Source organism: Pinus tabuliformis, chromosome 7 (assembly GCF_031772625.1).
Source record: "Pinus tabuliformis cultivar Carrire ecotype Pingquan chromosome 7, CPIR1, whole genome shotgun sequence".
In the NCBI taxonomy this organism is placed as follows: domain Eukaryota; kingdom Viridiplantae; phylum Streptophyta; class Pinopsida; order Pinales; family Pinaceae; genus Pinus; species Pinus tabuliformis.
Genome location: NC_142293.1, coordinates 1,874,729,950 through 1,874,802,038, shown reverse-complemented (window position 1 = coordinate 1,874,802,038; position 72,089 = coordinate 1,874,729,950). Strand labels below are relative to the sequence as shown.

Genomic DNA, 72,089 nt, shown 5'->3' with positions numbered 1-72,089 from the left:
GGAAGAGAATAATTTCTTGTGGGTTTTCCTCTCTAGGAGAGGTTTTGGCCCTAGCTAGCAACTTATATCTTGCGTCCATTTTTTCTATTGATATTCATGTTTTTGGTAGTTGTTTGATGATAATAAATCCATAATAATCAAGACAAGAAGAAGAAAATTATAAGTACATCAAGTTAAAGTTAAAATAACATCACAAGTAGTTATCAAGTTTAGTAAAACCACACCTAGTCTAGTTGCCCTAGATTTCTCAACATAATGGTCATGTCATGTAGATTGATATACATTTTTAATGATTTAATGCTTCATATAGTTGGAATGATTAATGTTGATTGATGTTACTTAGAGCATTTGAAGCCTTGTTGGTTGCATACATTACAAAGTGTGCACACTACTACTTTTAGTTATCATTTCTAGGTACACATGCCTTTGCTCATTAACACAAAATATATTATTTCTAGTATTATCCTATGTTTACTTTCTTTCAAGCCACACAACCTATTGTTAAAAGTGTAGAACACCTTACACGACAATCTAATTCCATGTTTTGATAGGCGATGTGTTTCCTAGTTAGCATATTAGTGTATTCCTTCAATTTTTTATTATTCTTTGTAAGGTTAGAGTAGTTGTGCAAAATAGGGTCGATAGATTCTTGAAATGGAACTAGGTCAACCAAAGGGTATCAATGCTTTCAGAACCATAGTAATGGTAAGCATGTTATAGGTTTGATGATGATCAAATCATTTTATTATTTATTTTATAATTTATAAACTTTGATATATTTATTCTTTTCAATATGTTAGTAAAAGTGAAATAAATCAAAGCTTAAAAATTGTAAAATAAATTATAAAGTATCCCAATTATGTTTAGGAACATGTACCAAGCAAATAATGATTGTCACCATGCATATCAAAAGCTTTATGGAGCTCATTAGATAACCAAAACACAACTTTCAAAATTGTTTATCAAATATTTAAGTTGATCATTTTTTTATTTAAAAAAATTAAGGTATTTAAATATTTTGTAAATCTATTAATGAGAATTAACTTATGTATGTTTTTATTTGGAAAAAATAAAGTTAATATATCTATGCATTTTGTTATATATATTAACAATACTTCACTAATGTTGGAAATACTGAGAGGGGGGGTGAATCAATATTTGTTTTCTAGTTGTTATTTTTACCAATTAAGATCACTTAATTAGAACACAAAATGAACAATTATAGAATAATTATTTTATTAATCAGAAATGAGGAGGACTCCAACCCTCTTTACAATGAATCAAGTACAATAATAGATCAGGGCTCCAACCCTAGATGAAGACTCCAATCTTAAAATCACCATGCTCCAACTTGTACTTTTCCAACCATAGACTTGGACTTCACGAGGCTCCAAACCTATATTCCAAGGTTCTAATCTTGTCTTTATGAGGCACCAATCCTATCCATTAGAATAGGCTCCAAACTGGTCTTCTTGAGGACTCAAATCCTCTAGGGCTCCAACCCATGACTTCAATTCTTCAAGTTAAGTTTAATGGTTCTTCAAGGCTCCCAATATCTTCTGCAACGAGCCCTGATAATATCTTAACCTTCAACAATGCCCTCAATCAATCTCCAAATCACTTAGCTCATCAATGACAAGTTTGTCTTCTCAAAAGGTGTCTCCACAACTCTTCATGTCACCCCAAAAATTTCTCCAAGGTCACATCATGAGGTACTTCAAAAATGCATCATCATCTCCAAGGGTGCCTTCATGAACAACTTCTACAATTATTCCAAATGTCTTCAAGAATCCTTAAAGGTGTATTCAATACGCTACCCCAAGAAGTCTCCAATCTCTACAAGTCTACTCCAAAGGTTACTCCAACAAATATCTCCAAGAGTGGTTCTTGATGACTCTCCAAGGTATGCTAAAGAATATCCCTAATGCAACTCTAGTTCTTCAACAATATTTCTAAAATATGCTTAGAGGGACTAGATGCAAGAGAACCCAAGGTATCAATTCTCCAAAGTTACTTCAATTAAGCTTCCAAGGTCTTACTCAAGTCCTCAAGTCAACATAAGGGTTGTCTTCAAGAACTAGTCTAGAGGATGTCCTCAATCTTCTGCAAATTCCTTCAACAAGAATGTAAGGAATTATTTCAAAGGTATGTCACTATATTGTCTAGAGACTTGTTGCTTAAACAAGGTCCTTAAGAAAATACTTCACCTACTAGTTTTGAAGTTAGTACCAATTTAGAACCTTCTAAAGTGACTATCTTGAATTTTGCTTCTCCACAAGTGAAACTGAGTTGTTGGTGATGATTGTACTCAAGGTTTAAGACTAATCTGAGGTTATACTTTGTTTTATTACCACTTTTTTGAATCTCTTCACAGTTTAGCAACTTCACAAGTCCGATCTGAGCTTCCATGGTGATTGTCCTTCAGGTCAGAGATATTAATGTTCTCACACTTGTCACTAGTCTTATTGGTCCGAGCTCTTATTTTCTCCACAAGTCAGAGGTTATGTGCTTCAATTGAGTCATAGATCTGATGTGACTAACACTGATTTGAGTCCTTCTCCACAATAGGTATACCATAGACTTTAGATGGCTTCCACTATTTTGAGTCTTGTCAGAAGTGTAGATGAACCTCTCCACATGTGGTTGTTCGAGGTAGACTTCTGAGCTCCAAAAGGTAATTTAACCACCGAAGTTTCCCAAACAATAAACCTTTATATCATCTTCACAAGGTAGTTGTCCACACACATATCCGTGAAGCCTTGTTTAGCCTAATAGGTGATTGTCCTTAGGCTAACAATCTGAATATTATTCTTTATTACAAGCTTCTAAAATTGTCACTGCCCACGAGCCTTACAACTTTCACTAGTCTGAGCTCCTTATAGGCTAATTCACTATAGATATGAGCCTTATTTTATGTCATTGTTCTGTATTCCTTCTTGCCAGAGAGCGGAGGTGAGTATAGGCAGTTGTCCACTATTACACAGGTCCAAGACTTGGTCTCAACTTTTTATATGCCTTAATTATTTTGTGATCCGAGCTCTTTATAGATGACTATTCTTCAAAAAGCAATCCTCAATTTGTTGTAGGTTGAGTGACAGTCCTTAAGGTAATTCAAGCTTCTCAGTGGTAGTTGTCCACAATTCTAGTCTTGAATGGTAACTCAATCACATAAAATTAGCCCAAACTTCTCTCCTTCGCCTCTTGTCTTGCTTCTATGCCTCCTCTCTGAAATCTTCACCAAGTTGGATGTTAAAATGATAAGTTTAAATGTAAAATTATTCTAGTTAGAGGCTTATAATGAATAAACACGTTAGTTAGAGAGACATGTCAACCTACATAAGTTGGCTTACCAAAAATAATGATTTTTCTAACTTATAAATTCGATTTCTCTCAATCTAAGAGGAGTTAGAAGGAAATTAATAGCTTGCTAGAAAGGGGAAAAATTCTTCTACAAGATGGTGCCATTTTCATCCTTAACCGAGTTAATTTTTCCATCAATAAAATTATATTTTGTGAACTATCATCATTATTTTATGTAGGGTAGCCATTAGGATTTTATCATATGGACAATGTTAAGGCTCCTTCTTCATAGACTAGGGCCTTTAACCACAATAAGATTAGGGCAACTCCAATAAGGCATTTAGGGTATGCAAGGACATCTAGAATAGGGTTTGTTTGACTTCTCCATTAAATAAGGAACAAGGGCTACATGATGTACATCAGACCTTCAACAAGAGTAATAACATGCAGGGTATCTTAGGATGTATACGAGATATATAGCTAGTGTTTCATGAGAAAATGCATCTTCACCCATCATTAGATCATGCATAAACAATCCAACTATGATGTCATGATAACATTGCTATGCGATGGCTATTATATTTCAATCTTCATGCTTAGGGTATCGTGGACATATGCACATAGGAATTTCTCCTAGGGTTTGCATGAGGTTAAGGCAACACCACAAAAGGTTAGGACATTTTCCATTTCCTACAATGCCATATTGACATCAATGAAAACTTTGACCAACAACTAATACATTTATATTAAAAAAAGAACACCATAAAAATGAGCAAAATTTTCAAGTCATGTGTATTTGATGGAAATTTTAATGGTGAATAAAATTTCTAGAAACGTGGAATACGGGCAAGAAAATAATTAGGTTTATGAGATTATTTGAATAAAAAATGAGAGACCAATGCAACCCTCTTTAAATTTCATAGCGTTGGGTATGTGTTATATTCCTTGCTCAACTAGTTGCACACGTTGTTATGTTGTGTCAGGTGCAACGAGGCAAGCGGGGGGGGGGAGGTTGCAGGGGGAAATAGCCCCCCTTGTCAGGGGGTTTGCAGTAGGGTGGTAGCCCCCTTGCACAATATCTAGGGCAATGCCCCGTAAATCATTTTTCTTATGTGGATCTAAGGATGGGGAGCAAACCCAAGGATGGGAGTCAAACCCAAGGATGGTGGGAGGACCGAACCATGGTTTTGCGAATGGTTTTTGTGCATGGTTTTGGGCATGATGGTTTTGTCCATGGTATTTTGTAGATCCGATCAAGGAAACTACAATTATGTTATAATCTAGAGTTAATGGATTGGGGTTTATGAATGCTTCGACATGTATACAATGTATTGTAATATTGAAAGGAAAATAATGGCAAATAAATCTGGTTTTCCTGATTTTGGGTTCCAAGAGAAAATCTGTGTATGCTTTTTATTTTCTCGCCATTATATTTTTTTTTCTATTTTTAAGAATTCATTTGCAAGTAATTTTTGTACAGGGTTAAAACCTATAGATAGATGTTGAAATATAGTATGAACCAGCATGTTTTCAAATTCTTATATGTATTGATTTTTGGAGAGAGAATGTTTTCTAGATATTTAACTATTTTCATATATTGATAAATTTTGATCCCGTCATGTAAAGTATTACATAAATAATCAAAATTCAATGAAAAATTAAACATTGGAGATAATGATTTCTCATGAAAATCTTGGGGGGGGGGGGGGGGAGGGTGGGGGGCGGGGGCAGTAGACCCCCTTGTCGGGGAGTTTGCAATGGGGTGGTAGCGCCCACTGTCGGGGGGTTTACAGTGGGGTGGTAAGCCCATTGTACAAGATTCGGGGCAATGCCCCGTAAATATTTTTTCTTATGTAGACCTAAGGATGGGGGAAAACCCAAGAATGGTGGTAGGACCCAACCATGGTTTTGAAAATGGTTTTTGTGCATGGTTTTGGGCATGATGGTTTTGTCCATGATATTTTATAGATCCGGTCAAGGAAAATGCAATTATGTTACAATCTAGAGTTAATGGATTGGTGTTTATGAATGCTTCGACATGTATATAATGTATTGTAACATTGAAAGGAAAATAATGACAAATCAATCTGGTTTTCCTCATTTTGGGTTCCAAGAGAAAATCTTTGTGTATATTTTTTATTTTCTCGCCATTATATATTTTTTTCTATTTTTAAAAAATTTGTGTTAAATAGAGAATCCATACAGGCTGGTAGAATTTTTATTGCTAATGGAAAACCTGTGAGCAATTTAGGAAACCGACGTTTCGGACTAGCTAGGTGAGTCCATCATCAGGGCAATGAGATCTGAATTATGAGAAGAGAGAGTCAAGAAATTAAGTTATTAATAGAGGAATCGAAATATATCTCTTAGCTTGTACTGTCGGCAATTAAAAAATTTGTTTGCAAGTAATTTTTGTACAGGGTTAAAACCTACATATAGATTTTGAAAAATAGTACGAACCAATATGGTTTCAAATGCTTCTTTGTTTTGATTTTTAGAGAGAGTGTATTTTAGATATTTAACTATTTTTTTATATTGATAGATTTTGATCCCGTCATATAAAGTATTACATAGATAATCAAACTTCAATGACATCTTATATATTGGAGACAATGTTTTCTCATGAAAATCATGGGGGGAAGGGGGGGGGAGGTCGGGGGGTAGCCCCCCCTGTCAGGGGGTTTGCAATGGGGTGGTAGCGCCCACTGTTGGGGGGTTTATAGCAAGGTAGTAGCCCCCTGCACAAGATCCGAGGCAATGTCTCGTAATTTTTTTTTCTTATGTAGACCTAAGGATGAGGGGCAGACCCAAGGATGGTGGGAGGACCCAACCATGGTTTTTCGAATGGTTTTTATGCATGGTTTTGGGCATATGGTTTTTCCCCTGGTATTTTTTAGATCTGGTCAAAGAAACTACAATTATGTTATAATCTAGAGTTAATGGATTGGGGTTTATGAATTCTTTGACATGTATATAATGTATTTTAACATTGAAAGGAAAATGATGACAAATCAATCCGGTTTTCTTGATTTTGGGTTCCAGGAGAAAATCTCCGTGTATATTTTTTATTTTCTCTCCATTATATATTTTTTTCTATTTTTAAAAAATTCGTTTGCAAGTAATTTTTGTACAAGGTTAAAACCTACATATAGATGTTGAAAAATAATATGAATGAATATGGTTTCAAATGCTTATATGTATTGATTTTTAGAGAGTGTATTCTAGATATTTAACTATTTTCATATATTGATAGATTTTGATCCTGTTATGTAAAGTATTACATAAATAATAAAACTTCAATGACAACTTATATATCGGAGACAATGCTTTCTCATGAAAACTTTGGGGGAGGGGGGGCGGGGGTAGCCCCCCCGGTTGAGGGGTTTGCAATGGGGTGGTAGTGCCCACTGTCGGGGGGTTTATAGTGAGGTGGTAGCACCCCTACACAAGATCCGGGGCAATGCCCCTTAAAATCTTTTTTCTTATGTGGACCTAAGGATGGGGGGTAGACCCAAGGATGGTGGGAGGACCCAACCATGGTTTTGCGAATGGTTTTTATGCATGGTTTAGGGCATGATGGTTTTTTCCATGGTATTTTGTAGATTTGGTCAAAGAAACTACAATTATGTTATAATCTAGAGTTAATGGATTGGGGTTTATGAATGCTTCAACATGTATATAATGTATTGTAACATTGAAAGGAAAATAATGACAAATCAATCTGGTTTTCCTGATTTTGGGTTTCAAGAGAAAATTTATGCATATATTTTTTATTTTCTTGCCATTATATATTTTTTTTCTATTTTTAAAAAATTCATTTGCAAGTAATTTTTGTATAGGGTTAAAACCTACATATAGATGTTGAAAAAAGTACAAACCAATATCGTTTCAAATGCTTATATGTATTGATTTTTAGAGAGAGAGTATTCTAGATATTTAACTATTTTCATATATTGATAGATTTTGATCCCGTCATGTAAAGTATTACATAAATAATAAAACTTCATTGACAACTTATATATTGGAGAAAATGTTTTCTCATGAATTTTTTATTTTTTTTGGGTAAGGGGCGGGGGGGTAGCCCCCCATGTCAGGGGGTCTGCAATGTGGTGGTAGCGCCCACTGTCGAGGGGTCTATAGTGAGGCGCTAGCACCCCTACACAAGATCCAGGGCAATGCCCCATAAATCTTTTTTCTTATGCGGACCTAAGGATGGGGGACAGACCCAAGGATGGTGGGAGGACCCAGCCATGGTTTTGCAAATGGTTTTTATGCATGGTTTTGGGCATGATGGTTTTTCCCATGGTATTTTGTAGATCTGGTCAAAGAAACTAGAATTATGTTATAATCTAGAGTTAGTGGATTGGGGTTTATGAATGCTTCAACATGTATATAATGTATTGTAACATTGAAAGGAAAATAATGACAAATCAATCTGGTTTTCCTGATTTTGGGTTCCAGGAGAAAATCTTTGTGTATATTTTTTATTTTCTCGCCATTATATATTTTTTTCTTTTTTTTTTAAATTCGTTTGCAAGTAATTTTTGTAGAGGGCTAAAACCTACATATAGTAATGTCGAAAAATAATATGAAACAATATGGTTTCAAATGCTTATATGTATTGTTTTTAGAGAGAGAGTGTATTCTAGATATTTAACTATTTTCATATATTGATAGATTTTGATCCCGTCATGTAAAGTATTACATAAATAATCAAACTTCAATGACAACTTATATATTGGAGACAATGCTTTCTCATGAAAATATTGCCTAACTATATAAATAATTGATTGAATGCTATTGTCCTCACAAAGAAAGCATAGTGGATATAACATATGTGATAATGTGTGATTACAAAACTATTTCGGGAGACCCAACCCATTTTTTCATTAATGGATTACCATTCAATGCATATGCTACTAAGAACCTGAGGCAAGGAACCAAATAGATATGGAACATCATCCATCTAATGAAGGACATTAATCCTCTCAATATCCAACTTGGTTTGTTCCTCATCCTTGAGTAAATAGAGTTATTGAAGCTAGAGGAACTCAAGAAATGTATACGCTAAATGAATTTAGACCAAGCTTCAATTGGATGCATAACAATTATAGTTGCTCAATGCTTCTTCAACATTTGTAAGGAAAACATGGTTATTGTTCAAACTAGTCAAGTGATCAAAATAAGACTACTTAAATATATGATATATAGACCCAACAAAACATACATTATTTTAGTGTAGATGTAACAACTACAATAAATAAGCTATATGAGAGAGCCAATGGGGAGAACATTTGAACCTAGCTTTTTAGGCTAAAGAGTGTAATGACCAAAATTCGTATACGCAGTGGAAATATTAAAATACTTCGTAGACAAAGACATCCATTGTAGGACAATAATTGTAAATTGTATGTTGTATAAAGAAATGATGTAGGATGAGTACAAATGAGAATGAGGGTCATGTATATATAGCCAGATAAGTACCCTTTCACGAACAGGCATGTCTCTAAGACATGCCTTTTCATTATTAACTAACTAACCATTAGTTAATTTACTTATTACTTATTATTATATTTATATTATTATGGTTATTATTTATTATCTATTTTTACATAATTTATGTTCATAACATTGTCTTCCCCTTCAAAAATATGTGTCCTCAAAGCTTGTTGATAAAAGGTCTTGATCTATTTTCTGCTACGAATGTATTCTTCTTGATCTCTTTTTATGCTACGAATGCCTTCTCGTCTCGGAATAATCATTTTTGTCAATACAAGTTGATATGATCCTTGGAGTGATATATAAAAGTGTCGTACTGAGAATGGATCAAACCATCCTAGATTAACCTTCTGTGGAATCTCTTGATAACTAGAAAAATGTATAAAACTTGAAAAATGTATTAGGAAAATGTGTAAAACTTGAAAAAGGTATTAGGAGGCTTTTAAGTAATGGGGTCAATGTATGAGTGGGGTCATTTGGGAAAAGTGATCTCAATCACACATCTTGAGATTTGGATATTAAATCTCAACCATTGAATCTTAGGGTCAGGGATTCATTCTTTTCCAAAGGAGAAAAGGAGAAAAGGGAGGTTCGCTCTTCACTTCACACTTGAGAGAAGGAGAGGAGAAATTCAATGAGAGCTTGTAGCTTGAGGTGGAGAGCTCGAATTTCTAGGCAAAGGCACCCACACCAACGTAGAAACCGAGGAGAAAGGAAACTATAGAGGAGCATGAAAATCGAGGTAGGGAGAGACACAAATTTTGAGGCTAAGGGCTGCATGATTTCTGAGGAGATAGTTGATCGAATTTCGAGAATGATGGACATGAAATTTTGAGAAGGGAAAATGCAAAAATTGAGGCACAATCAATGCATATTTCGAGGCACTTTTGTCAACCACATGCATGAATTTCGAGGCACATTTAATGCAATTTTGGAGGCTACCTAGAGCATGAATTTCAAGGAAATCAAGCCACATAAATAGAGACATAACAACACATAAATAAAGGCTGTTTATGCACAAATTTTAAGGTTGTTTTGGGCACAAAAATTGAGGCTATTGCAACACAGATTTCGAGGCTAATTTCTAAGCACAAAAATCGAGGAGCTGAGCTATGTAAAAGTGGATAAAATTCTGATCACTTAAAATTGTGAAAATTTGAAAAATATGAGTGGACACAATTTTCCAGATTTGCATTTAATGCTTTAGTTGAAGGGAGATAAGTATTGTGTGTAATTTTTATGTACTTAGACTAATTTCTCAAGCAATAAAATTCTCCTTTGAAGACTGGTTTTCCCCAAAAGGCTATGGGGTTTTCTTGGGGTCACCTTGACCAAAAATAAGTGTCTCTCATGCTTGAAATGCTTGCATAAATTTTGATTTAATTACAACTAATAGGAAATGTGAAAAATAGTAGAAGCACTCATTAAATGTTTACAATGAATGCATACTGAAAATCATATCAGCATGACAAAACATGTGGGTTGGGTCAAATAAACACCTTGCAAAAATTTAAAATGGGGTTGGGGTGCAGATAATTAATTTTCTATAGTTAGCACACCAATTACGTTCATATCCCCATCAATGGGGATTCCCCTTGTGGCTATTGAGCTTTTTCACCACCAATGAAATTATTTCTTGATCATTGTACCCCACCCTGTGGGCTTAGTCAGATCAACAGTTACAACATCATCCATTTTAGAAAATTCAAATATCCATCATTGTACATGGCCTTGCACTACCATCATTTTATTTTATATTTGACATTTACCACGAGCATGGGACATGCCCACCTTGTTTGTATCCAGAAATTTAATATCAATATATTTCGCTTGTGTATATTGGTTTCTGTAGGTTGTAACTCAATTAATCCCTTGGGCTCGCCTGCCCTCTCTTGTTCTTTCTCTCTCATTAACAACTTTAGTGATACTCGGTTGAGCAATACAAAAACTCCTCATGTACTTTGGGTGTATGTTTCCATTGCTCCCCCATCACACATTAGTGCGTAACTATTATCCCAAAATTTTGTACACCTATTGTATAAACAATAGCAGGACAACACCATGTCAGAAATAAGTTTAAACGATAGTAAAAAAATACTTATTGAAAGAAATTCCTGAGATATGAAGATGGACATGAAGAAGTTGAAGTTTCAACCACTGCACAACATTCTGACTTCTCCCACGACACCATGCATATGTTCTTCAATAAACTCGTGTGGTCACGTGAATCCCAAAAAAATAGTCGCACAATGGAAATTTCCACGTTTAAGACTATCAAGTAAGAGGATTTGATGATGTGCGATCTCACATGTTGAGATTGTTGCATCGTGGTCAAGGAAGCATTGACCCTAGCTCAAATTTTTCCACAAAAATAACATGTTAGTGAGTATGGAAGGTTTTCCAAGCAAAGCTTATAAACTCAGGCCTATAAAAAGAGGAGCTAGACTAAGGTAAAGAGAAAACATTCCGAGAAAATTTATGCTTGTACTTTTATGGAAAGGGAAAGAGGATTGGGAGAGAGAGAGAGAGAAGGCCCATCCCTATGAAGAGATTGAGTTGCTCCCCTAGCAATCGTTATTACAATGAGGTGAAGTTATAGTAGATTTTATCAGCACTAGACTTATTTCTTGTATTTCCATTTGGGTTTCATTTGTAAGATGGTATTTGTCTATTTACTTCATATGAGTATAATTTTGCATTTTTATTATCTTATAAATCATGGATCTAACTTGGTTTTTATATTAACAATCATCTTATTGCATGTTTCCATCTAACAAGGCATTATTTTATCTTTTTTCTGATACATGTTTGAGGGAAATAATCACCAACAATGTTCATGATAGAGAGATAAATATCTATTACATATAATTTATAACTATATATTTTAGATATAAGCAATTCCAATTAGAGTGGAGAAAATAAAAGAAGTTAGGCATAAGATTAAACTATGACATAAACACATATTGCATGGTGCTTATAACTCTGAGATAAATGAAAATTGTGCTCACATAATAAGACTTATTAAGCCAATTGTGGATATTTGGGCATGCTAAAAAAAAGTTTGTCTCCATCTAACTCACATCATGGAATCTCACACCATGCACTTTGAACCCTAAACTCTAAAGCTTGGAGGTTGAAACTCATATTCTCACCCATGGGCCATTTGTATGCTATATTAAACACTAACCTATGAATCTATTTTGTGGTTAAAAATGGAAATCTCAAATGAGTAGTTACTATGACTCCTATGCATTCCATAAATTCATAATTGAATTTGAACATGACAAGGTTTGGGCATCTTGAGTTGCCAATCTCACTTGTTAAATAATGACGAATTTATTCAAAATACATACCTTCTGCATTATTATTGCATAAAATATTAGAATCCTTCCAAATCCCTAATTAAATTTAAAAATGGGTTCAAATTTGTTTTATTATTTGTAAACTTCTTTTTCAATCCAACTTATCACTTTGAAAGTTGATGTCAATTGCTCTTCTTCAAAATACATTACAATTGGTGGGTTTGATTGTGGCAATTGAGAACATTTGCATAATAATTTAGCATGACTTGAAAAGCTTTGGAATTACACAAACAACTACTATACATAATTTTCCTAAACCATTGATTAAATATGTAAACAATGACTTTACATAGTTTCCTTAAAACATTGGTTAGTTTTGCAGTAATAAACACGATTCAATATGTTTATTTTCTAGCACATTAAATTTACTTGGTTTCACTTTGCTTTATAATCAAGATAAAGTTGATAAGATAAAACAAGAAATTTATATTAAAAAGATTGTTTTATAAAGAAAATTATATGATTTAAATAAAAACATAGTTACCAAATTCGCCCATATTAGAGCAAAAGATAGGGAAATTTGCTAATTTGGTCGGAGTTCCGAATAATTCGCCCAAATTCGTTTCTATTCGCACTATAACTGGGTTAATTTAGCTGGTTCATTCAGTGGCATAGCACACGTTCTTAATACAAGATTAATCGGTTAATTAATAAATCATATTATTAGAAAATTTATGACTCAGATTAGTTATTACCGCCCAAACATAAATAGATAAAAAGATAAAAAAGGGCATATATAGAAAGAAAGAAGGTAAAAATGAAATTAGAGAACTCTGTTTTTTTCAGTTCTGGAAACTTACAAACATAGTGGAAATTTAGAAATGAGGAAAGGAATAATGCCTCAAACTGATTTTGATTGTTTTATTGGTGATTTTTTTATGTAAGAAAATTATAAATAATATAAAAAAAATTATAGCTAAGAAAATTCTGTTTTTTCAGTACCTGAAACTTAAAAACATCCTGGAAACTTAAAAACATCCTGGAAACGAGGAAATGAAAGAATGTCAGAATGTTATCCCATTAAGAGAATGGGATAACATCAACCGCCAACTGTGGTGGATAGTGAATCGAACACAAAATATCTCGTCGCAGTCAAAAAAGATGAATGGTGTATCCAGAGCATTTGGTCGACGGGGAAACGCGTAAAAAGCGGAATGGCTACACCACGAAATTACCACGCACTTGCTTTTTATGTTGGTGGATGCCACCTGTTTTGGTCGGAGACTTAACGTCTGTTTTGGTTGGTGGATGTAAGCTGGTTTGCATAAACGATTGGGTCCCAACTGAAGGTGTCTCAATGAACTCGTACAGATGTTGGAGTCTTCTACAAAGTCTAGCCCGCAGATCTTCGGTGGACGCGCGACGGAGATCGAGTTTATGCTAGAATTTTCACACAATCAAAAAGTATAGAAACCGGTATCTATTGTCAAGTCAAGTCAGCAGTCTTAATTTCATAGAATTTCCACACAATCAAAAGTACAGAAATAGGTATCTATTGCCAAGCCAAGTCAGCAGTCTTAATTTCATAGAATTTCCACGCAACCAAAAGTACAGAAATAGGTATCTATGCAGTTGTCTATAACGCGATTTTTTGAAAGCTTTTCCGGCCGGTTTTTCCAGTGAAAATCGGGCAGCAATTTATTGGAATCGCAAGTTTGATAGCTAGTTTCTGCACACTCAAAGCGTCCCAGGGGTTTTTCAAGGTGCTGAATCCGAATATGCAGTTAAAAAAGATGAATGGTCTATCCGAATATAACATCAACCGCCAACTGTCGTGAATCGAACACAAAATATCTCGTCGCAGTCAAAAAAGATGAATGGTCTATGCAGAGCATTTGGTCGACGGGGAAACGCGTAAAAAGCGGAATGGCTACACCACGAAATTACCACGCACTTGCTTTTTATGTTGGTGGATGCCACCTGTTTTGGTCGGAGACTTAACGTCTGTTTTGGTTGGTGGATGTAAGCTGGTTTGCATAAACGATTGGGTCCCAACTGAAGGTGTCTCAATGAACTCGTACAGATGTTGGAGTCTTCTACAAAGTCTAGCCCGCAGATCTTCGGTGGACGCGCGACGGAGATCGAGTTTATGCTAGAATTTTCACACAATCAAAAAGTATAGAAACCGGTATCTATTGTCAAGTCAAGTCAGCAGTCTTAATTTCATAGAATTTCCACACAATCAAAAGTACAGAAATAGGTATCTATTGCCAAGCCAAGTCAGCAGTCTTAATTTCATAGAATTTCCACGCAACCAAAAGTACAGAAATAGGTATCTATGCAGTTGTCTATAACGCGATTTTTTGAAAGCTTTTCCGGCCGGTTTTTCCAGTGAAAATCGGGCAGCAATTTATTGGAATCGCAAGTTTGATAGCTAGTTTCTGCACACTCAAAGCGTCCCAGGGGTTTTTCAAGGTGCTGAATCCGAATATGCAGTTAAAAAAGATGAATGGTCTATCCGAATATAACATCAACCGCCAACTGTCGTGAATCGAACACAAAATATCTCGTCGCAGTCAAAAAAGATGAATGGTCTATGCAGAGCATTTGGTCGACGGGGAAACGCGTAAAAAGCGGAATGGCTACACCACGAAATTACCACGCACTTGCTTTTTATGTTGGTGGATGCCACCTGTTTTGGTCGGAGACTTAACGTCTGTTTTGGTTGGTGGATGCAAGCTGGTTTGCATAAACGATTGGGTCCCAACTGAAGGCAAATGAACGCAGGCCTTCCAAACGCCTTCTGTTCATGAACTCGTACAGATGTTGGAGTCTTCCAGTCTTCTACAAAGTCTAGCCCGCAGATCTTCGGTGGACGCGCCACGGAGATCGAGTTTATGCTAGAATTTTCACACAATCAAAAAGTATAGAAACCGGTATCTATCTATTGCCAACTCAAGTCAGCAGTCTTAATTTCATAGAATTTTCACACAATCAGTAGTCTTAATTTCATAGAATTTCCATACAATCAAAAGTACAGAAATAGGTATCTATTGCCCAGCCAAGTCAGCAGTCTTAATTTCATAGAATTTCCACACAACCAAAAGTAGAGAAATAGGTATCTATTGCCAAGTCAAGTGAGCAGTCTTAATTTCATAAAATTTCCACACAATCAAAAAAATTCTAAATGAAAGATTAATAATTATTATATGATTCGATATCACTGGCATTTACTTTCCCGAAATTGTTGGTAAATCCAAATTATTTTTTCATATTTAATTCAACCGACGTTTAGCAAATAGAAACCATTAATTAATAACACTAAAATAATTCGCATCCCATTAACACTCACCCGAACTTTTAGAATTCTAAAATACGGTTTATCCGGGGCATTCTTTTTCTTTTTGTTGTGTTTTTTTTTAAGTTGTCAAGTTTGGAACGCCCAATGGATATGAAGTCCTAAGCATAAGGACCATTTTCTCCACGGACTTGATCTCATTAAAACAAAATAGCTGGATGGTAGTTTTTTTGGGTTGGAATTTGATAAAAGTAATTTAAAAATTTAATTGGAGTGTTTAAATTGTTTTTATGGTGGAAATAAATTTAACATTTTCAAAAATTTGTAGGTATTTAAAATCTTGAAGTTTGACAACTATAACTAAAATTGGAAAATTTTCTACTAAAATTTTTCATAATTTTAACAAAATTTCTAAACTATATTTTAAATATTTTTAAACTAAAAAACGGTTGTGCCTTTTTAAATCGGACGGAAGTTTACGCATATTCCAATGCTTTTACTTCATTGAATTTCATTTTATCAAATACTAATTAATTAATTAAATACTTTTTAAATCGGAAGTTTACGCATATTCCAATGCTTTTACTTCATTGGATTTCATTTTATCAAATACTAATTAATTAATTAATTAAATACTTCATGATTCGTAACTTCAAAAAAACTAATCTGGAGTATAGATTCTGACGATATCATTTTATTTTGAATTGGTTAGTGCCTATTATTACTTGATTAATCTCTAAAATAAAAAAATAAAAATTATAACGAAAACAGCTCCACCCTATCTAATTCTACAAATTCTCGTCCCACTACGAAGAAACACAAAATCTACCTTTCATTTTCGCAATGATTAACCGAATAATTAGCAAAACCAAATCATTTTTTCGTACTCACAGACTATTGACACTTACTTTCCGAATATTTAGCAAAACCAAATTATTTTTTCATATTTAATTTTCCCGACGTTTAGCAAATAGCAACCATTAATTAATAACACTAAAATAATTCGCATCCCATTAACACTCACCCGAACTTTTAGAATTCTAAAATACGGTTTATCCGGGGCATTCTTTTTCTTTTTGTTGTGTTCTTTTTTAAGTTGTCAAGTTTGGAACGCCCAATGGATATGAAGTCCTAAGCATAAGGACCATTTTCTCCACGGACTTGATCTCATTAAAACAAAATAGCTGGATGGTAGTTTTTTTGGGTTGGAATTTGATAAAAGTAATTTAAAAATTTAATTGGAGTGTTTAAATTGTTTTTATGGTGGAAATAAATTTAACATTTTCAAAAATTTGTAGGTATTTAAAATCTTGAAGTTTGACAACTATAACTAAAATTTGAAAATTTTCTACTAAAATTTTTCATAATTTTACCAAAATTTCTAAACTATATTTTAAATATTTTTAAACTAAAAAACGGTTGTGCCTTTTTAAATCGGAAGTTTACGCATATTCCAATGCTTTTACTTCATTGAATTTCATTTTATCAAATACTAATTAATTAATTAAATACTTTTTAAATCGGAAGTTTACGCATATTCCAATGCTTTTACTTCATTGGATTTCATTTTATCAAATACTAATTAATTAATTAAATACTTCATGATTAGTAACTTCAAAAAAACTAATCTGGAGTATAGATTCTGACGATATCATTTTATTTTGAATTGGTTAGTGCCTATTATTACTCGATTAATCTCTAAAATAAAAAAATAAAAATTATAACGAAAACAGCTCCACCCTATCTAATTCTACAAATTCTCGTCCCACTACGAAGAAACACAAAATCTACCTTTCATTTTCGCAATGATTAACCGAATAATTAGCAAAACCAAATCATTTTTTCGTACTCACAGACTATTGACACTTACTTTCCGAATATTTAGCAAAACCAAATTATGTTTTCATAATTAATTTTCCGGATGTTTAGCAAATGGAAACTATTAATTAATAATACTAAAAAAAATCAAATTTCGCATCCTATTAACGGATTTTCAAAATTCTTGTTATTTTTGGCATTTAAAGTCAAATTTCGCATCTTATTAACGGATTTTCAAAATTCTTGTTATTTTTGGCATTTTTTTTTGTGTAGTTTAAACATGTCACAATTTTTTTGATAAATCAGTATAATTATAATTATTAATATGGATGATAGAGAATTATATGGACAATAGAGAATTAATTTTAAAATGAAAGATTAAAATTTATTTAAAAATAATTATGTTATTTTCTTTTATTTAGTTAAATTAATTAAATAGAAAAAATATATTAGGAACATACTACCTATGAACATGAGTTATTGTTTTTTGAACATATGGTATTAGTAAGCCATGGTATTGGCCCATGGTATTGTCACAGTTTATTCATAGGTAAGGATCTCTATGGTAAAATGGGTGAATAGGTGTTTTCATGCCCAATCCTAACTCGACTATTGGAGGATAAAGGAGAGGATCATCTTGGAGAATAAAGATAATATTTTTTTTTTTGTGAATCTAAACCTTTTATTAATTCATGTCAAAGATACATCGTGTAGAGCACATAAGCAAAAAACTTCTAGCCTCATTCCTACTAGACTTGTTGCCCAAAAGATAATAACAAAAGCATACATTCAACAACAAAAGAAAACAAAGAGACCACATACAGATAGCCCAAAAAATGCCATGAAACACCTAACAATCATCCCTGATCTAATAGGTTACCCAGATCTGGATTGTCTGGGTTGTTGCCTAGTGGCTAAGGAGGATGAACCATGTCATGGCCATGCCCCTCCATATGTTTCATTATGCCTTATAGTCGATCCAACCTCGCATGTATTCTTTTTTGGCATGCTAGAGGTCATTCATGAAACTGATGATTTCAATCTATCATCATGGTAGTTTCTTGTATGTTGTTCCAAGAGCAAAGTCAGTTATTGAAGTTGGTTCTCCAAAGAGTCAAATAGAGGAGGTAATTATATTCTTCCTGGAGACTGATCTACTTGTTGATCTAGCTCTTCATTGAAATCCCGCATGTGAGCTTGATGTTCTACTCCACAACCCCATGGCCCACCACCCTTTCGTGTGTGAACATGTTGTTGCTACATAGCCTCTGAGGATTTAGCCTAGTGGCACCAAGCTTCAGCCCAATACAAAATGTGTCAATACCTTTGAATGCATTGGTCCTCACTATTGTAGATTCCCAATTCAACACAAAGGTAGTAGTTAGACTACAAGAAGAACCACTGAACAAGAGTCCCCCCGCCAACACCAACTTTCCTGAATGAAAAGAACCTCCCTCTTAATCATACCCAAAAGGAAATAAGAGGCCACACCTACTCCCCACCACTCTAAACATCGACAGACAATCGAACTTGATGGTGGAAGGAAAGTCCCGATGGGTGCCCACCTAATCCTCTTAATTTTCCACAAAGGCAATGCCCCTCCGAAGGAAGAAGGCACTAATTGAAATAGAGTCAAGAGAAACATAGGCAATGGTTTCACAGAGACTACAAACTCTTACAAGAGATGAGCCCCCAAGAGGGTCATTGCCCCAACCAAAAGATCGAACAATTAATTCAAACCTCAATGTGATGACAAGGTTTAACCTTCTATTTTCTAGTTTATCACTGGGCCCAATGATAATTTAAGCACAAAATCTAGAGACCACAATACTAAATTTAAATAAAACCTAGCCAACCCGTTAAAAGAGAAATTTTGAAGCAAATTGGCAGACTGGAGAATTAATATTACCCAAAGTTTGGAATTGCAAAGAGTTCCAACAACGACATCATATTTGTCATGCCTGAGCACTACCAATTCCTTTGAAGACCACAAACCCAACCTAATGCCTGTAGCGAAGTCCATGAGCCCAGGTCCCAAATTTGAATGTTCTGCAATCCTAATGTATTAGCCAGTATCCTCCAAACCCAATGCAAATCCACACTCCCTTTACTTAGCTTGCAAGGCTAGGGATGGTGAGGGCAAAAAACTACCCTACTCATCCACAACTCCCATTTTGTGTTCCACCTTCACTCCCATCACCATGCACAACAAGCAGGAAGATGAAGGGTCATGGGTTCCTAATATAACTCCGATGATTTCAATAGACATCCTCAACATTTCGTCCCAAGAGAGTTAATGTGTGGGCGAGGGAGTTAATGTGCAACCCTGTCCTCCATTCACTTTCGATGATACCCCCATCGGGGAGAGAGTAAAGATAATATTAAAAATACTATTAGTTCCAAATTTAAGGATAAATTGTGGGATGACAAGGAGCTAGAGTGGAAAATGAAGCTAAGGTATTATAAGGAGGTGATCAACCCCACTCTTGCTAACCAGAATTATCTCTCTATATTAACTAGTGCTAAGAAGAAAATGAGCATTGCAAATATAGGAAATAATTCCCATGAGCTTCAAAGCGAAACCGAGCATTGATCTATTCCCAAAACACCTTGCGATGAAAGAATTTGTCAATTGTACGATACCAATAGGGTTGAATATGAAAAACACTTTCTCTTGGAGTCTTGCCCTTACTCACATTCATTCTCATTTCCAAAATATTTGCCACGCTATCAACCTTCTTGACGTTTTCAGTCAACAAAACTATAGTGATCTAGGAATGCTTCTTTCCCTTCTCTTTGATAATAGAAATAAAATATTTAAACATCTCAATTAATCTCTTACTTTCTTAAGGTCTGATAAAACTCATTGGTTTTAGTGGATGTTAATCATCATCATCGTCAAATGGATATGCTAGTATATATATGGAAACATACACTACCCAGTGAACAATTTATTTAATGGGTGGTGGATATATAAATATGTATATCCCCCTCCAAAAAAAAATCACGCTTAGTGTGGAAATTAATAAAAAATTCATAGAATGCAAATTTAAAATCTATTTATGATAATTAGCATGCTTTAGAAGCAAGGAAAGGAAAAGTCAAAAAGGATACAGGATGGATATGTTGTAAAAGGAAACTAGAATGTTTTAAAATATTATGTTGTGGAATGTTATGTTTCACTAATGCTCCTATGTCTAATTATGTTCCACGATTTTTTGAAGTCCAAATATTTCATGGATATACCTTATGGTTTCATAACTTATTCCAATGAATTTTCCCACTTTTGTGCTTCATTGTTCTTCTAATTATTTGTAGATTAGAGGAAGAGATACTACAAGAGAACCATTATTCTCTAGTAACCCACCATGGGTTACAAATTTACATGTTAATTTTTAAGATGTTATTGAGCATGCCTTCTACTATCATATATTGAATAATGTTCAAGATATAGAAGAAGAGACATTGTTGGTCCCTCCCTATTGTAGCATAGAATCATAATTGAGGAAGGGGTTATGGATACATTTGTTTTTTGTACAAATAACAAAGAATATAGAGTTGGTTTAGTCTCTAGATTCCATATTATTTTGTTTACAGAATCGATGTCCATTAGTTTCTTTATGACCTCAATTACAAGTATGTCCATCATGAAATACATTGGCATAAATGTTAGGATATGATTTACCATACATAGTATGTATGTATATATGTTGGACAAGGCATTAATACATTTCTCATCACACTTTCTTTTTCACTCCATCAAAAACTTATTGCATGTATTTGTATTTTTCCTCTTGCTTTTTTTCTTCAAAGCCTTCTTTTCTTACAAGAATCTCCATAACATCACAGACTCAAGCTAAATATACTAAACATAAAATTAAAGAGAATCAAATGCTACCTTGTTAAGTTTGTATTACTTATACAACTGAATTATCTACACTTTGTTGACATGTTACATATAATTTAATAATTCATCAAAGGATAAGAGAATTTCTAGATAGTTACTCCACTTAAAGATACCTATGTGTATATTATCATTCTCCAAACATAGGCAAGTCATGGCCCAATAGAGTTGTCTGTTATGAACATAAATTATGTAAAAATAGATAAAGATAGATAATAAATAATAACCATAATAATATAAATATAATAATAAATAATAAGTAAATTAACTAATGGTTAGTTAGTTAATAATGAAAAGGCATGTCCTAGAGACATGCCTATCCGTGAAAGGGTACTTACTTGGCTATATATACATGATCCTCATTCTCATTTGTACTCATCCTACATCAATTCTTTATACAATATACAATAAAAAATTACTGTCATACAATGGATGTCTATGTCTACATTATTGATAAAAAGTGCATGATAAAGCTAAAAGAGAATCTTTCCAAATATCTTTAAAACTGTACGTAAGAGAAGGAAGAGTAGATACTATTATCTTGATTCTTAATTAAGTGGTTTACAAGCACATGGTTTTAGCAACCCATTGATAATATTTCCATGGTATTTTCAAGGTAAAATTAAAACAAAAGGAATACAAAAGCTCTGTATGTAAATGGTAAGTTTGACTTTTTACATGGAGAAAATTAACCGAGTCAAGAGCGCTTAAGTGGACATATATTTTATATTATACCCCAAAGAGGTGAATAGTCACGTTTCACTAGGGTTGTAACTTTTCAAAAAGAAAAAAAGATTATGAATAAAAGATATATAAAGAGAAGTATTATATTATAAAGTGGTATTTTAAAGAAAAGTTCAAGTCATAAAATTATTGAAAATATATATAGGTACAAAGTGGGTATTATTATAAAATGTTACTTGAAAGATCCATATATTAAAGTTTATAAAGGGTTGAATCTAGAACTATAAAGAGACATAAGGATAACAAATTATAACAAAGGAAAAGTACTTTTTAAAAACATTATAATAAATATAAGGTGTAGTTTATTTAAATAGTGGAGCTATATTAACTTTTTTTAAAGTGGAAAAATATATAATTGAGGAAAATAAAGTAAAAGGGGTTATCATTAAACCCTAAGCTCTTCGACGGACACAAAATAAGTTCATGTTTGAAGAACATATCAGTGTCGTTGATAAGAAATTAACGAAAAACAAATGGAGCCTAATTCAAAAATGATGAAGGAAGGATGATTTTCCTAGAAAGGTTTTTCATAAACAAATGGAGCCTAATTCAAAAATGATGAAGGAATGACAATTTTCCTATAAAGGATTTTCAGTTACGAATCACAGAGTAATTACATTAAAAGGAAGTATCCAAGGAAGATAAATTAATATCGTTATCAGCACAACCAACGATAAAAACTACATCAACGTTAACTTGGCAAATCAACTATTAATTCTAGAACCAAGTTATGGTGCAAGGAAAAATATTTTTGACCAAAAAGAGTATAAAGTTAGTGATTTACAAGTGAAAATAGGTCATTATGAGTACATATCTCAATTTCATGTTGTAAATATGGATATTGACATCATACTCAGTCAACCTTCGTTTACGAATTTGGGTACATTCATGTTAAACATAGAGAATAAGTTTTGACATTCCCTCATAAGGGGAAGATGGTCACATTTCAAGACATAACAAGTAAATCAAAATCAATAACATCTTCAGTAGAAGACTTCAAGGATGTCTTAGACTTGATGTTTCAAGATAACAAAAAAAGAAGCAAAAAGAGCTTGAAGAAGCCATCTGTAGTAAAGACAAAGAAATTTCATGCCTCAAAGATCATAATGAAAAACTACTCGAACAAGTCAAGAAAGCCAAAGCCACAAAGAAGGAACTCAAGAAGCATTTATTAGAACAAGAAGAAGAAAAGTTATGTTTTAAGAGACTTAATCAGACATTATTAGAACAAATCAAAAGTTTGAAAGATGATGAAGCTACTAAGAATAAAGTCAACAATTTAAAAAAGGATGAACTTGTACGTTTAAGGAATCATAACCAAAATCTGCTCAAACAGATTAAAAAATTTAAAACGATAAGAAATCATTGACGAATAGGTTCGAAGAAATTGTCGCAGAAGAAGCATCAAAATCACTAGATGTAGTTGTGCAAGTTGGGGAAGAAGAAACAAGCATTGATCCCACTAATCTCACAATTCAGGCAAATCCAAATCCTACTAAAGTAAATACGTACTTAGAGGTTTCCATTAAAACGATGAAAACTATAAAGGACGATTCAGTGAGCAATTCAATAACAAAAATTCCTAAAGGAAATAAGGACACTGTCATAAAAATGTTAAAGGAATTTCAAACAAGAAAAACTGCTTATCTACATCTGAATCACAAGAGTAGACACCTTAATCAATCTACAAATCTGTATCTGTATCACTCAGAACATAAACAACAAACTTATGTTACAAAGAACACTAAAGCGAGGCCAATTCAATCTACTGATAACAATTCGTTACAAAGTTCTAGTTATCAAGAGATTCCACAGAAGGTTAATCTAGGATGGTTTGATCCATTCTCAGTACGACAATTTTATATATCACTCCAAGGATCATATCAACTTGTATCGACAAAAATGATTATTCCGAGACGAGAAGGCATTCGTAGCATAAAAAGAGATCAAGAAGAAGACATTCGTAGCAGAAAATAGATCAAGACCTTTCATCAACAAGCTTTGAGGACAAATCTTTTTGAAGGGGAAGACAATGTTATGAACATAAATTATGTAAAAATAGATAATAAATAATAACCATAATAATATAAATATAATAATAAGTAATAAGTAAATTAACTAATGGTTAGTTAGTTAATAATGAAAAGGCATGTCTTAGAGACATGCTTGTTCGTGAAAGGGTACTTATCTGGCTATATATACATGACCCTCATTCTCATTTGTACTCATCCTACATCATTTCTTTATACAACATACAATTTACAATTATTGTCCTACAATGGATGTCTTTGTCTACGAAGTATTTTAATATTTCCACTGCGTATACGAATTTTGGTCATTACACTCTTTAGCCTAAAAAGCCAGGTTCAAATGTTCTCCCCATTGGATCTCTCATATAGCTTATTTATTGTAGTTGTTACATCTACACTAAAATAATGTATGCTTTGTTGGGTCTATATATCATATATTTAAGTAGTCTTATTTTGATCACTTGACTAGTTTGAACAATAACCATGTTCTCCTTACAAATGTTGAAGAGGCATTGAGCAACTATAATTGTTATGCATCCAATTGAAGCTTGGTCTAAATTCATTTAGCGTATACATTTCTTGAGTTCCTCTGGCTTCAATAACTCTATTTACTCAAGGATGAGGAACAAACCAAGTTGGATATTGAGAGGATTAATGTCCTTCATTAGATGGATGATGTTCCATATCTATTTGGTTCCTTGCCTCAGGTTCTTAGTAGCATATGCATTGAAGGGTAATCCATTAATGAACAAATGGGTTGGCTCTCCCGAAATAGTTTTGTAATCACACATTATCACATATGTTATATCCACTATGCTTTCTTTGTGAGGACAATAACATTCAATCAATTATTTATATAGTTAGGCAAGATTTTCATGAGAAAGCATTGTCTCCAATATATAAGTTGTCATTGAAGTTTGATTATTTATGTAATACTTTACATGACGGGATCAAAATCTATCAATATATGAAAATAGTTAAATATCTAGAATACACTCTCTCTCTAAAAACAATACATATAAGCATTTGAAACCATATTGTTTCGTATTATTTTTCAACATCTATATGTAGGTTTTAGGCCTCTACAAAAATTACTTGCAAACGCATTTTTAAAAAATAGAAAAAAATATATAATGGCGAGAAAATAAAAAATATACACAGAGATTTTCTCCTGGAACCCAAAATCAGTAAAACCAGATTGATTTGTCATTATTTTCCTTTCAATGTTACAATACATTATATACATGTTGAAGCATTCATAAACCCCAATGTACTAACTCTAGATTATAACATAATTCTAGTTTCTTTGACCAGATCTACAAAATACCATGGGAAAAACCATCACGCCCAAAACCATGCATAAAAACCATTTGCAAAACCATGGTTGGGTCCTCCCACCATCCTTGGGTCTGTCCCCCATCCTTAGGTCCGCATAAGAAAAAAGATTTATGGGGCATTGCCCCAGATCTTGTGTAGGGGTGCTAGCACCTCACTATAGACCCCCCGACGGTGGGCGCTACCACCCCATTGCAAACCCCCTGACATGGGGGGCTACCCTCCACTCCCCCACCCAACAAAAAAAAAAAAATCATGAGAAAGCATTTTCTCCAATATATAAGTTGTCATTGAAGTTTTATTATTTATGTAATACTTTACATGACGGGATCAAAATCTATCAATATATGAAAATAGTTAAATATCTAGAATACACTCTCTCTAAAAATCAATACATATAAGCATTTGAAACCATATTGGTTCGTACTATTTTTCAACATCTATATGTAGGTTTTAACCCTGTACAAAAATTACTTGCAAACGAATTTTTTAAAAATAGAAAAAAATATATAATGGCAAGAAAATAAAAAATATATGCAGAGATTTTCTCTTGAAACCCAAAATCAGGAAAACCAGATTGATTTGTCATTATTTTCCTTTCAATGTTACAATACATTATATACATGTTGAAGCATTCATAAACCCCAATCCATTAACTCTAGATTATAACATAATTGTAGTTTCTTTGACCAAATCTACAAAATACCATGGAAAAAACCATCATGCCCAAAACCATGCATAAAAACCATTCGCAAAACCATGGTTGGGTCCTCCCACCATCCTTGGGTCTGCCCCCCATCCTTAGGTCCACATAAGAAAAAAGATTTTAAGGGGCATTGCCCTGGATCTTGTGTAAGGGTGCTACCGCCTCACTATAAACCCCCCGACAGTGGGCACTATCACCCCATTGCAAACCCCCCGACGGGGGGGGCTACCCCCGCCCCCCCTACCCCAAAGTTTTCATGAGAAAGCATTGTCTTCGATATATAAATCATCATTGAAGTTTTATTATTTATGTAATACTTTACATGACGGGATCAAAATCTATCAATATATGAAAATAGTTAAATATCTAGAATACACTCTCTAAAAATAAATACATATAAGCATATGAAACCATATTCGTTTATATTATTTTTCAACATCTATATGTAGGTTTTAACCCTGTACAAAAATTACTTGCAAACGAATTTTTTAAAAATAGAAAAAAATATATAATGGAGAGAAAATAAAAAATATACACGGAGATTTTCTCCTGGAACCCAAAATCAGGAAAACCAGATTGATTTGTCATTATTTTCCTTTCAATGTTAAAATACATTATATACATGTCAAAGAATTCATAAACCCCAATCCATTAACTCTAGATTATAACATAATTGTAGTTTCTTTGACCAGATCTAAAAAATACCATGGGAAAAACCATCTGCCCAAAACCATGTATAAAAACCATTCACAAAACCATGGTTAGGTCCTCCCACCATCCTTGGGTCTGCCCCTCATCCTTAGGTCCACATAAGAAAAACTCGGATCTTGTGCAGGGGGGCTACTGCCTCGCTATAAACCCCCCAACAGTGGGCGCTACCACCCCATTGCAACCCCCCCCCCACAGGGGGGGCTACCCCCCGACCTCCCGCCCCCGCCCCCCATGATTTTCATGAGAAAAAATTGTCTCCAATATATAAGTTGTTGTTGAAGTTTGATTATTTATGTAATACTTTATATGACGGGATCAAAATCTATCAATATAAAAAAATAGTTAAATATCTAGAATACACTCTCTCTAAAAATCAATACATACAAGAATTTGAAACCATATTGGTTCGTACTATTTTTCAAAATCTATATGTAGGTTTTAACCCTGTACAAAAATTACTTGCAAACAAATTTTTTAAAAATAGAAAAAAATATATAACGACGAGAAAATAAAAAATATACACAAAGATTTTCTCTTGGAACCAAAAATGAGGAAAACCAGATTGATTTGTCATTATTTTCATTTCAATGTTACAATACATTATATACATGTCGAAGCATTCATAAACCCCAATCCATTAACTCTAGATTGTAACATAATTGTATTTTCCTTGACCGGATCTACAAAATATCATGGACAAAACCATCATGCCCAAAACCATGCACAAAAACCATTTTCAAAACCATGGTTGGGTCCTACCACCATTCTTGGGTTTGCCCCCATCCTTAGGTCTACATAAGAAAAAAGATTTACGGGGCATTGCCCCGAATCTTGTGCAAGGGGCTTACTGCCCACTGTAAACCCCCCGACAGTGGGCGCTACCACCCCATTGCAAACTCCCTGACAAGGGGGTCTACTGCCCCCGCCCCCCACCCTTCCCTCCCACAAGATTTTCATGAGAAATCATTATCTCCAATGTTTAAGTTTTCATTGAATTTTGATTATTTATGTAATACTTTACATGACGGGATCAAAATTTATCAATATATGAAAATAGTTAAATATCTAGAATACATTCTCTCTCCGAAAATCAATACATATAAGAATTTGAAAACATATTGGTTCATACTATATTTCAACATCTATCTATAGGTTTTAACCCTGTACAAAAATTACTTGCAAATGAATTCTTAAAAATAGAAAAAAATATATATAATGGCGAGAAAATAAAAAACATAAACAAAGATTTTCTCCTGGAACCCAAAATCAGGAAAACCATATTGATTTGCCATTATTTTCCTTTCAATATTACAATACATTATATACATGTCGAAACATTCATAAACCCCAATCCATTAACTCTAGATTATAACATAATTGTAGTTTCCTTGATTGGATCTACAAAATACCATGGACAAAACCATCATGCCCAAAACCATGCACAAACACCATTCGCAAAACCATGGTTCGGTCCTCCCACCATCCTTGGGTCTGCCTCCCATCCTTGGGTTTGGCCCCCATCCTTAGATCCACATAAGAAAAACGATTTACGGGGCATTGCCCCAAATCTTGAGCAAGGGGGCTACCACCCTACTGCAAACCCCCTAACAAGGGGGGCTATTTCCCCCTGCAACCTCCCCCCCCCAACTTGCCCCGTTACACCTGACACAACATAACAACATGTGCAACTAGTTGAGGAAGGAATATAACACATACCCAACGCTATGAAATCCAAAGAGGGTTGCATTGGTCTCTCATTTTTTATTCAAATAATCTCATAAACCTAATTATTTTCATGTCCGTATTCCACGTTTCTAGAAAGTTTATTCACCATTAAAATTTCCATCAAATACACATGACTTGAAACTTTTGCTCATTTTTATGGTGTTCTTTTTTTAATATAAATGTATTAGTTGTTGGTCAAAGTTGTCATTGATGTCAATATGGCATTGTAGGAAATGGAAAATGTCCTAACCTTTTGTGATGTTGCCTTAACCTCATGCAAACCCTAGGATAAATTCCTATGTGCATATGTCCACGATACCCTAAGCATGAAGATTGAAATATAATGACCAACCCATAACAATGTTATCATGACATCATAGTTGAATTGTTTATGCATGATCTAATGATGGGTGAAGATGCATTTGCTCATGAAACACTAGCTATATATCTCGTATACATCCTAAGATGCCCTGCATGTTATTACTCTTGTTGAAGGTCTAATGTACACCATGTAGCCCTTGTTCCTTATTTAATGGATAAGTCAAACAAACCCTATTCTAGATGTCCTTGCATACCCTAAATGCCTTATTGGAGTTGCCCTAATCTTATTGCGGTTAGAGGCCCCAGTCTATGAAGAAGGAGCATTAACATTGTCCAAATGATAAAATTCTAATGGCTACCCTAGATAAAATAATGATGATAGTTCACAAAATATAATTTTATTGATGGAAAAATTACCTCGGTTAAGGATGAAAATGGCACCAGCCTGTAGAGGAATTTTTCCCCTTTCTAGCAAGCTATTACTTGCCTTCTAACTCCTCTTAGATTGAGAGAAATCAAATTTATAAGTTAGAAAAATCATTATTTTTGGTAAGCCAACTTATGTAGGTTGACATGTCTCTCTAACTAACGTGTTTATTCATTATAAGTCTTTAACTAGTATAAATTGACATTTAAACTTATCATTTTAACATCCAACTTGGTGAAGATTTCAGAGAGGAGGCATAGAAGCAAGACAAGAGGCAGAGGAGAGAAGTTTGGGCTAATTTTATGTGATTGAGTTACCATTCAAGACTAGAATTGTGGACAACTACCACTGAGAAGCTCGAATTACCTTAAGGACTGTCACTCAACCTACAACAAATTGAGGATTGATTTTTGAAGAATAGTCACCTATAAAGAGCTCGGATCACAAAATAATTAAGGCATATAAAAAGTTGAGACCAAGTCTTGGACCTGTGTAATAGTGGACAACTGCCTATACTCACCTCCGCTCTGTGGCAAGAAGGAATACAGAACAATGACATAAAATAAGGTTCAGATCTATGGTGAATTAACCTATAAGGAGCTCGGACTAGTGAAAGTTGTAAGGCTCATGGGCAATGACAATTTTTAGAAGCTTGTAATAAAGAATAATATTCAGATTGTTAGCCTAAGGATAATCACCTATTAGGCTAAACAAGGCTTCACGGATATGTGTGTGGACAACTACCTTGTGAAGATGATATAAAGGTTTATTGTTTGGGAAACTTCAGTGGTTAAATTACCTTTTGGAGCTCAGAAGTCTACCTCGAACAACCACATGTGGAGAGGTTCATCTACACTTGTGACAAGACTCAAAATAGTGGAAGTCATCTAAAGTCTATGGTATACCTATTGTGGAGAAGGACTCAAATCAGTGATTAGTCACATCAGATCTGTGACTCAATTGAAGCACATAACCTCTGACTTGTGGAGAAAATAAGAGCTCAGACCAATAAGACTAGTGACAAGTGTGAGAACATTAATACCTCTGACCTGAAGGACAATCACCATGGAAGCTCAAATCGAACTTGTGAAGTTGCTGAACTATGAAGAGATTCAAAAATGTAGTAATAAAACAAAGTATAACCTCAGATCAGTCTTAAACCTTGAGTATAATCATCACCAACAACTCAGTTTCACTTGTGGAGAAGCAAAATTCAAGACAGTTACTTTAGAAGGTTCTAAATTGGTACTAACTTCAAAACTAGTAGGTGAAGTATTTTCTTAAGGAACTTGTTTAAGCAACAAGCCTCTAGACAATATAGTGACATACCTTTGAAATCATTCCTTACATTCTTGTTGAAGGAATTTGCAGAAGATTGAGGACATCCTCTAGACTAGTTCTTGAAGAAAACCCTTATGTTGACTTGAGGACTTGTGTAAGATCTTGGAAGCTTAATTGAAGTAACTTTGGAGAATAGATACCTTGGTATCTCTTGCATCTATTCCCTCTAAGCATATTGTAGAAATATTGTTGAAGAACTAGAGTTGCATTAGGGATATTCTTGAGCATACCTTGGAGAGTCATCAAGAACCACTCTTGGAGATATTTGTTGGAGCAACCTTTGGAGTAGACTTGTAGAGATTGGAGACTTCTTGGGGCAGCGTATTGAATACACCTTTAAGGATTCTTGAAGACATTTGGAATAATTGTAGAAGTTTTTCCTGAAGGCACCCTTGGAGATGATGATGCATTGTTGAAGTACCTCATGATGTGACCTTGGAGAAATTGTTGGGGTGACATGAAGAGTTGTGGAGACACCTTTTGAGAAGACAAAGTTGTCATTGATGAGCTAAGTGATTTGGAGATTGATTGAGGGCATTGTTGAAGGTGAAGATATTATCAGGGCTCGTTGCAGAAGATATTGGGAGCCTTGAAGAACTATTAAATTTATCTTGGAGAATTGAAGTCGTGGGTTGGAGCCCTAGAGGATATGAGTCCTCAAGAAGACTAGTTTGGAGCATATTCTAATGGATAGGATTGGTGCCTCATAGAGACAAGGTTAGAACCTTGGAAGATAGGTTTGGAGCCTCGTGAAGTCCAAGTCTATGGTTGGAAAAGTACAAGTTGGAGCATGGTGATTTGAAGATTGGAGTCTTCATCTAGGGTTGGAGCCCTGATCTATTATTGTACTTGATTCATTGTAAAGAGGATTGGAGTCCTCCTCATTTCTGATTAATAAAATAATTATTCTATCATTGCTCATTTTGTGTTCTAATTAAGTGATCTTAATTGGTAAAAATAACAACTGGAAAAGAAATATTGATTCACCCCACCTCTCAGTATTTCCAACATTAGTGAAGTATTGTTAATATATATAACAAAATGCATATATATATTAACTTTCTTTTTTCCAAATAAAAACATACATAAGTCAATTCTCTTTAATAGATTTACAAAATATTTAAATACCTTAATTTTTTTAAATAAAAAAATGATCAACTTAAATATTTGATAAACAATTTTGAAGGTTGTGTTTCGGTTATCTAATGAGCTCCATAAAGCTTTTGATATGCATGGTGAAAATCATTATTTGCTTGGTACATGTTCCTAAACATAATTGGGATACTTCATAATTTATTTTACAATTTTTAAGCTTTGATTTATTTCACTTTTACTAACATATTGAAAATAATAAATATATCAAAGTTTATAAATTATAAAATAAATAATAAAATGATTTGATCATCTTCAAACCTATAACATGCTTACCATTACCATGGTCCCGAAAGCATTGATACCCTTTGGTTGACCTAGTTCCATTTCAAGAATCTATCGACCCTATTTTGCACAACTACTCTAACCTTACAAAGAATAATAAAAAAATGAAGGAATACACTAATATACTAACTAGGAAACACATCGCCTATCAAAACATGGAATTAGATTGTCGTGTAAGGTGTTCTACACTTTTAACAATAGGTTGTGTGGCTTGAAAGAAAGTAAACATAGGATAATACTAGCAATAATATATTTTGTGTTAATGAGCAAAGGCATGTGTACCTAGAAATGATAGCTAAAAGTAGTAGTGTGCACACTTTGTAATGTATGCAACCAACAAGGCTTCAAATGCTCTAAGTAACATCAATCAACATTAATCGTTCCAACTATATGAAGCATTAAATCATTAAAAATGTATATCAATCTACATGACATGACCATTATGTTGAGAAATCTAGGGCAACTAGACTAGGTGTGGTTTTACTAAACTTGATAACTACTTGTGATGTTATTTTAACTTTAACTTGATGTACTTATAATTCTCTTCTTCTTGTCTTGATTATTATGGATTTCTTATCATCCAACAACTACCAAAAACATGAATATCAATAGAACAAATGGATGCAAGATATAAGTTGCTAGCTAGGGCCAAAACCTCTCCTAGAGAGGAAAACCCACAAGAAATTATTCTCTTCTTATAGAATCTTCAAATGACGAATTCCAAGACCTTTAGGCCCAAGACAAATATCTCTCCAAGGCCAAGTCAACCTTTCTTTCAATGTACTTCAACCTCAACAAAGTCAAACTTCTCCAAATCCTCAACTTCGACCCTTGCAACACTTTTTCGATCTCCTTTTCAGTCCTACAATTTTTGGCCATCCTATAGTAGCAACTACTTCACACGTGTGGGAGTAATATGGTAAACAAGGTCTTCTTCTTCCTTCTCTTAGGGTGCTTCTTTATCCTTAGTAATTCGGCTTCCAAACTTGATCCTTTTGACACCAAACTTCAACCTTTTAATATGACTACAATTTTGACATTGCTATAACAAAGTGATGCCCTAGTTCTTCGCAAGTGTGAGAGAGATGGATAGAGAAACTTTAGATTTTAGTTCTTCTTGTTATATTCTAGCCTTCCTTTGTTCTTCACTCCTCTTTCTTTGGTTAGATTGAAATTTATTGGATGATCTCTCAAATCAGGTTGAGTGCCTTCTTATATATAAGCTTCTAAGGACGACAAATTACCCTTTATGAGACTGACTTCTTTTCTTGTAGGTCAACTTGGTCTTGGAGGTACTTTTGACACATTTTTGACTCAAATGAATTCTTTTGACTTGTTACAAGATGCCCAATGGGGTCTTTTACATATAATAATGAGTCTTTTGACTCCTTGACTTTATGACAAGATCTTAGAAGTACACAATGGTTGCTTGACCTAAAACTAAATTGACCTAGAGCATGAAAACCATGCCATGAAATAATAATAATAAATTTCTTTCTCTTTTACATCAAATTCATAAAATCATGAGCACATAAAATATTATGAAGACTGAACCTGGCTACATATTTCAACACATTAGATCTAGAAAAAAAATGGTTTTCATCATCCCTCATGGAATAACTTCCTTTTAAAAGTAATTTACACTCCAAACATGAGGAAGAAGCAACTAAATAGGTCAAACTTTATGACATTAATATGTCATAAATAAAATGATGAGCCTCTAGTCTACTTCCATATTCAACAAGTTTTTCACCTTATAACTCATAATTTACATATGTGCAAAGCTTCCCCATAACTAATCAGTGGAACCTTCACATATATGTTGAAATAAGCTTATAATTAAGTCATTTGTGTCTTGTTTTGGTTTTTTAATTTGTTATAAAAATGTCACCTAGACAAAGTACTAAGGACTCCATGCTAGCTAACTATGCCATAACATTAGAGACTATAGAGATGTGATTCCAGCTATTCAAGAGATCTATTTAGATACTCATTCTAAATTATTAGGCTTTAAACAAAATATTTTTCAATCATTATCTCTTTTGTCTATGTAGTTGATTCTATGACAATCATTCATCTTCATTTGCAATCTCTAAAAACTTAATAATGAAGGCTTGGATGATTGGTGAAGTTAAATAAATAGATACATGGAAACAAAATTCCCATCAAGTTTAGACACTATATAAACTCAATAAACCATTGATTCTAGTTCAATACAAGGCTTTTTATATAACTTTCTATGCTATTGAGTTAAGTAAAGCATACAATCTTGAACAAGCAATATCAAAAGTTTCAAGAGCCATTTGAAGTGGTATTGCGAGATGGTCATTTTCAGTTTTGTTGAGGGTAATGGCTATTGGACCTTGAGATGTTTCCATTATGAGATGCGATGGTGACATGGGAGTAACAACTCATAAATGTATATGGATTTCATTTGAATCAGTTATTTCTGGCCTCTAATTAAATTGTACCATTGACTATTGAAAATGTCTAGATACATAACAACAACCCTCCATTTCCTTATATTCCAATCGGTGTCATTGGGAGATTAGAAATATTGATTGACATCACATCCTAACATCATATATCACCTCATGTTTTCCTCCACTAGAAGACCTTTTTAAATATTCATTTTCCATCCAAAAAAAATCCTCTTATCTTTGAATAACACAATTACCATGAGTCATTTTGGTTTGTTCATTCACACTTTCTAAGGCCTTCGTCATTTGTAAATTGCCAATAAGAAAGTGCCACATATAATTACTAGACTTGCCACCTATCGATGCCACAAGTGAAAAATATCTAAGCAAGTTCGTAGGAGAATTATTTACACAAGTAATTATTATTAATGAGTACTCTACCTTAACGCCTTTTGCATCTAGCAATGAAGCCTTAGGAAAATATAAATTGCAGCCAATGAACTCGCATCAGATTCTTGGTTACAATGCATGAAATCTTTTATCCCTAAAAATGTGTTAATATTACAATTCCGCAAAACCTTCTACTTATTAAAATTTAAAAGAATAACGTAATTTTAATTAATATATTTGTTTAATAATCAATGTTTAGTTAATGGTATATTTTTGCATGTTATCATTAAAATAATCCAACATCTCTTCATATGAACGCTATAGTGCATTTGCAATTATACTCCCTTTATGGCATCAAACTAATGAAGGATGAAATTACTAATCAAAGCAATAGGTGAAACATAATAACATAATTTTCATACTTCTTAGGGGGATTTATGTCCCATGTAAATCTCCTTAATGTTGGTGGTGATGCTTCCACATTTCCCTTTATAATATATGTATCCTTATATTATTCTTCTTTGGAATCTTTTTCTTGCTCCATTGTTTTTGTTGATGGTTGAGTCTTTAACTAAATTTCATGATGCGCTTCAACTTCTACACTGTGTGCTATTATGAAAGGGGATTCATCAAATACTACACCTTTGCTGATGATGATTTTGTGGGAAAATGTTCCCACAATCTATATCCTTTAATTACATCATCATAACCAATAAAAAATATACTTCTTTGATCTAGGGTTTGACTTAGAATTCTTTTTTTTTTAAGAGTAACATCATAAGTTTTATAACAAAATATTTTTAAATCTAAGTAATCAAAAGGATGATCTGGGTTTTTACAAACTTTTGCAACTAATGGTGATTCATAAAGTAGAGATGAACACTTCATAACTCTTGCTACAAATTGGCATTACTAATCATGCTCCTTTCTCTCTCTAGAATATTTTTTGATCCAAGTGGATATTGATGCCCCCCAACCTATTCCATTGGCTCACAACATAATTTTCCTATTTTGGTAGTTTTCTATTTTTTATTCTTTTTAGGTATTGAACTTTTGGAGTTGTTTTGAGGCCCTAAATGGATTTTTTTACTATCGTGCACGTCGAACAAAGATCATATACCAAAGTTATGACCTTGAAAAGTTGATATTCCAACTTACCCCATCGAGGCCCATAGGTCTTTGGTGCTTCATCTCCTAGGGTTAGGTTTTCAGATGTTTAGGGTTTCTCATTAGTTATTCATGATCAAAAGTGTGTTTGAGACACATTTTAACACAATTCCATGAATGTGTGTAGCTGTCACATCTCTTCTCAGGGATTAGCTACCACTGTTTGAGCTAGTTTGATTTCATTTTTCATGTATACAATTTCATCATTTTCCATATATTAATTGAAGTCAACTTTCACTATATCTCTGTTTTTTGGTTATAAAGTTGTATTTCATTTCATTCCCTTCATAAATTCAGATCATTTGTTGTTCATGCATACTTCCACATCATTTTGATCGGACATATATACAATAGTTTTATATTTTTTGATCCCAAATTCCTTACAATGATTTCCAAATTTCAAAGATGTGAACTTGATTCCATTATTTGTTTCCAAACACTTGATTGGCTTACGAGTTATTTTTTCGACCAAAGCTTTATATTTTTTAAATATATCAAGCACGTGAAGTTTCCTTTTTAGAACATACACCCATACCTTCCTAAAGTAATCATATATAAATGTTACATAGCTACATTAAAATAAATTTTAGGAGATGGCTCACATACACATGAATGTATAAAATCAAGATACATTTACTTGTATGACTCCCTATTTTAGCTTTTGTCTACATTGCTTCCCAAAGACACAATGTTTGCAGAAATTCAAGTTAAAATATTTTAAGTTTGGAAGTATCTTGCATCTTATCAATACATCTTAGTCCTTTCTTGCTCATATGACCAGTCGTTGTGACATAAATGAGTAGGTTCATTAGCATCTTTAGATACTGCTACTATTTCATTTGGTTGATTTCTTCTTTCCAACTTGTAAATGTTCCCAATATTTGTAGCTTTCATAATCAATAAGATGCCCTAGGACACTTACAGTGCTCCACTTTGACCTATAAATTTGTAACCTTTAAAATCCAAAAATCCCAAGGAAATTAAATTTCCTTTAAATTCATTTACATGTTTTACTTCTATTGACGTCCTTACAATACCATCAAACATTTTAATATTAATTCTCCCAACTCCAAAAGTCTTTCAAGGCACATTGTTCCCCATAAGAAAAATACCATTATCAACAATTTGACAAGAAGAAAATCAACTCTTGTGTGGACACATGATGTGAAGCACTAGAATCTAATAACCATTTTTCATGATATTGAGATACATTATAAATAGATAAAACTTCATTAACCATGCCTCAACTTGAATCAACCAAATTCCCTTCCTTTTTAGGGTCCTAGTTAGATTCATGTTTCTCTCAACACTATTTATTGAGACACCCTCTTTTACCATACTACCAACATTTTAGTTTACTCTTCTTTCCTTTTGACTTAGATCTTGATGTACCTCTAGATTTTTCTCCTCTTACTATGGATTCACCTCTAGCCACCATTGCTTTAAGTGTTGAAGTTTCTATGCTTGGTTTTTTTATAACTCCTTAAATGACTTGATTGTTTTAGACCTCCTCAAATAACAATACTCTGACAATAGAGTCATAGTCAAGAGAATTGGTTGTACTAAAACTAATGGAAGTGACTGGATGGTTCCATGATTTAGGCAGCACACACAATAATGTCATTTCCTTATCTTTCTCATTGATTTTTACATCCATATCAGCTGATTGGCATATAAAAGTATTAAATACATTGAATGAATCAACGTTTTTGGTACCTTCTCTCATTTGTAGACTATATAGTTTCCTCTCCAAGTAGATTCAATCTGCCAGAGATTTCATCATATAGAGGTGTTGAGCACACACTTATATAGAGAGGAAGGGGGTGGTAATGGGGTGTGGATCAATATAAGACACTTATTACTTATTTTAACATTCATATACCATAAGAAGATAGTCACATATGATATTTATCACGTACAAAACATGGAACAAAAGATTTACATGGAACCCCTTTTAGGATAAAACCAAAAAATCATATTTTTATATTTCTTTATATGCACCAACCTATTGTTACAAATATTTGGAGGTGCCATCCTCCTGGAAACATCAATTCACACTGGTACAAATCTTAGTATACACTAACATGCTTTTATAGATTTTTATAGATACCAATCCCCATTTCTACAAGTATTCATTTATACTAACCTACTAGAGACACCAATCCAAACTACTATAAATATTCATAGGCATCAACCTACTTGAGACACTAATCCCTACTACAAAAAATATTTGTATACACAAACCTCCTAGATACACCAATCCTCACTGTTAAGTACTAACTTAACAAGGGACATTGATCCTGTTGATTAAGCAACAACTCTAATTTACAAATCTTCTTTAGTGCATATAAATTCTTCAAAGGATAATAACATTCACTGAGTTTTCTTGCTACTTTTGCCTTCACTAGATCTACCCACTACTTCCACTTTCACTAGGTTTAACCAAAATTTGAATATCAAATTAAATTTATGATAACTCTCCCAAGGTTTGTTGTTTCCGGTCTTTTCCCAAGAACCAATTTGTACAACATGCCACATATCCAATTTTACAAATGTGATTATGAAATGTTTATGTAAAAAACTTCTCTATGTCTTCTTAAATCTCTAAAAAAATTCATAGTGTCATTTATCTAGATAAAAACCAAATATTTATAATAAATTCTAAAGTTTTAAAATTATTTTCATGCATATATATTTGCCATCTCTAACTTATTATCCTTAAAAAGGTTTAAAAGTTTTCTCTAGTTATTCTAGAAATACATCCTAGCAGGGTTGGAATTTGGATTCTTATTTATCCATCAAACATATTTTTTTTGACATATTGGATCTTTATTCCAACCATAAAGAAATATTATGTTTAAAATTTTTTCTTCAAGAGTGATGTTTTGGTAATAAATTAACCCTTCACCAATAAAGTTTTGATTAAAATTTTCCCTTCAATAATACAATTATGTTAAAATTTTTCACATATTTATTATAAGAAAAAACAAAAGACCATAACACACAAATGACCTTTTGAATACTGAATCTTATTATTATTTTATAATTAACAATGGTAACATATTTTCTATTTTAAAATATATTTTTTATATCAAAATTTCTCAATAACCAAATTAACAATCAAATTAAAATTTAAATTAATTGTCAAATATTAAAATTACTTGATTGTAAGTCTAGTTCAAAACAATTATACACAATCCCTCATAGCAAAGACCATGCAATGGGGCCTACTTTGGAAATCTTGTTATAATTTGAAACCTAAACAAATTAGAAGAATGGTTGGTTGATGCAAAATAAAAAAATGTTTTGAGGGAGAGTAGAGGATAAGTAAAGCAACTCTACATCATAGAATGATATTTTAGGTCAAATTTTGTTGATGTCTTTTAAGAAAAATGACAAATATTATCTTCACCAAAATACAAAATAATAGGATATAGATGACATAAACATGTCATAAGAACAAACACATTATTGTATTATCATTATTACTTTTCCATATGAGGAGGTAGCCCAGCGAAAGAAAAAACAAACATTTGTTTTTGGTAATTAGGTTGAACCTAGGTTGGGGTCACTTAGTCTATCAGATGGAAGAGCTAACTACCGACCAGTAGGATGCTATCACCGGGAGTTTGGAACACCCCTTGAGATAGTTTAATTCCCCCAAAAGTGGCTTCCATCCTTAACCGTTATTCACCCCTCCTCATAAGAGACCTAGAGAAAACTAAACCTCACCCAAAACAACTAATCTACTATAAAAATGAAAATTTAAACCAAATAGTAACCACCCCCATAAAAAACATGATCATGAAGCACAAAATAAAAATTAGATTATTACTTGTGAGAAACATTCTGGAAGCCCTATTCCCAAATGAATATGCCTCTCGATATAATTAGAAAAATTGCTATTATAGACAAATTCAAATTTTTTTATCAAATTCCGAAAGGAGTTTCCACCCATAAAAATTTGAACATCCATACATAATAACTTTTTCCATTAACTGAGGCTACTTATATTAGATTTGGTCAAAACACTACAAAAAATGACTATTCTAAATAGGTAATTACTAGAGAAATCTACAATGGTTGATGTGCTTTTCACCGAGAGTAGATATATTTACAATAACCTTCAAAATTTGATTAAAGGATTAGAGATTTCATAAGATATATACTTTGTCCATTACTTGAGGCTATTTATATTGGATTTAGTTGAAACACAATAAACAATGAGTTTGCAATCTATGTTTAGTAAGTCTAAATATGTAATTCCTAGAGAGATCTACAATAGTTGGTGCATTTTTCATTGGGAGTAGACATATTTAAAATAACTTTCAAAAGTTGATTAAAAGTTGAGAGGTTTTATAAGATAGATAAGAAGATAGTCACATTCAAAATTACTTTGAAGTAAATGTGGTTAAGGCAATCAACCACCACAATCTAGAGGCATTCAATGTGAAAAACGAATACTATTAGAGATGTTACTAGATTTGGGAAGAAGGTTGTCAGATACATGGTTGAAAAGAAAAAATAGAATTCCCAAAATTCTATATACACTATAAAAATTAAAAGTAAAAACAACTATTGTTCTATAACTTGATTACTTTCAATATATTCATAAACCCAAAAGGTATATGTAAAAATTTACTCTCTTGGACTTTACTGCCTTTGAAAGTATGAAAATAGAAGTAAAACGACCTGGAATCTGAATTACTATAAAGCATAGAGACAAAATTATTGATGGCTAATTAATGCTATGTTACTAGCATCATGGTCGACATCCAAAAAGGGGATTCTTTGTAATACCCACAATGAAACTTTCAATTATCTTTTTGAATAAAAGAGGAAGAAGGAGATAACAAAGATCACAGAAACATCACCTAGATAATTTGATCCCACCTTAGGATTCCATGGAGAGCCCTTCCCTCTACCCTATCTTGGGTCACAAAATATGTTCACATTGGGACTCAAGTATGTCACGCCTTCCAACCTTCTGTTATAAATTCCCCATGCGACTGTCGATACAACCTGCACGACACAACCCAACACAATCAAAACAGGGCACCCGTCACTGATTGAAAACAAAATAAACAAATTATTTACTTAATATTATTTTTAATTTGATGCACACAATTGGATTCGATTGATATGCCTTGAGTGTTACTCATCATTGAGTGTTTTTCAAAGATAACAGTCAGTAAATTAACTATAACAATCTTAACAAACCCATGTGCAATACTATAATACTCTACCAAAAAAAGAGTGAAAATTATTCCCCTTTCTAAGGACAAGTCCCAAGTAAAGACCAAGCCATCATAGAAATTGATTTGAATCATTAAATGCTAGAATTTGTGATTTTTGATATTCAGCTAATGTATCAATATAGAACTAACTCTGTGGAATTGACTGATTCATTGCCAAATTTTGCTTAAATGTGCCCAACCTTTTAAGGGTGGGGGTGGGGGGGGGGGGGGGGGGGGTGGGGATTCCTATAATATGTACTTCCTAGAAGGAATGTAAATTCACTTCCTTAGTGCCACGGAAAATTTTAAGAAATCCCCTAAATTTTTATGTATAATAAATGGGAAAATCCCCATGATACATAGGAAAAATGGAAGGCGATTTTATTAATAATATATATGTAAATATAATTTTTTTGGCAAATATCTCACCAAATTATGTTATCTTGTAAAATCACAGCGAATCACTGGTACAAAATGGTGAATAGCTAAGAAATACAAGGGTTGTTGCAGTATCTTGGCACCAAGAGGGTATTCAAGAAGAAATTGTAAAAGAACTTGACAACATTGTTGGTGAATTAGATGAGCTTGACTAGTTACCATCAAGCGTGCCACTCTAGTGACTAAATCATACAGATTTGGAACTAATTGTTAAAGTCAATTGATGTGTAATTGTTTTTTCTTGTATTGTTTCATTGATTGCAGACAATTAATCATTGGCATACTTAACACCTTTTAGGTGGCCACCGTTGATCTGCTATTTTGTATTTGTGACACATATAGCTTGATTATAGAGATGAGTATTCTTGTTTTATTTGCATATTCATATAAAAGTCATGAACTTTTTTCTTCACCATGCATATTCCATGTCCTACACTTGAGGTACTCGATATGAGGTCATCTACTACAAATGGCATAGTGATCATCAATCCTTCCTAGTTTTCTCATATACTTCTTCTGACTTTTGACAATAATATTTCAATAGCCAGTTAAATGCAGAAGTTGTTGGAAAGTTTGAAAACTCCATTAGTGTGCAGATTTATTGTGAAACAAAAAGGTCAGCAAAATCTTACTTCTGTCACTAATACTTGTGATTTTGTCAGACTTTGTACAATATTAATGACATTTTGCTGGGTAGAATGGGTTATTCTTTGACTTTGGATAGAATTTTTCCCTTCTGGTGGAATTTAAATGCCTTCTCTTAGGAAAATTCATACCTCTTGTTGGCACCCTATTTTTCCTCTATCTTTTTGTCACTCGAAAGATCAAAGCCTGTTGGACAAGTTTCTTCATGCTAGCCTACACTACTAGAGATTCCTTTCAAACTTTCGCTATTACATGAGCTCAGTCATTTCTTTCCACATACTTATCTCTGGAATAGGCTCTCTTTGAGGTTCTCCAAGCTCATGGCTCTAATGTCCATTTCAGAATTTTTCTTGAAACTTTATGAAAATTTAAACTGACCTTTCATTAATGTCCTTTCTTGCAACAATCATTGATGCATTTTTTAAACTATCAATATATAATATTTGAACTCGAGAAAGATTCCATATCTGTCAATACTAATCATTATGTCTGCCATGGACATAAAAATTTGAAATTCTGGTGCCCATTGTTATGCAAATCTGATAAGGAATTATTGTTGGTGTTCTTCTGAAAGCCTTGATACCTAGTCAATCTCATAATCAATTATCCTGGATGGGATATGAAATTCCACTTTCTCCATATAAGTCCAATGAGGTTGGAAACACTCTCAAACACCAAAAAAAATTAATGGTAATGTTAAAAAAGTGACATTCTTTGGACATTCTCCAAATAGTCATAAATGAGACTGTTTGGATAGAAAAGTAGAAATAAATGAGAATGTCTCATTTATGACTGTTTGGAGAATGTCTGGAGAATGTCACTTTTATTTTAAGAATTTGATATTGCCCTTAATTTCCAAGGTCACAAACTCCTCAAATTTCTATCCCATACTTTTGTTTTGTCTTAAAGGGTTGTTGAACAAAAAAAATGGGGGTCATGGCACCCAAGCATCCCCTCCTAGAGTTGGTGGGGAGACAGGGAGGGGGTGCCTAGATACACCCCTTTTGGGGAAATGTGTCCCCCACATTGGGAAATGTTTCCCTTGGTCCCACGCATAGCATGAGATACATGGGGGGCATGTCCCCGTGGCACATTGGAGATAATATGAAACAACAAAAAATCCAAGGTGGTTAAAATGTCGAAGCAGACATCTTTATAGATACGAAAACATGCATTCCCCAAATTTTTAGAAAATTAAAAAATATACATAAACCATCCAAAATTTTAAACTAACAGTCTTTCTTCATTGAAAAGCAAGTTGAAATATAACATACCACATACCAATGTGACATATATGATCTCATCATCTTGATTCCCTCACTAATCTTAGGAGAATTCTTAGGGTGAAAAAAAAATTCAACACACAAGTTTTTAACATGAAAGAACAAATGAAGCAACATGATATCAATTAGAGACATTTGAAATCATAAATTAAAAGTATAGGCTCATGGTCTCAATATATTTATGTAATTGCATGTCCATCTTCATCGCTGACATGAGTATATTCAGGTTGGTTTCAAGAGAATTTCTCAAATCCTCTATCAAAGGATCATCTATGTCAGAGAATGAAGCCTTAGGATCCCCTTTGTTTTCTATCATGAAATTCACATTGATAGAACTATCTGTGTCCTTTTCCACATCATCAATGTAAGCATATGTCAAAGATGATTTATCATTTTGCTTCCAATCATTGAACATGACAATAGAGTTATGTTTAGTGCACATGATATTCTCACCAGATTCATTTGAATGGTTATCTAATTTTCTCTTTGTATTTGTAGCATGCATATGTGAGTTGCTTAGAAGTCGCTTTGCATTAATCTTCCTATTGTTAGATGGAAGGGTATTCTTATTCTCAATATATTTTCCACGCATAGGACACTGAAATTGTAGCCTGTTGGTTTTCTAGGTTCAAAATATACCGTCTATGATGCATTTGAGTATATTCAGGTTGGGTTCAAGAGAATTTCTCAAATACTCTATCAAAGGATCATCTATGTCAGAGAATGAAGCCTTAGGATCCCCTTTGTTTTCTACCATAAAATTCACATTGACAAAACTATCTATGTCATTGTCCACATCATCACTGTAAGCATATGTCAAAGATGATTTATCATTTTTCTTCCAATCATCAAACAGGATAGTAGAGTCATGTTTAGTGCATATGACATTCTCACCATATTCATTTGAATGGTTATCTAATTTTCTCTTTGTATTTTAATCATGCATATGTGAGTTGCTTAGAAACTGCTTTGCCTTAATCTTCCTATTGTTAGATGGAAGGGAATTCTTATTATCAATATATTTTCCACGCATAGGACATTGAAATTGAAACCTATGCAAGGACATAAGAGATCTCTAAATACATTCCAATAGGAAAGCAATCTTTTGAGCCATGCAAATTTTCAACTTCAATGTCTTCAAAATTTTATAGTCCCTTGCTATCGAGTTGGTGAATGGAGAACGTAAATATACTCCTTAAAACAACTAAACAAATGCTTCTAGCAACTCATTGATATGAATTCATTAAAGTGGTAGCACATGAGATATCCACCAGCCCAAAAAAGGTAGGTCATTGTTGTATCAAAACCTATGCCATCTTTTTCTTCTCCCCTGTAGTGCTACAAGGGAGCTCTAGTTACCAATTCACATTGTTACTCTGTAAGCAGCTTCAAGGGCATAATATTATGAATGGCATTGTACTAGACTGAATAGTTCTGCTAGATGTATTAGTATGCTACATTTGGAAACTTGTGCTGACCACTAAAGGATAAATATTGTTAGCTTTTTGCTTTCCTCGGTATCAAAGGGCAACTCGTAGACATCCCCAATCAGAATAATTAAAATTGTGTTCAGATTTTAATATTCTAGGCCAGCCCAACTTGTGTATATATAGACAATTCAAGTCCCCTTCCATGGATCATTGATTTGTGGTTTGTATTGGCCTTCTTAGAGGTTAATGGACAAGACAATCTTAGCTTCTCGTCTACCTCATTCTCTATGTATTTTCTTTAGCTACATCGATAAGGATCTCTAGTATCATCATTAGTAATATTTCATTATTCATCAACACTTGCTAGGATAAGTTCCTAAAACTTTATATTTTAATTGGGGGATATAATTTTAAATAGAATTATGGAATCAAGAGACTTTGTAACGATAAGCCTTGTATTGTTGAAGGGATTTGAGAGTCCTTGGGTCCAGTCCCTTAATGAATAAAATTGAACTTACTTCAATTCCCACATTCAAGCCTTTTCACTATATAATGAAGCAACACTTTTCTCCCCTTGCTATAATTTCATCATCCCTCCAAGTATGTTATCATTTGCATCCTAGTATAAGGGACAATATGACTAAGAAAAACTATTTTCCCCTTGTTGTAATTTTATTATCCCTCCAGAGATGCTACCATATGCAACCTAGAATGAGAAAGTAATAGTGTTCCAAGATAGCCCCATACAGTCTCTTTAGATGCAGTCAGTATTTCTACACACACAAAAACATAGAGACAAGATTTAGTACATCCTTGGAATTTTCTCTTTTAGAGACATGGAAAATATTCTTGCTTAACTTTGTAAAATACAATAAACACATGATCTAATAGACTCTACAATTAGATTTATAGAAAGCATGCTCATTTATGTTCTTGAGATTGAAAAGGTTAACACACTAATTCTACATCACCTTGACTCAAATTTGTATTCTTTTTGGATATCCTACTAATATAAATTTAAATTTTAAATAACCATATGATCTTTGTAAATTTGAAAATATAGTCTCTTTTCTGATGGATAATTGCAAATGACTTGTAACATTATCCAGTGAAAGTCCCTCGAATTTCATAATCTTTATGATTTTCTTTGGAATTTCTCCTGTAAAAAACTTCAAAAACCAATGTTTCAGGAATTGGAAAATTTTCACCTACAGAACCTCTCACTGCTAGGTTGAGACATGTTAAGGAAGTTCAAACTTACTATCTATTCTCAACCGATCCACTGTAGAAACAAATTGTTGAATAAGTTGCATGGTCCGGTGAACTTGTGCCCTCTTAATACAAGTAATGTCACATGTAACCTCATCAAAAAATTCCCCACCACTGGTATCCTTCCTCCTTTTGGAAGATGTGTCTGGTGAATCACTTGTTTCACAATCCTCACATTCTCCCAAGTCAACCTTGAGAGATTCTCTGCCCCATATATGCACTACATGTTGCCAAATGTTTCTTATCTCCTCTAACCTTATAAACTTAATGAAGTAATCATAGGATCGATCTGTGATTCCTTTCATCACAACACTAGTGTCTTCATTTGTTGACATCACTACAGACATAATAATACAAGGGAATATGTGGTGTAGCATGGCTCAACTAAGAAAACTAGTTGAATCTTAACTTCCTCCATTAGATATACAAAAATAAAAGGAAAAAATAATTTAAGCCAATCAGAATAATAGTGGAAAATAATAGTTAAAAACCTAATTCCAATAGTCAAACTATCAAGAAATGTTTGGACGAACTTCAACAATAACTCCAACTACTTTGAAAATGTTTTCCTTTGTTCGTAAATTTGATGTTGCACACTATCTAGTGGGGTATTCAGATTTCATGTTCTAGAAAATGAAAAGCTAATCCTAGAGAGAAGGGAAACCAATTACTTAGTACAAGAAGATCTAGTCCCAATCCAACAATTAAAGCAGCCTGAACCTGCCCTCATTTGGTAAGTACACCTTACACATAACCATATCATAATGGTCTTAGTTTTCCTTAACTATTGACATTTCTTGGGGAATTCGCATGCATGTTGTCACTGAAACAATATACAACAATAGTGTCTCTGAGAAAATACCCTACTGAAAGCATATGTACACAATTGTAGTAACTATGAGAGAATCATAGAGTATCCAAATTAATATTGGTTGATTGAGCTTATGATCAAACTATCCCATATTACAAATTCCTCATCACACGTCACAACATCAACATTAAGACATGGTGTTGAGCATGACAAACCATTCCCATGAAGCCAGGACAAGAGGGATAAGACTTGCATATCCTTGTACAAGTCCCCTTGCGTGGATCACTGATTTGTGGTTTGTATTGGCCTTCTTAGAGGTTAATGGGCAAGACATTCTTAGCTTCTCGTCTGTCTAATTCTCTATGTATGTTCTTCTGCTACATCGATAAGGATCTCTAGTATCATTATCAGTAATATTTCATTATTCATCAACACTTACTAGAAAATAATTTGCAAATTCAGATATAGATCACAGACAAGATAATTTATATTTAGTCTTAATTGACTATTAGGTCATTTTCTACAAACCACAACTCTTGGAACATTGAAAACCCTGTTCACAGTATAAGCAATTTTCTCAATTCTAGATTGTTCAATGCAAGGAGAGGAATGTATTAACTTTATAGTGGAATCTAAGCAATGAGTACAATACCGGAGGTCCATTAGATGGTGCTTGTGGAATGTATGTGCAGTCTCCCTTGGGGCCAAACCACTAGCCATGATAACTGCATTGCAAATCCCTGTCTTCAACTATCCTTCCTTTAGACAGAGGATCCCTTCTATAAGGACAACTGTAATAAAAAACTTTCCAAGCCTGGCTACGTTTGTCCCACCAAACAACGATGTCAAGGCCCATAACAGTGAATGCATGAGGCACCCTCTTGTCCATCTTCTGACTTCTACTTTGGCATCATGTCAAACAACAGAGCTGAAGCCTATGCTCTCTTGCAAGGACTCACTCTAGCCAAGAGTTCTCAAATCCAAAATCTCACTGTGTTAGAAGACTCTGGCCTAATTATTTAGCATATGCTATTCAACTCTAATCCTGCAGACCCTTTTTTGTCTTCCATTTTGGAAAGAATCAAGCAAAAATATAGTTCAATTTGAAAAGGTGAATTCATATCATATCTTTCACGAGCAAAACGTCATGGCGAACTCAAAATCCAATAGCACATCAAGGAAAAAGGGGTATATTAAAAGGAATGTAAATTCACTTCCTTAGTGCCACGGAAAATTTTAAGAAATCCCATAAATTTTTATGTATAATAAATGGGAAAATCCCCATGATACATAGGAAAAATGGAAGGCGATTTTATTAATAATATATATGTAAATATAATTTTTTTGGCAAATATCTCACCAAATTATGTTATCTTGTAAAATCATAGCGAATCACTGGTACAAAATGGTGAATAGCTAAGAAATACAAGGGTTGTTGCAGTATCTTGGCACCAAGAGGGTATTCAAGAAGAAACTGTAAAAGAACTTGACAACATTGTTGGTGAATTAGATGAGCTTGACTAGTTACCATCAAGCGTGCCACTCTAGTGACTAAATCATACAGATCTGGAACTAATTGTTAAAGTCAATTGATGTGTAATTGTTTTTTCTTGTATTGTTTCATTGATTGCAGACAATTAATCATTGGCATACTTAACACCTTTTAGGTGGCCACCGTTGATCTACTATTTTGTATTTTTGACACATATAGCTTGATTATAGAGATGAGTAATCTTGTTTTATTTGCATATTCATATAAAAGTCATGAACTTTTTGCTTCACCATGCATATTCCATGTCCTACACTTGAGGTACTCGATATGACCACATCTACTACAAATGGCATAGTGATCATCAATCCTTCCTAGTTTTAGCATATACTTCTTCTGACTTTTGACAATAATATTTCAATAGCCAGTTAAATGCAGAATTTGTTGGAAAGTTTGAAAACTCCATTAGTGTGCAGATTTATTGTGAAACAAAAAGGTCAGCAAAATCTTACTTCTGTCACTAATACTTGTGATTTTGTCAGACTTTGTACAATATTAATGACATTTTGCTGGGTAGAATGGGATATTCTTTGACTTTGGATAGAATCTTTCCCTTCTGATGGAATTTAAATGCCTTCTCTTAGGAAAATTCATACCTCTTGTTGGCACCCTATTTTTCCTCTATCTTTTTGTCACTTGAAAGATCAAAGCCTATTGGACAAGATTCTTCATGCTAGCCTACACTACTAGAGATTCCTTTCAAACTTTCGCTATTACATGATCTCAGTCATTTCTTTCCACATACTTACCTCTGGAATAGGCTTTGTTTGAGGTTCTCCAAGCTCATGGCTCTAATGTCCATTTCAGAATTTTTCTTGAAACTTTATGAAAATTTAAACTGACCTTTCATTAATGTCCTTTCTTGCAACAACCATTGATGCATTTTTTAAACGATCAATATATAATATTTGAACTCGAGAAAGATTCCATATCTGTAAAAACTAATCATTATGTCTGCCATGGACATAAAAATTTGAAATTCCGGTGCCCATTGTTATGCAAATCTGATAAGGAATTATTGTTGGTGTTCTTCTGAAAGCCTTGATACCTAGTCAATCTCACAATAAATTATCCTGGATGGTATACGAAATTCCACTTTCTCCATATAAGTCCAATGAGGTTGAAAACACTCTCAAACACCAAAAAAAATTAATGGTAATGTTAAAAAAGTGACATTCTTTGGACATTCTCCAAATAGTCATAAATGAGACTGTTTGGATAGAAAAGTAGAAATAAATGAGAATGTCTCATTTATGACTGTTTGGAGACATTCTGGAGAATGTCACTTTTATTTTAAGAATTTAATATTGCCCTTAATTTCCAAGGTCACAAACTCCTCAAATTTCTATCCCATGCTTTTGTTTCGTCTTAAAGGGTTGTTGAACAAAAAAAATGGGGGTCATGGCACCCAAGCATCCCCTCCTAGAGTTGGTGGGGAGACAGGGAGGGGGTGCCTAGATACACCCCTTTTGGGGAAATGTGTCCCCCACATTGGGAAATGTTTCCCTTGGTCCCACGCATAGCATGAGATACATGGGGGGCATGTCCCCGTGCACATTGGAGATAATATGAGACAACAAAAAACCTAAGGTGGTTAAAATGTCGAAGCAGACATCTTTATAGATACGAAAACACACATTCCCCAAATTTTTAGAATATTAAAAAATATACATAAACCATCCAAAATTTTAAACTAACAGTCTTTCCTCATTGAAAAGCAAGTTGAAATATAACATACCACATACCAATGTGACATATATGATCTCATCATCTTGATTACCTCACTAATCTTAGGAGAATTCTTAGGGTGAAAAAAAAATCCAACACACAAGTTTTTAACATGAAAGAACAAATGAAGCAACATGATATCAATTAGAGACATTTGAAATCATAAATTAAAAGTATAGGCTCATGGTCTCAATATATTTATGTAATTGCATGTCCATCTTCATCGCTGACATGAGTATATTCAGGTTGGTTTCAAGAGAATTTCTCAAATCCTCTATCAAAGGATCATCTATGTCAGAGAATGAAGCCTTAGGATCCCCTTTGTTTTCTATCATGAAATTCACATTGATAGAACTATCTGTGTCCTTTTCCACATCATCAATGTAAGCATATGTCAAAGATGATTTATCATTTTGCTTCCAATCATTGAACATGACAATAGAGTTATGTTTAGTGCACATGATATTCTCACCAGATTCATTTGAATGGTTATCTAATTTTCTCTTTGTATTTGTAGCATGCATATGTGAGTTGCTTAAAAGTCGCTTTGCATTAATCTTCCTATTGTTAGATGGAAGGGTATTCTTATTCTCAATATATTTTCCACGCATAGGACACTGAAATTGTAGCCTGTTGGTTTTCTAGGTTCAAAATATGCCGTCTATGATGCATTTGAGTATATTCAGGTTGGGTTCAAGAGAATTTCTCAAATACTCTATCAAAGGATCATCTATGTCAAAGAATGAAGCCTTAGGATCCCCTTTATTTTCTACCATAAAATTCACATTGACAAAACTATCTATGTCATTGTCCACATCATCACTGTAAGCATATGTCAAAGATGATTTATCATTTTGCTTCCGATCATCAAACGGGATAGTAGAGTCATGTTTAGTGCATATGACATTCTCACCATATTCATTTGAATGGTTATCTAATTTTCTCTTTGTATTTTAATCATGCATATGTGAGTTGCTTAGAAACTGCTTTGCCTTAATCTTCCTATTGTTAGATGGAAGGGAATTCTTATTATCAATATATTTTCCACGCATAGGACATTGAAATTGAAACCTATGCAAGGACATAAGAGATCTCTAAATACATTCCAATAGGAAAGCAATCTTTTGAGCCATGCAAATTTTCAACTTCAATGTCTTCAAAATTTTATAGTCCCTTTCTATCGAGTTGGTGAATGGAGAACGTAAATATACTCCTTAAAACAACTAAACAAATGCTTCTAGCAACTAATTGATATGAATTCATTAAAGTGGTAGCACATGAGATATCCACCAGCCCAAAAAAGGTAGGTCATTGTTGTATCAAAACCTATGCCATCTTTTTCTTCCCCCCTGTAGTGCTACAAGGGAGCTCTAGTTACCAATTCACATTGTTACTCTGTAAGCAGCTTCAAGGGCATAATATTATGAATGGCATTGTACTAGAATGAATAGTTCTTCTAGATGTATTAGTACGCTACATTTGGAAACTTGTGCTGACCACTAAAGGATAAATATTGTTAGCTTTTTGCTTTCCTCTGTATCAAAGGGCAACTCGTAGACATCCCCAATCAGAATAATTAAAATTGTGTTCAGATTTTAATATTCTAGGCCAGCCCAACTTGTGTATATATAGACAATTCAAGTCCCCTTGCGTGGATCATTGATTTGTGGTTTGTATTGGCCTTCTTAGAGGTTAATGGACAAGACAATCTTAGCTTCTCGTCTACCTCATTCTCTATGTATGTTCTTCTGCTACATCGATAAGGATCTCTAGTATCATCATTAGTAATATTTCATTATTCATCAACACTTGCTAGGATAAGTTCCTAAAACTTTATAGTTTAATTGGGGGATATAATTTTAAATAGAATTATGGAATCAAGAGACTTTGTAACGATAAGCCTTGTATTGTTGAAGGGATTTGAGAGTCCTTGGGTCCAGTCCCTTAATGAATAAAATTGAACTTACTTCAATTCCCACATTCAAGCCTTTTCACTATATAATGAAGCAACACTTTTCTCCCCTTGCTATAATTTCATCATCCCTCCAAGTATGTTATCATTTGCATCCTAGTATAAGGGACAATATGACTAAGAAAAACTATTTTCCCCTTGTTGTAATTTTATTATCCCTCCAGAGATGCTACCATATGCAACCGAGAATGAGAAAGTAATAGTGTTCCAAGATAGCCCCATACAGTCTCTTTAGATGCAGTCAGTATTTCTACACACACAAAAACATAGAGACAAGATTTAGTACATCCTTGGAATTTTCTCTTTTATAGACATGGAAAATATTCTTGCTTAACTTTGTAAAATACAATAAACACATGATCTAATAGACTCTACAATTAGATTTATAGAAAGCATGCTCATTTATGTTCTTGAGATTGAAAAGGTTAACACACTAATTCTACATCACCTTGACTCAAATTTGTATTCTTTTTGGATATCCTACTAATATAAATTTAAATTTTAAATAACCATATGATCTTTGTAAATTTGAAAATATAGTCTCTTTTCTGATGGATAATTGCAAATGACTTGTAACATTATCCAGTGAAAGTCCCTCGAATTTCATAATCTTTATGATTTTCTTTGGAATTTCTCCTGTAAAAAACTTCAAAAACCAATGTTTCAGGAATTGGAAAATTTTCACCTACAGAACCTCTCACTGCTAGGTTGAGACATGTTAAGGAAGTTCAAACTTACTATCTATTCTCAACCGATCCACTGTAGAAACAAATTGTTGAATAAGTTGCATGGTCCGGTGAACTTGTGCCCTCTTAATACAAGTAATGTCACATGTAACCTCATCAAAAAATTCCCCACCACTGGTATCCTTCCTCCTTTTGGAAGATGTGTCTGGTGAATCACTTGTTTCACAATCCTCACATTCTCCCAAGTCAACCTTGAGAGATTCTCTGCCCCATATATGCACTACATGTTGCCAAATGTTTCTTATCTCCTCTAACCTTATAAACTTAATGAAGTAATCATAGGATCGATCTGTGATTCCTTTCATCACAACACTAGTGTCTTCATTTGTTGACATCACTACAGACATAATAATACAAGGGAATATGTGGTGTAGCATGGCTCAACTAAGAAAACTAGTTGAATCTTAACTTCCTCCATTAGATATACAAAAATAAAAGGAAAAAATAATTTAAGCCAATCAGAATAATAGTGGAAAATAATAGTTAAAAACCTAATTCCAATAGTCAAACTATCAAGAAATGTTTGGACGAACTTCAACAATAACTCCAACTACTTTGAAAATGTTTTCCTTTGTTCGTAAATTTGATGTTGCACACTATCTAGTGGGGTATTCAGATTTCATGTTCTAGAAAATGAAAAGCTAATCCTAGAGAGAAGGGAAACCAATTACTTAGTACAAGAAGATCTAGTCCCAATCCAACAATTAAAGCAGCCTGAACCTGCCCTCATTTGGTAAGTACACCTTACACATAACCATATCATAATGGTCTTAGTTTTCCTTAACTATTGACATTTCTTGGGGAATTCGCATGCATGTTGTCACTGAAACAATATACAACAATAGTGTCTCTGAGAAAATACCCTACTGAAAGCATATGTACACAATTGTAGTAACTATGAGAGAATCATAGAGTATCCAAATTAATATTGGTTGATTGAGCTTATGATCAAACTATCCCATATTAAAAATTCCTCATCACACGTCACAACATCAAAATGAAGACATGTTGTTGAGCATGACAAACCATTCCCATGAAGCCAGGACAAGAGGGATAAGACTTGCATATCCTTGTACAAGTCCCCTTGCGTGGATCACTGATTTGTGGTTTGTATTGGCCTTCTTAGAGGTTAATGGGCAAGACATTCTTAGCTTCTCGTCTGTCTAATTCTCTATGTATTTTCTTCTGCTACATCGATAAGGATCTCTAGTATCATTATCAGTAATATTTCATTATTCATCAACACTTACTAGAAAATAATTTGCAAATTCAGATATAGATCACAGACAAGATAATTTATATTTAGTCTTAATTGACTATTAGGTCATTTTCTACAAACCACAACTCTTGGTACATGGAAAACCCTGTTCACAGTATAAGCAATTTTGTCAATTCTAGATTGTTCAATGCAAGGAGAGGAATGTATTAACTTTATAGTGGAATCTAAGTAATGAGTACAATACCGGAGGTCCATTAGATGGTGCTTGTGGAATGTATGTGCAGTCTCCCTTGGGGCCAAACCACTAGCCATGATAACTGCATTGCAAATCCCTGTCTTCAACTATCCTTCCTTTAGACAGAGGATCCCTTCTATAAGGACAACTGTAATAAAAAACTTTCCAAGCCTGGCTACGTTTGTCCCACCAAACAATGATGTCAATTCCCATAACAGTGAATGCTTGAGGCACCCTCTTGTCCATCTTCTGAATTCTACTTTGGCATCATGTCAAACAACAGCGCTGAAGCCTATGCTCTCTTAAAAGGACTCACTCTAGCCAAGAGTTCTCAAATCCAAAATCTCATTGTGTTAGAAGACTCTGGCCTAATTATTTAACATATGCTATTCAACTCTAATCCTGCAGACCCTTTTTTGTCTTCAATTTTGGAAAGAATCAAGCAAAAATATAGTTCAATTTGAAAAGGTGAATTCATATCATATCTTTCACGAGCGAAATGTCATGGCGGACTCAAAATCCAATAGCACATTAAGGAAAAAGGGGTATATTAAAAGGAATGTAAATTCACTTCCTTAGTGCCACGGAAAATTTTAAGAAATCCCATAAATTTTTATGTATAATAAATGGGAAAATCCCCATGATACATAGGAAAAATGGAAGGCGATTTTATTAATAATATATATGTAAATATAATTTTTTTGGCAAATATCTCACCAAATTATGTTATCTTGTAAAATCATAGCGAATCACTGGTACAAAATGGTGAATAGCTAAGAAATACAAGGGTTGTTGCAGTATCTTGGCACCAAGAGGGTATTCAAGAAGAAACTGTAAAAGAACTTGACAACATTGTTGGTGAATTAGATGAGCTTGACTAGTTACCATCAAGCGTGCCACTCTAGTGACTAAATCATACAGATCTGGAACTAATTGTTAAAGTCAATTGATGTGTAATTGTTTTTTCTTGTATTGTTTCATTGATTGCAGACAATTAATCATTGGCATACTTAACACCTTTTAGGTGGCCACCGTTGATCTACTATTTTGTATTTTTGACACATATAGCTTGATTATAGAGATGAGTAATCTTGTTTTATTTGCATATTCATATAAAAGTCATGAACTTTTTGCTTCACCATGCATATTCCATGTCCTACACTTGAGGTACTCGATATGACCACATCTACTACAAATGGCATAGTGATCATCAATCCTTCCTAGTTTTAGCATATACTTCTTCTGACTTTTGACAATAATATTTCAATAGCCAGTTAAATGCAGAATTTGTTGGAAAGTTTGAAAACTCCATTAGTGTGCAGATTTATTGTGAAACAAAAAGGTCAGCAAAATCTTACTTCTGTCACTAATACTTGTGATTTTGTCAGACTTTGTACAATATTAATGACATTTTGCTGGGTAGAATGGGATATTCTTTGACTTTGGATAGAATCTTTCCCTTCTGATGGAATTTAAATGCCTTCTCTTAGGAAAATTCATACCTCTTGTTGGCACCCTATTTTTCCTCTATCTTTTTGTCACTTGAAAGATCAAAGCCTATTGGACAAGATTCTTCATGCTAGCCTACACTACTAGAGATTCCTTTCAAACTTTCGCTATTACATGATCTCAGTCATTTCTTTCCACATACTTACCTCTGGAATAGGCTTTGTTTGAGGTTCTCCAAGCTCATGGCTCTAATGTCCATTTCAGAATTTTTCTTGAAACTTTATGAAAATTTAAACTGACCTTTCATTAATGTCCTTTCTTGCAACAACCATTGATGCATTTTTTAAACGATCAATATATAATATTTGAACTCGAGAAAGATTCCATATCTGTAAAAACTAATCATTATGTCTGCCATGGACATAAAAATTTGAAATTCCGGTGCCCATTGTTATGCAAATCTGATAAGGAATTATTGTTGGTGTTCTTCTGAAAGCCTTGATACCTAGTCAATCTCACAATAAATTATCCTGGATGGTATACGAAATTCCACTTTCTCCATATAAGTCCAATGAGGTTGAAAACACTCTCGAACACCAAAAAAAATTAATGGTAATGTTAAAAAAGTGACATTCTTTGGACATTCTCCAAATAGTCATAAATGAGACTGTTTGGATAGAAAAGTAGAAATAAATGAGAATGTCTCATTTATGACTGTTTGGAGACATTCTGGAGAATGTCACTTTTATTTTAAGAATTTAATATTGCCCTTAATTTCCAAGGTCACAAACTCCTCAAATTTCTATCCCATGCTTTTGTTTCGTCTTAAAGGGTTGTTGAACAAAAAAAATGGGGGTCATGGCACCCAAGCATCCCCTCCTAGAGTTGGTGGGGAGACAGGGAGGGGGTGCCTAGATACACCCCTTTTGGGGAAATGTGTCCCCCACATTGGGAAATGTTTCCCTTGGTCCCACGCATAGCATGAGATACATGGGGGGCATGTCCCCGTGCACATTGGAGATAATATGAGACAACAAAAAACCTAAGGTGGTTAAAATGTCGAAGCAGACATCTTTATAGATACGAAAACATGCATTCCCCAAATTTTTAGAAAATTAAAAAATATACATAAACCATCCAAAATTTTAAACTAACAGTCTTTCTTCATTGAAAAGCAAGTTGAAATATAACATACCACATACCAATGTGACATATATGATCTCATCATCTTGATTCCCTCACTAATCTTAGGAGAATTCTTAGTGTAAAAAAAAATTCAACACACAAGTTTTTAACACGAAAGAACAAATGAAGCAACATGATATCAATTAGAGACATTTGAAATCATAAATTAAAAGTATAGGCTCATGGTCTCAATATATTTATGTAATTGCATGTCCATCTTCATCGCTGACATGAGTATATTCAGGTTGGCTTCAAGAGAATTTCTCAAATCCTCTATCAAAGGATCATCTATGTCAGAGAATGAAGCCTTAGGATCCCCTTTGTTTTCTATCATGAAATTCACATTGATAGAACTATCTGTGTCCTTTTCCACATCATCAATGCAGGCATATGTCAAAGATGATTTATCATTTTGCTTCCAATCATTGAACATGACAATAGAGTTATGTTTAGTGCACATGATATTCTCACCAGATTCATTTGAATGGTTATCTAATTTCCTCTTTGTATTTGTAGCATGCATATGTGAGTTGCTTAAAAGTCGCTTTGCATTAATCTTCCTATTGTTAGATGGAAGGGTATTCTTATTCTCAATATATTTTCCACGCATAGAACACTGAAATTGTAGCCTGTTTGTTTTCTAGGTTCAAAATATGCAGTCTATGATGCATTTGAGTATATTCAGGTTGGGTTCAAGAGAATTTCTCAAATACTCTATCAAAGGATCATCTATGTCAAAGAATGAAGCCTTAGGATCCCCTTTATTTTCTACCATAAAATTCACATTGACAAAACTATCTATGTCATTGTCCACATCATCACTGTAAGCATATGTCAAAGATGATTTATCATTTTGCTTCCGATCATCAAACGGGATAGTAGAGTCATGTTTAGTGCATATGACATTCTCACCATATTCATTTGAATGGTTATCTAATTTTCTCTTTGTATTTTAATCATGCATATGTGAGTTGCTTAGAAACTGCTTTGCCTTAATCTTCCTATTGTTAGATGGAAGGGAGTTCTTATTATCAATATATTTTCCACGCATAGGACATTGAAATTGAAACCTATGCAAGGACATAAGAGATCTCTAAATACATTCCAATAGGAAAGCAATCTTTTGAGCCATGCAAATTTTCAACTTCAATGTCTTCAAAATTTTATAGTCCCTTTCTATCGAGTTGGTGAATGGAGAACGTAAATATACTCCTTAAAACAACTAAACAAATGCTTCTAGCAAGTCATTGATATGAATTCATTAAAGTGGTAGCACATGAGATATCCACCAGCCCAAAAAAGGTAGGTCATTGTTGTATCAAAACCTATGCCATCGTTTTCTTCTTCCCTGTAGTGCTACAAGGGAGCTCTAGTTACCAATTCACATTGTTACTCTGTAAGCAGCTTCAAGGGCATAATATTATGAATTTCATTGTACTAGAATGAATAGTTATTCTAGATGTATTAGTATGCTACATTTGGAAACTTGTGCTGACCACTAAAGGATAAATATTGTTAGCTTTTTGCTTTCCTCTGTATCAAAGGGCAACTCGTAGACATCCCCAATCAGAATAATTAAAATTGTGTTCAAAATTTAATATTCTAGGCCAGCCCAACTTGTGTATATATAGACAATTCAAGTCCCCTTCCATGGATCATTGATTTGTGGTTTGTATTGGCCTTCTTAGAGGTTAATGGACAAGACAATCTTAGCTTCTCGTCTACCTCATTCTCTATGTATTTTCTTTAGCTACATCGATAAGGATCTCTAGTATCATCGTTAGTAATATTTCATTATTCATCAACACTTGCTAGGATAAGTTCCTAAAACTTTATATTTTAATTGGGGGATATAATTTTAAATAGAATTATGGAATCAAGAGACTTTGTAACGATAAGCCTTGTATTGTTGAAGGGATTTGAGAGTCCTTGGGTCTAGTCCCTTAATGAATAAAATTGAACTTACTCCAATTCCCACATTCAAGCCTTTTTCACTATATAATGAAGCAACACTTTTCTCCCCTTGCTATAATTTCATCATCCCTCCAAGTATGTTATCATTTGCATCCTAGTATAAGGAACAATATGACTAAGAAAAACTATTTTCCCCTTGTTGTAATTTTATTATCCCTCCAGAGATGCTACCATATGCAATCGAGAATGAGAAAGTAATAGTGTTCCAAGATAGCCCCATACAGTCTCTTTAGATGCAGTCAGTATTTCTACACACACAAAAACATAGAGACAAGATTTAGTACATCCTTGGAATTTTCTCTTTTAGAGACATGGAAAATATTCTTGCTTAACTTTGTAAAATACAATAAAGACATGATCTAATAGACTCTACAATTAGATTGATAGAAAGCATGCTCATTTATGTTCTTGAGATTGAAAAGGTTAACACACTAATTCTACATCACCTTGACTCAAATTTGTATTCTTTTTGGATATCCTGCTAATATAAATTTAAATTTTAAATAACCATATGATTTTTGTAACTTTGAAAATATAGTCTCTTTTCTGATGGATAATTGCAAATGACTTGTAACATTCTCCAGTGAAAGTCCCTCGAATTTCATAATCTTTATGATTTTCTTTGGAATTTCTCCTGTAAAAAACTTCAAAAAACAATGTTTCAGGAATTGGAAAATTTTCACCTACAGAACCTCTCACTGCTAGGTTGAGACATGTTAAGGAAGTTCAAACTTACTATCTATTCCCAACCGATCCACTGTAGAAACAAATTGTTGAATAAGTTGCATGGTCCAGTGAACTCGTGCCCTCTTAATACAAGTAATGTCACTTGTAACCTCATCAAAAAATTCCCCACCACTGGTATCCTTCCTCCTTTTGGAAGAGGTGTCTGGTGAATCACTTATTTCACAATCCTCACATTCTCCCAAGTCAACCTTGAGAGATTCTCTGCCCCATATATGCACTACATGTTGCCAAATGTTTCTTATCTCCTCTAACCTTATAGACTTAATGAAGTAATCATAGGATCCATCTGTGATTCCTTTCATCACAACACTAGTATCTTCATTTGTTGACATCACTATAGACATAATAATACAAGGGAATATGTGGTGTAGCATGGCTCAACTAACCAAACTAGTTGAATCTTAACTTCCTCCATTAGATATACAAAAATAAAAGGAAAAAATAATTTAAGCCAATCAGAGAAAATAGTGGAAAATAATAGTTAAAAACCTAATTCCCATAGTCAAACTATCAAGAAATGTTTGGACGAACTTCAACAATAACTCCAACTACTTTGAAAATGTTTCCGTTTGTTCATAAATTTGATGTTGCACACTATCTAGTGGGGTATTCAGATTTCATGTTCTAGAAAATGAAAAGCTAATCCTAGAGAGAAGGGAAACCAATTACTTAGTACAAGAAGATCTAGTCCCAATCCAACAATTTAAAGCAGCCTGAACCTGCCCTCATTTGGTAAGTACACCTTACACATAACCATATCATAATGGTCTTAGTTTTCCTTAACTATTGACATTTCTTGGGGAATTCGCATGCATGTTGTCACTGAAACAATATACAACAATAGTGTCTCTGAGAAAATACCCTACTGAAAGCATATGTACACAATTGTAGTAACTATGAGAGAATCATAGAGTATCCAAATTAATATTGGTTGATTGAGCTTATGATCAAACTATCCCATATTAAAAATTCCTCATCACACGTCACAACATCAAAATGAAGACATGTTGTTGAGCATGACAAACCATTCCCATGAAGCCAGGACAAGAGGGATAAGACTTGCATATCCTTGTGCAAGTCCCCTTGCGTGGATCACTGATTTGTGGTTTGTATTGGCCTTCTTAGAGGTTAATGGGCAAGACATTCTTAGCTTCTCGTCTGTCTAATTCTCTATGTATTTTCTTCTGCTACATCGATAAGGATCTCTAGTATCATTATCAGTAATATTTCATTATTCATCAACACTTACTAGAAAATAATTTGCAAATTCAGATATAGATCACAGACAAGATAATTTATATTTAGTCTTAATTGACTATTAGGTCATTTTCTACAAACCACAACTCTTGGTACATGGAAAACCCTGTTCACAGTATAAGCAATTTTGTCAATTCTAGATTGTTCAATGCAAGGAGAGGAATGTATTAACTTTATAATGGAATCTAAGTAATGAGTACAATACCGGAGGTCCATTAGATGGTGCTTGTGGAATGTATGTGCAGTCTCCCTTGGGGCCAAACCACTAGCCATGATAACTGCATTGCAAATCCCTGTCTTCAACTATCCTTCCTTTAGACAGAGGATCCCTTCTATAAGGACAACTGTAATAAAAAACTTTCCAAGCCTGGCTACGTTTGTCCCACCAAACAACGATGTCAATTCCCATAACAGTGAATGCTTGAGGCACCCTCTTGTCCATCTTCTGAATTCTACTTTGGCATCATGTCAAACAACAGCGCTGAAGCCTATGCTCTCTTAAAAGGACTCACTCTAGCCAAGAGTTCTCAAATCCAAAATCTCATTGTGTTAGAAGACTCTGGCCTAATTATTTAACATATGCTATTCAACTCTAATCCTGCAGACCCTTTTTTGTCTTCAATTTTGGAAAGAATCAAGCAAAAATATAGTTCAATTTGAAAAGGTGAATTCATATCATATCTTTCACGAGCGAAATGTCATGGCGGACTCAAAATCCAATAGCACATTAAGGAAAAAGGGGTATATTAAAAGGAATGTAAATTCACTTCCTTAGTGCCACGGAAAATTTTAAGAAATCCCATAAATTTTTATGTATAATAAATGGGAAAATCCCCATGATACATAGGAAAAATGGAAGGCGATTTTATTAATAATATATATGTAAATATAATTTTTTTGGCAAATATCTCACCAAATTATATTATCTTGTAAAATCATAGCGAATCACTAGTACAAAATGGTGAATCGCTAAGAAATACAAGGGTTGTTGCAGTATCTTGGCACCAAGAGGGTATTCAAGAAGAAACTGTAAAAGAACTTGACAACATTGTTGGTGAATTAGATGAGCTTGACTAGTTACCATCAAGCGTGCCACTCTAGTGACTAAATCATACAGATCTGGAACTAATTGTTAAAGTCAATTGATGTGTAATTGTTTTTTCTTGTATTGTTTCATTGATTGCAGACAATTAATCATTGGCATACTTAACACCTTTTAGGTGGCCACCGTTGATCTACTATTTTGTATTTGTGACACATATAGCTTGATTATAGAGATGAGTATTCTTGTTTTATTTGCATCTTCATATAAAAGTCATGAACTTTTTTCTTCACCATGCATATTCCATGTCCTACACTTGAGGTACTCGATATGACCACATCTACTACAAATGGCATAGTGATCATCAATCCTTCCTAGTTTTATCATATACTTCTTCTGACTTCTGACAATAATATTTCAATAGCCAGTTAAATGCAGAAGTTGTTGGAAAGTTTGAAAACTCCATTAGTGTGCAGATTTATTGTGAAACAAAAAGGTCAGCAAAATCTTACTTCTATCACTAATACTTGTGATTTTGTCAGACTTTGTACAATATTAATGACATTTTGCTGGGTAGAATGGGTTATTCTTTGAATTTGGATAGAAGTTTTCCCTTCTGATGGAATTTAAATGCCTTCTCTTAGGAAAATTCATACCTCTTGTTGGCACCCTATTTTTCCTCTATCTTTTTGTCACTTGAAAGATCAAAGCCTACTGGATAAGTTTCTTCATGCTAGCCTACACTACTAGAGATTCCTTTCAAACTTTCGCTATTACATGATCTCAGTCATTTCTTTCCACATACTTACCTCTGGAATAGGCTTTGTTTGAGGTTCTCCAAGCTCATGGCTCTAATGTCCATTTCAGAATTTTTCTTGAAACTTTATGAAAATTTAAACTGACCTTTCATTAATGTCCTTTCTTGCAACAACCATTGATGCATTTTTTAAACGATCAATATATAATATTTGAACTCGAGAAAGATTCCATATCTGTAAAAACTAATCATTATGTCTGCCATGGACATAAAAATTTGAAATTCCGGTGCCCATTGTTATGCAAATCTGATAAGGAATTATTGTTGGTGTTCTTCTGAAAGCCTTGATACCTAGTCAATCTCACAATAAATTATCCTGGATGGTATACGAAATTCCACTTTCTCCATATAAGTCCAATGAGGTTGAAAACACTCTCAAACACCAAAAAAAATTAATGGTAATGTTAAAAAAGTGACATTCTTTGGACATTCTCCAAATAGTCATAAATGAGACTGTTTGGATAGAAAAGTAGAAATAAATGAGAATGTCTCATTTATGACTGTTTGGAGACATTCTGGAGAATGTCACTTTTATTTTAAGAATTTAATATTGCCCTTAATTTCCAAGGTCACAAACTCCTCAAATTTCTATCCCATGCTTTTGTTTCGTCTTAAAGGGTTGTTGAACAAAAAAAATGGGGGTCATGGCACCCAAGCATCCCCTCCTAGAGTTGGTGGGGAGACAGGGAGGGGGTGCCTAGATACACCCCTTTTGGGGAAATGTGTCCCCCACATTGGGAAATGTTTCCCTTGGTCCCACGCATAGCATGAGATACATGGGGGGCATGTCCCCGTGCACATTGGAGATAATATGAGACAACAAAAAACCTAAGGTGGTTAAAATGTCGAAATCAAAATATATATAAAAAAACAATAATAATTATAAGACTAGATCTATGAATCCAAGCATGAAGTAAGAACTAAAATAATTTAAGGGACTAACATAATATTTGACCAAAACAAAACTCAAAACTCAATAAAATGCCCCAAACACAAGCAACATATAAGCCATTAAAATTTTCCAAGATATCAGAGTTAGACATCAAGGTAGTTTCATGTACTTGAATGAGCCCATTGTTGCTTTGGGTTAGTCTTGTTAATTAGTTATTTATCATTTAGTAATAGTCGGACACTATCTATGTGAAAAGAAATAGGTCCCAACCTCATCAAATCCAGCTGTATTTCCTATCGCAGATAAGAAACAAATAATGTAATGATTAACTATGAAACATCAATCTTAAAGTAACATGCATCAAAGTGATGTTGTTGTAATGTTACAATGAAAAATACAAATATAGAACGTATCTTTACCTGAATTTGACATATAGTAATCTTGCATAATCAATGGAACATGTATACCAAAATAAGAGTTCTAGGGTATTTCAATTTCCTAGTTGTCATCTTGGTCCTCATTTTATAAATTGTGAACACGATCTTCTCTAAATGAACTGTGATTATGAGCCTCCAAAACATTATGTTCTATACCAAGTTCATTAGAGAAATTTGTTATATTGTTTTCTCCCCTTCTATCACAATCTGATCCCCAAAGAGTTAGCGCTCTTTCATATGGAAAATTGTCAATGTCATAATTTGTTACATATAATCTTAAACATGTATCCACATGTTTATCAAGCTTAATCCTCAACTTCGACTTCAAGAATGATAATGCACTAAACATTCTCTCATCCTCCATTGATCCCAAAATCATGGTTTGACACAAATCTGCTAATTTGAAATATTCTGATATGTTTTCTTGCAGGTATTGGCTAACACTTAAAGTATTCCATAATCTTGTTATAGCACCATTTTCATTAGGATTCTCCAAAAAAGGATATTGCTTCCATATTTTTTAGCAAAACGTTGACCTTGTTGATAAAATTTTGATGAATCTAAAATACCTTCAATTTGCTCTCCATGTATCGAGACTTTCTTGCAAAAATGGTCTACTAAACATTTTAATCTTTTTTGGAAATCGGATTTTAAAGTTCTTGGCCATTGACAATTGTTCAAATATTGAGGGTATACCACACACATGGCCTCCAACAATTCATCTCAAGGAAATCGTTCTCTTATTTCTAATGATAGTGATCTTGCAATTTCTATCAAATTTTGTCTCACTCAAATCACAATATTATCAAATTGGTCTCTTTTTTTTTTAACGAGATCGAGTACTATTGTATTATAAAAAAACTGCAAGGAGCAGAGTAAGATACATATATGCTGGAAGAAGAGAGGAAGAGAGAAAACTAAACAGGGACGCAGCCCTGGAAGCCTTATAGATTAGCTTAAAGAAGAGAAATTGAAAAAGATGCCTGCTGTATTGTCTTACAAAAATGCCATCTAACAGGCAGACTTTGCAGGTCATTAGATTAACACCAAAATTGGTTGACGGTTTCCTCCATGTGGTCCTTTTGTTGCTGATCTTGCTGTTCTTTTTGACTTTCCTTGGAAGAGGCTTCTGCTTGCATGCTTGCTGTGATGGACTGAATGTGTTTAAGTGCCTCCTCTAGGTGCTCACATCTATCTTGGAGGTTCTCAATTTCCTTCTTGCGCTTCTCTAGTTTCTTGCGTTTGGACCGGCTATCCGCAATGAAGTCTTCACGCAGATCATTATGGTGCTTCATGAAACGAGAGATCAGGAAACAGTGATCTTTGCACAGCGCGCATGCATCATTTCCCAGGACTCTTTCTAGGGGGTTCTCGCGGGGGCCAGCCCTTCCCTGCGCTTCAGGTTGTCGTCCCTCTGCCATGTCTGCAAAACAAATAAGAAACGAGTAACCTTGAAAATGACTTCTGGTATACCTGATGTCTTCTTGGAGAGTCGGATTGTTTGAAGAGCCTTGCTGATTTCCTTGATGTCTGCTGCCTGAGTGAGCTGGAGCGGGACTCCACTGCTTGTTCCCTCGAAAACCACTGATCTCAAAGAAACCTTCGCACCTTAAATGCGTCTCGGAGTAATGGTGGAGAGGAAGATTAGGAAGAGAGATATAAGGGCGAGGGGGAGGGTTAGCATAATGATGAAGCTTCAGATATTTCCGAAGTGCTGCAGAGGGGAAATCGGGTAGCAGATTTAGGGATCTCCGATCTCTGTGATCGAGATGATGGATGCCCAGAAGAAGCGTGGGACTGTCACGATGAGGGGAAATTCTGAGGTTGAGGAGGGATGGGAACGCCGGCATAATGTTAAAGATTTGATGTTCGCAGGGGAGTAGATCATGGTTCTGATTTTTCCAGGTGAACTCTGCCCTGTGCTCAGACAGACAGCTGCCGTCCTTATGGGATGGGTTTTTCATAAGTTCTGAGGTTGTCTCTGACCTGACCCTGCTGGAGATTGACCGCATTATTTGCGTGCTTATCCACCTCAGCATTATGCTCCCTTAGTACGTGCTTCAAGGTAGTATTTCCCAAATGGCTGAGGGTGTCCATTATCCTTGCCTTGATGCGACTGAGAGAGGATTTGCCAAAATCTTTACCTTTGTTCATTGCTGCTATTATTATAGCGGAATCTCCAAGGATTAGAGCATCCTAAAGACCGAGCCTGTGTAGGATTGACGTGCCTAAAAGTAAACTATATGCTTCCGCTTCATTATTGGTTGCTTGCCCGAGACCCCATTCGTAGTAGCTTACTGTGATCCCCTTCTGATCTTTTATTATTCCTCCAGCGCCTGCTTTTCCGGGATTGCTCTTTGATGCTCCATCGAAGAGGAGAATGGGGCGATTCTGAGTTGTGATCCAATTATTTACTTTTTCTTTGTCCCCCCTCAGTTTCCAATTTTGCCCCTTCTGATTAATTTGGGGGGGAAGATTTTGGGAGTGACTGAGGTTGAATCTTTTGTACCAATCCATCTCCTCTTTTTTCCATCCCTGCTGATCAGGGAGAGTTATGTGATTCGCGCTGATTGCCTCAGAAATCCCAGCTATGGTCCTTGCAATTATCTTGTCGATTTTAATCTGCTCATTGTTAAAAATGTAGTGATTTCTTGCCAACCAGATATTCCAGCAGAGAGTTGCTGGGATACAATTCCAAATTCGAAGAAGATTTCTTTTCCCTTTCTTGCTCAGAGGGTAGTCTTTTCTCCAGTTTCTCTGTAAGTTATTTACATGGCCATTCCTGCTTCTGTATTCTAAAGGACTAAGGAGCTGATTCCAGCAATTTTGAGCGAAATTGCATTGGAGGAAAGTGTGAAGAATGGATTCTTCCTCAGCTTGACAAAAGCAGCAAATTGAGGGACCTTGTATTCCTCTTTTTCTCAGGTTTTCTGCAGTGAGAGTTTTCCCTTTTAGAAGGGCCCAATTAAAATGCTTTACCTTGGGTATGCACTCATTGTTCCAGGCTGCCTTGTAAAGGTTCCAGCTAGCACTGTGAGTCTTATCTTGCAGTGATTTGTAGCCCTCTCGCACTGTGAAGTTGCCCCCACAGGTGTCCCATATATAACTATCCTCCTTCTCTTTATTCATTGGCGCAACTCCTGCTAGAGAGATCTTTAGTTTATGCCATTGATCTTTTAGGTCCAAGGGTAGGTTCACGACCTTCCAGTCTGACCAAGCATTATGGGACCAAGTGGAAATGTCAAATAAGGAGGATATGTTTTGGTTCTCCATCCAAATTTGGAGGGGTCTTAGATCTTGCAGAGATTCTCTGGGGCTTGATCCCATGATTCTATCCTGCCATATTTTGACATTTTTTCCGCTGCCCGGTTTCTTAGATACTTGTTCTTTAAAGTGAGGGAGAACTTTTTTAACCAGCCTCCACATTGGGGTGCACGGCCTATCCACGATTGAGTCTTGGAGGATGTTCGAGTTTGGACCATTTAGGTATTTCCTCTTGATAACTTCAACCCACCATGCTCCTTGTCCTGAAATGATCTTCCAGAGTAGCTTGAGTCCCATTGCCTGATTGGATAGGCTCGGAATTTTAACTGACAGACCTCCTTTGTCATACGGAAGTGTGACTTGATCCCAATTGACAAGACTGAACTTCTTTGAATCCTGCTTTCCTCCTTGCCAGAGGAAGCTTCTCATGATGATTTCCATATGCTTGTGAATGCTTGCAGGGGCCATTATTATTGCATATTGGTAGATAGGAAGGCCGGATAGGACCGCTTTGATAAGAATGGTTCTACCTGCAAGATTCAACCAGGAAACACCCCAACTCTGCAATAAGCCTCTCATTTTCTCAATATGCTTAGACCAAACCTCCGCTTTAATGTGCTCCTTAGCCAGAGGGAGGCCCAAGTAAGAGAAGGAGTTCCAACTTCTTTGGAGGGGAATATCTAGAATTTGTGAAATCCTTTGTTGAATCTGAAGAGGGACATTCCAAGTATAAATTTTACATTTTCTGTTGTTTAGATTTCCTCCCGAGGCTAGGAGGAAGGTATCCAGAACTCTTTTAAATCTTCTGGCCATCAGGCTTGATGCACCTCCAATCAAGAGAGTGTCATCCGCGAAGAGGGAGTGATTGAGCTCTTTTGTTCCCCTTTCAATGCGAATTCCCGTGATTTCCTTTTTGCTTCGGAGATTCTCTAGATGAGCACTCAGTGTCTCAGCCATTAGGATGTAAAGGAAGGGAGAGAGGGGGCAGCCTTGCCTTAGCCCCCTTGAACTTCTGAAATAATTACTTGGCCGTCCATTGATCAAGGGTGAGGTCCATGGATTGTTGATACATCCTTTGATGATGTTTACAAAGAGGGGGGAGAAACCAAATTTAAGAAGGACTGCAGTAAGGAAAGAGTGGTCCACTCGATCAAAGGCGTTAGCCATGTCTAATTTAATGATCATTCCCCTTTCGCCTCTATTGAGGCTGCTATGAATGGCTTCCTAGACTAGGATGACATTGTCAATGATCTGTCTATTTGGGACAAACCCACCCTGGTTCTCAGAAACTAATAAAGGGAGAAATTTCTTTATTCTGTTGGCAAGAATTTTGGTGATAAGCTTATAAGAGACATTGCATAGCGAGATGGGACGAAATCTATCAAAGGTTTTGGGGTTTGCCTCCTTAGGAATTAAGGCAATATGAGTGGACTTTGTGTTTTCCCCTACTTTTTGGTTTCTGAAGGCGTTTTTTACCATCCTTACCAGATCCTTTTTTATAGTTTCCCAGTGCCTCCTGTAGAATGCAACTGTAAAGCCGTCCGGCCCCGGGGCTTTGTCTTGTTGCATGCTGAAGATGACTTCTCTGATTTCTTCTTCTGAGGGTTCTTGTTCCAGCTCCTTATTGTTCTCCTCTGTAATTTTTCTTTCAAGAATGTTGAGGAAGGTCTCGCTGTCATGATAATGATTGTCTGCAGTTAGAAGGTTCTTGAAATGATTGAATGCAGCCCCTTTTATTTCGTTTTGATCTTTCAACTCAACCCCCGCAACTTCGATTTTATCTATTTGGTTGTATGCTCTTCTGAGCTTGATGTTATTATGAAAGAAGGAGGTATTTTTATCTCCTGCCCTTAGCCAGAGGCAGCGAGATTTTATTCTGAGCTCCTCTTCCTCTGCGCGATTTTGCCTGTAGAGCTCTTTGTAAAGATTCTTTTCTTTTTCGATATCCTCTGCCTTGTATTGAATTTGTTCCATTTGAATGTGCCAACGCTCCATTTCGTTTAGCAGATCTGTTTTTTCCCTCTTTTCTAATATTGCTTGATCCCTGGCCCATTGTTTTATCGCTGTCCTAAGCTGCTTCAGCTTTGTTTCCCAAACATAATATGGTGATCCGATCACTTCTCTTGCCCATTGAGTTTGGATAAGTTGACTGAAATCTTTTTTGAGATCCCAGTTTTTGTTGTACTTAAAGGGAAGAGGGCCGAGGTTTGGGCCTTTGTCCATAGAGAGAGCCACCGGTTTATGATCTGATGCTGATCCATGAATTAATTTACTTCGAATTGAGTAGTTTTCGGTTGCCCTTTCTTGAATTAGAAATCTGTCAAGCCGTTCCTTAATGTTTTGAGCACCTATCCTTTTGTTAGACCAGGTATATTTGCCATTTGACAGGGGGATGTCAATTAGGTTGTATAGCTGTACTATATTTTCTAATTTGTCTCTTGAGGGGTCTGAATGATACTTCCCTCCATATTTTTCCTGCACATTCCTTACTAGATTCAGATCTCCTCCCAGAATCAGTCTGCTGTCTTGTATAGAGGAAATGTCTTCTTCTAGGGAGTTCCAGCAACATGCTTTATCTCTGTAGTGGTTAGGGGCGTAGATGTTATAGATGTGATAGACTTCCTGAGAGCTTTTGTTCTTTAGGTCCGTTCTGATCCACCATGTACATTGGTGAGTGTTGGAGATGTCCCACTTTGTTTTATTCCATAGTGTTCCAATCCCTCCTGATGCTCCATCTGAGTCATTGGATAGTCCTGAGTAGTTTTTGAATCGCTGTGTTTGTTGAAGAAAGTCCTGATTAATGAGTTTGGTCTCCTGAATAAGAAGGATATCTGGCTGCTCCTGATTAAGAAGGTCCTTGATGGCTTTTAATTTTAGAGGGGTGCCCATCCCCCTGCAGTTCCAGGAGACCAAATTCATTATTTACCCGCTGAAGGGTGGGATCCTGTCTTCTCCTTTATTTTCTCGCCGCTGCCTTTTGGCCGTCCCAAATACGAATCCATAGGTTGTTGTGTCCCTGTGGCCATTTCTTTTGCTGCCGTCTCATCCCTTAGCTCCTTGTTCGATTTCCTGCCCACTTTCCTCGGAGGATCTGATTGCTGGTTGGATTCTTTGGCTTTGTTTCGGGTAAGGATTCTATCCACTGTGTGAGGAGGGGAGGGGGGGGGGGTTTGTGCAAGGAGAGACAGGGCGAGGTGAATGAGGAGGCGAAGGGGGATTTTCGGCAGCTAGGGATTCGAAGGAGTTTGAGGTCGAGGGGATGGTTGAGATGGGAGGGGGCGGAGGCGGGGGTGGGATGCCTGAAGAAGGGTGGGCTGTGGTATTGAGGCCATGGTTTTGAGAGGGTTTCTTCCTTTTGACTTGCTCCCATGGTCCCTCTTGGGGTTCCTCGTTACTGTCTATTTCTTTTGATTTTAACTTATTACACCTATTTGCAAAATGGCCATACTCATGACATACCTTGCATTTGAAGGGGAGTTGTTCGTAATCCAACTGCTGAATGTGCATCCACTTGTTTACCTTGATTTTGATGGCTTCTGGTAGTCCTTTCCCGAGATCAACTTCAACACAGATTCTCGCGCATGCGTGCATGTTTTCTTTTGGTTCCGATCTATCAATGTATTTTCCAAGAGCATTGCCTATAGCTCTTACCGATTCGTCCGCCCAGCAGTGAAGTGGGAGATGGGGGAGGCGAACCCAGACAGGAACAGCGTTTGGGATATCCATTTCCGGATCAAATTCCGGGGTCCATTTGTTCAGGTATAAGCCTCGTGTATCCATGAAATAGGGCCCATTGCGAAAGATGAGGTTCTTGTCCTCCTTTGATTCGAACAGGAAGGTGAAGAAGCCGCGGCCACAAAATCTTATGGCGATCTTGCCTTGTATCATTGGGCTCCAGTTGCGTTCCGTCCATTTCTGAACCGTTCTTGGTGATGGCCAAAGTCCAGTAAACTGGCCAACCAGACCTCTTTCTGCAAGAGCTATTGCTGATTTCATTGGAAAAGCAGGGGGCAAGTCCACCTCTGGCATCTCATCCAGCTTTTTGATAAACTTAGTTTGAGAAGGCCTTGGTCTCGGATCAGAAGATTCAGAGAGCAAAGAGTCAAAAATTTCTTCGTGCTTTTCAGGGTCAAGGGAAGGGGAGGCGGATCCTGCCATGGCAGGCCCGCTGGGAGAGCAGGGAATCAGAGCAGCAGCGGAGGGGAGACCCGAGGGGGTCCGAGCAGGGTTCAGCTAGGGCGAGGGCGAGGGAGCCCGACCAGGCTAGGCCTGGGGGCTGGGCGGGAGCACGCAGCTTGAGCAGGCAGGGTTCACGGCAGCGGCTCACGGGCTCACGGGCTCCCAAGGGACCTTGAAAAAGGTAGTGGGCTTGGCCACGGTTCGGTTACCTTTTCGCACGACGAGCACCAACCTTGCTCGGGATCGAACACAAGACCGGTCCGTCATAACGAGGTCGACCTTACCACTACGCCGCCTCCACGACCTTAAAAGGTAGTGGGCTTGGCCACGGTTCGGTTACCTTTTTCGCACGACGAGCACCAACCTTGCTCGGGATCGAACACAAGACCAGTCCGTCATAACGAGGTCG

At 34.8% G+C, this 72,089-nt stretch overlaps 3 pseudogenes; all 3 read right to left on the bottom strand.

Annotated features, from left to right (window-relative positions):
- Nucleotides 1-45,336: 45,336 nt before the first annotated feature.
- Nucleotides 45,337-46,554, bottom strand: LOC149255964 (two-component response regulator ORR22-like; annotated as a pseudogene).
- A 5,588-nt stretch (nt 46,555-52,142) lies between these two features.
- On the bottom strand, nt 52,143-53,360 carry LOC149255963 (two-component response regulator ORR22-like; annotated as a pseudogene).
- A 5,587-nt stretch (nt 53,361-58,947) lies between these two features.
- Nucleotides 58,948-60,166, bottom strand: LOC149255962 (two-component response regulator ARR14-like; annotated as a pseudogene).
- Nucleotides 60,167-72,089: the final 11,923 nt, after the last annotated feature.